The sequence below is a fragment of the Pseudophryne corroboree genome, chromosome 5, assembly GCF_028390025.1.
Source record: "Pseudophryne corroboree isolate aPseCor3 chromosome 5, aPseCor3.hap2, whole genome shotgun sequence".
NCBI lineage: Eukaryota > Metazoa > Chordata > Amphibia > Anura > Myobatrachidae > Pseudophryne > Pseudophryne corroboree.
The window spans coordinates 781,146,605-781,218,693 of record NC_086448.1 but is presented as its reverse complement, the minus strand read 5'-3'; the positions used below and the strand labels follow the sequence as shown (position 1 = coordinate 781,218,693).

Sequence of the window (72,089 nt, the reverse complement as noted above, 5' to 3'; positions counted from 1 at the left end):
CACTGGAGTTTGTTATCTCTTGTGTCAGTTACGTGCTACAGAATTGCAGCAAAGTCACTGTGGGTTCTGGGTTACTCTGATTCAGCAACTGGTTTCTGTATCCAATGAACTTGAAGTAGCTTTTTTTTTTTTTTTTTTTAAAGGTTTTTCTTGCATGAACATAATACAGACACCTATTATACAGTGGTAAGAAATGTAACTGAGACACAGCTTCTGTGTTTACTGGTATTTATAAAAATCAATTAAAAAAAAAGTACAAAATAAAGTAAAAACATCCACAAAATTCTTTACATAGTACTAATAAATAATATGAGTTAACCTCATTTTCTTTATAAGGAGATGATTTTTTTAGCATCTTCTAGCAGCTCATCCCACTTCTAGAAGTCTGCAACGAACTGTTAAAGATCTGCGGTGAGATGTATCAAACCTTGGAGAGAGAGCTAAAGAACCAACCAATCAGCTGGTATAATTCTTCAAACAGAGTCATAACAATCAGAAGCTGATTGATTGGTACTTTATCTCTCTCCAAGGTTTGATACATCTCCCCCCAATTTTTTTTCTGGACAAATAAAAGTTTATAATTTTATAGTGTTGTTTTACGTTTCTATCCACATTTTCCCTTCTAGTTTGGTGACATGGATCAGTTTTCGCTAAGTTATAAGCAGTCTCGAAACACTAGATGTGCTGACTTCAGCAATGTCAGCAATATCACTAACTGTCATTAATGTTTGTTTCCATCCTATCTTCCACTTTTAAAACTCCAAGATCACAGAAACGTACTTTGTCCCAAGTTAATTTGCACACCTGTACTATCAGGAAAACTCTACATTTTTTCTATTCTTTTTATTTATATTTTTGTACCACACATTGGCAAATAATTTATCTCCTAAGCTGTAAAACATTAATGTTATTTACTAACATGGCACTTTAGTATAAACAGTTTATGCTGAAGTGCCATGTTAGTATCAAACTTACACCGAGCAAGTAGAAATTATCTTTCATTGTATAATATACTGTAACTATACAGTAGTTAAGACCTGTCCCTATTTTACAGAGCTTAAACTCATTAAGCAAGACATGATGGAGATAGTAGTGCACCAAAGTCCTCCGAGACTGTACCGCACAAGACATGATGCGGATTGTAGTGCACCGAGACTGTACCGCACAAGACATGATGGAGATTGTAGTGCACAGAGACTGTACCGCACAAGACATAATTACATTCACAGGCTCAGCAGCAAAATGTTGTCCATTTGATTTTATTAATTTGTTGAATTTGTCAAGCAATTTCCATGTTAGAAAACGGGAGGGGCATCAAGGTACTGACACCCTGGATCCTTTATATAGTGTTATAATAACCTGTTTGTGCTTTTCCGATTTGATTTATAACTGTAATTACTTGCATTAGTAGTTATTGGAGGTTGAAGGAAAATAATTTATGTAGAACTGGTTATTACACCAGGCAAATAAGTGAGAATCAGCAGCAGACTATTGGTGCTGCGCTACCACCCAGTAAATTGTAGCAGAACATCCGGATGCTGCACGTACCAGGGGACTGTTACAGAAGTTATTGGTGCTTATAAATGTAAGCATTCTGACCATACAAAGCACTACGAGAGAGGACACTATGCAAAGGAAATTCTAATCTAAACAAAATGTTCAGTAGAGAAAATATAAGAATTTGAGGGATTTTTTTGTGTGGTTTTCATACTATAACAGATCGGATGTTGGGCCTGACTCAGACATGATTGCAGCGCAATGCCCACTTGTGTCGGACAACAACAAAGGGCATCGTCAGTCAGCGATAGGATGGAGTAAAAATTTAATTTGCACGGGCATTCTCAAGGTGATTGACAGGAAGAGGCTGTTTGCGGGTGGCAACTGGCCGTTTACTGGGAGTGTTCAGAAAAAGGCAGGCGTGCCCAAGCGTTTTCAGGGAGGGTGTGTGACGTCAGCTCTGGCCCCGATCAGCCTGTGTCTTTTGCACTGAAGTAGTAAGTCCTGGGCTGCGCAGAGACTGCACATAGTGGATTTTTGCAGCTCGGCGTACACATAGAATCGCACACTTGCACGGGCAAATTTACACTCCACCTGGGGTGGCTACTATCTGAACACAGGACAGCAAAGTTAGCAGCCTAGCAATCAGGTCTGAATCACCCCCGTTATTTCAGCTTCAACAAAAAGTATTTACTCTCCTGTGGTCCAGAGGCATGAAATCAAAACCGCGTCCAATATCTTGTGGTTTGCAAAACTTCTAAAGCTAATTATTGATCTAAAATGGGCACTGCAATGTATTGAATTAGTACAGTGGCAGCACGTGTAGGGCTCACTTGTGGCATTATGAATTACATCCACTGTCAGGCAGGTGCATGCTAGAACTAGTAGTTCTACTTGTGTTAGCATGCCAAAATACTCATGCATGGCGTGTCAGTGCATGCTGGCATTTGTGGTGCCACAACTGCTTGCGCTCTAATTTGACAATACTTTATTGATACTTGCCTGCTCTCCTGTCTGGGAGACTCCTGAATGTCAGGGAGGTTCCCTAGAGTCCCGTGAGAGCAGGGCTCCCTCCTGACTCCCATCTACTTCCCTAGCAAAAAGTAGTATTTTTATATTATAAAGTGGAATCTACCTTACACAAACATTTTAAAATGATTTCTTCTTAGTAACCCAATGCTTCCTGCAATAACTTAAAAGGATAATTAACTGGGTAGGGTTATTTATATTAATATTTTGTTTCAGAACAAGGTAGCAATCGTAAGATATCAACAGAAGCCAAAATGCAGCATAAGATGAAATTAGTCTTTACAACTAGCGCTAACATGGGAGGAACAGAGGGGAAACTGTACAATGGTCTGCGGCATTTCTGGGGCCGTTGTTTGGAATTCCAGCAGATAATGCATTTCCTCACATTGTCTGACGTGTTTCTCTTTTATTCCTAATAGAATATTTCGCTCTGGGTTGGATGTACTAAAGGGAAAATGCGGTAAAACCTCCGTTTTCAGGGGTTTTACTGCATTTTCATATGTACTAGGACCCGGCCGCCAGCTTTTCGCCACTGAGGGTATCGTAATTTTTTTGTGCCGATGCCATATAGAAGCTTATGGGTTTTTATCGCCCCCGCTACCACATCCCGCAGCCGAGTGCCGCACCTGCCGACCAGTGCCGCACTCTCCGAATCCCCCCTCACCTGTGTCCAGGGCACTGGTACCTCTCCACGATCCCCCAGCTCCTACTCCCCCGCAGCACAGCCATTTCTGCTTCTGGCTGCAGGGGGGAGGAGGTGGAGCCCCAGGGACCCCCCGCACACCTTCTGACAGGTATCGCAGGGGGCCTCTGTCACCGCATTGTGGGGGTAATTTAGACCTGATCGTAGCAGCAAATTTGTTAGCAGTTGGGAAAAACCATGTGCACTGCAGGTGGGGCAGATATAACATTGGCAGAGAGAGTTAGATTCGGGTGGGTTATATTGTTTCTGTGCAGGGTAAATACTGGCTGCTTTATTTCTACACTGCAATTTATATTTCAGTTTGAACACACCCCACCCAAATCTAACTCTCTCAGCACATGTTACATCTGCCCCACCTGCAGTGCACATGGTTTTGCCCAACTGCTAACAAATTTGCTGCTACGATCAACTCTGAATTACCCTCCACTATTATATTCCTCCTCCAGGATAACTGAGGCCTTGACAGCTATGTTGGTGTTAGACGTGCGTCCGGTATCCGCCATTAATTCAGTGGGACTTAGAGAATTGTTTGAGGTACTGTGTCCCCGATATCAAATCCCATCTAGGTTCCACTTCTCTAAACAGGCGATACCGAGAATGTACACAGACTTCAGAAAAGAGTCAACAGTGTCCTACAAAATGCGGTTGTATCCAGTGTCCACGTAACCACGGACATGTGGACAAGTGGAACAGGGCAGACTAAGGACTATATGACTGTAACAGCCCACTGGGTAGATGTATGGCCTCCCGTAGCAACAACAGCAGCGGCACCAGAAGCAGCATCTCGCAAATGCCAACTCGTTCCTAGGCAGGCTACGCTATGTATCACCGCTTTCCGTAAGAGGCACACAGCTGACAACCTCTTATGGAAACTGAGGAACATCATCGCAGAATGGCTTACCCCAATTGGACTCTCCTGGGGATCTGTGACATCGGACAACGCCACCAATATTGGGGGTCATTCCGAGTTGTTCGCTCGTTGCCTATTTTCGCAACGGAGCGATTAAGGCGAAAATGCGCATGCGCATGGTACGCAGTGCGCATGCGCTAAGTATTTTAGCACAAAACTTAGTAGATTTATTCACGTCCGACCGAAGAATTTCCATCGTTGAAGTGATCGGAGTGTGATTGACAGGAAGTGGGTGTTTCTGGGCGGAAACTGACCGTTTTCTGGGAGTGTGCGGAAAAACGCAGGCGTGCCAGGATAAAACGCGGGAGTGTCTGGAGAAACGGGGGAGTGGCTGGCCGAACGCAGGGCGTGTTTGTGACGTCAAACCAGGAACGAAACGGCCTGAGCTGATCGCAGTGTAGGAGTAAGTCTCGAGCTACTCAGAAACTGCTAAGAATTTTCTATTCGCAATTCTGCTAATCTTTCGGTCGCAATTCTGCTAAGCTAAAATACACTCCCAGAGGGTGGCGGCCTAGCGTGTGCAATACTGCTAAAATCTGCTAGCGAGCGAACAACTTGGAGTGACCTCCATTGTGCGTGCATTACATCTGGTCAAATTTCAGCATGTCCCATGTTTTGCACATCTCCTATATAATAGCCCTATTCTGTGACATTGTGATTCATTTGCTAACGCTGGGCGGAGTCACAACACTGGGCGGAGTTAGTCAAATGAGTGACAGAGATCTGGCCAAATCTACAGGAGACTAGGTGCAGAAGCAGATAGCATGGGCATTGGGCATGGCACAGGCAGGGGTGCACACCTCCCAGCTTTCTGCAGGAGCTTTATCCAGGCAGAAGGAGGGAAACACACTCGGCGAAAAGGGGGCGTGGCTTCACGGGAGGGTCCCGTTTTCGTCAGTGAGGGAGCATGCCCAGCGCTCTGTGAGCTGCTGGCATGCCCCCAGGGGCTGATTATGAGTCCGGGGGGCCCAGGGCACTTGAGACAGGGGAGTCCTATCTCATTGCTGAGCCTGCTGTGTGTTGGGGGCGTGGCCTAATCGCGGCCCGCGCGGCCACGCCCCCTTATGCAAATTACGATTTTAATTTTTATTTTTTAAATGGGATTTTGGCCCCTCAGCTAGGGCTAAATCCAGAGGAGGTGGTCGCTCCCCCCTACACACCCGCACAGGCAGAAGAAAGCAGGGAGACTGCTGCCTCCCTGCAACACCACAGACCTGCCAACACGCAGCAGCGTGTGCTGACTGTAGCACAATGCTGCTGTTACTGGCAGGACGGGGGAGCTTCTGAGCTGGGACAGAGCTACTCCAGCCGGGGGGCCCCCTAAAACGGTACGTATCCCCTGCCCCCCCCTCCCCCTTAATCTGGCTCTGCTGCTGGAACCCCCCCATTAATCCGTACCCCCTGATGCCCCCTCTCCCTCTGTGTCCACTATTCACCGCTGCTCTGCTAAGCAGAGCAGCGAGTACAGGAGCTTTCCAACTGCCCCCCCCCCCCACCGCCGGACACTGCGACCCGCGGGTGGGACAGCGGGACAGACCCCAAAAAATGGGACTGTCCCGCGAAAATCGGGACATTTGGGAGGTATGGGGTTGTGTGAGGGGTATGTCATACAGACAGACGGGCACCGGCTCACTGTGTGCTTGACCCCCCCACATCGGCATACTCAGCAGGGTCTCTCTGGTGCAGAGGAGCGTCACTTTCTGGCACACTCCACGCTTCTTAGCTGCAGTTTAGTGGGGCACCTGCCGCTGTACAGGTTCCATACTGCCTCTGTTATCTCCAGCCCCGGCAACCCCACCGCTAGCTGCAGCGCTGCCACCCGCAGTGGAGTGCGCCCAGCTCATTCACACACTTTAGCTGGCGGGTAGCGCTGCAGAAATCCGAGCTGCTTGCAGGCTCTGACCCACTCCTCCCTCCAGCCGCAGCGTCTCCTGGGAGCTAACCAGTCACTCCCAGTCTCCCATTACCACAGTGCCCGGAAGCCGTGAGGTCCGCGCCACGTGCATGCTATGACCCCCTCCTCCTTCCAGCCGCAGCATCTCCTGGGGGCTAACCAGTCATTTCCAGTCTCACCTTACCACAGTGCCCGGCAGCTGCGCGAGGTCTGCGGTGTGTGACTGAGGAGGGGGGGAGGGATGCGGACGGGCAGAGGAAGCAGGACTCCAGCCTGAGAGAGTCAGCCATGCCAAGTCTCCAGCAGCAGCAGATCCCAACAGGTTGGAGTGGAACAGCAGCAGCCAGCAGCAGTGACTCCGGTAAGACACATCTGTCTGTCACCACTGTTTTGTCCCTAATACCAATCTCTCCCGTGCCCTGTGTTCTGTGATGTCCCTGTCACCCCTGGCCTTGCCCTGCCACCCTTATCCTGGCCCTTTCACCCTTATCCTGGCCCTTTCACCCTTATCCTGGCTCTGTCACCCTTATGCTGGCCCTGTTACCCCTATCCTGGCCCTGTCACCCCTGTGCTTGCCCTGTCAACCCTATACTGGCCCCGTCACCCCTGTCCTGGTCCTGCCGCCCCTACCCTGGCCCTGTAACCCCTATCCTGTCCCTATCATTTCTGTCCTGGCCCTGTCACCCCTGTCCTGGCCCCGTCACCCCTGTCCTGGCCCCGTCACCCCTGTCCTGGCACCGTCACCCCTGTTCTGACCCTGTCACCCCTGTCCTGGCGCCATCAACCCTGTACTGACCCTGTCACCCCTGTCCTGGCCCTGTTACTGCATACCCTCCAACTACTTTTATGGCATGTACAGTACCCGCAGCGCCTCCAGACCTCTCCCCAATGCACCACACCTCCGCACCTTCCCCTCCACCACATGCGGCACTCCACCCCTCCCCCACATGCTGTGCCTCCATACCCCCTACACCACCCGTGGCTCCCACTCCTCCACCCCTTCACCACCCACAGCACCTCCAGGCCCCTTCCATCATTCACCCCCCTTATATGTCTCCCCCCACACCTGCCCCCCTCCACCCGCAGCATCTGCAGACACCCTCCTCCATCAGCGGTCCCCCCCTCACCCACCCCTCCCCCACCAATGGCACCCCCGCACCTGCCCCTCCACCACCTGCAGCACCTCCGGACCTCCTTTCACATCCGCCGCAACACCCGTACCTGCCCCTACCCTACCCATGGTGCCTGCGGTCCCCTACCCCACCCCCGGCACTCCCGTCCCTTCCCATCCCACAGCACCTCCGGAACCCTTCACCCATCCACAACATCCCCTCACCTGCCCCTCTCCTACCCGTGGCACCCCTGCCCCTCCCCCACCTGCAGTGCCTCCGGACCCCTCCCCCATCTGCATCCCCCACTCCTCTGCCCCTCCCCCACGCGCAGCACCTCCCGAACCTTCCCCATCCGGGCCCCACCCCCACTTCTGCCCCCCCCCCTCCACCCGCAGCATCTACAGACACCATCCGCATCCCCCCCCCGCACATCGTGCCCTGCAGGTGCTGTTCACGCCGTCGCTAGGGGCTGCGCCTCCTTCACCATCGCACGCCCTTTCATTGTGCAATATTTAACCACTAACAAAGGAATGCAGGTAATACTCCATATAATACAAATATTAAACCCCAGAAAGGCATGCAAGGGTTAAGGGGGCGTAGCCCCTTGCGACGGTGTGAAGAGCGCCCGTAGGGCGCGATGAAGCACCTAGTACAATTAATTTGGTGGTGCAGAATTTTTTGAAAAATGACGGGTGTGCAGGAAATGCTAAGGTACAATATAGCAAAAGAAGGGGTGAAAGTGTCCCGTGCGCAAAAGCTGCTAGTAATGTTTTAAACTCCTGTGAGGTTTTCCTCCAACCCCTCACCAAAAAGTGCACAAATATACGTATAAAATGGAGAGTAACTTAACCAGCGCTTGTGTATAGACGTTCAGGGTCTGACGTATTTCTTATCTATTCGTCCTCATGGTAAAATCATGTAAATGAAAATAGATGTATATAGCATAACACCCTTTTAATTGACATACATGATAATAAACAGGTAAAAACAACTAAAACAATTGTAGAGAATAGCACAAATCCTGGAGTGTTAATAGGTGCAGTGGGTAATTACCAGATGTTGTAGAACTGCGGTTAAACAGTTCTAAATAGGCATAGAGATTTAACTGCAGGGATTCCGGATTTCCCCCAGTATTCGGTTTCGTGATGTTAAAACCGTGTCTCCACTCCACTGCAAACCCGTATAACGCCTCCCTGGATCTCACCAACGCGTTTCCACCCCGGGCTGGGGTCTTTTTAAAGGTGCAAATAGTGCAATGTCTTGCACTGCATTGCACTATTTGCACCTTGAAAAAGACCCCAGCCCGGGGTGGAAACGCGTTGGTGAGATCCAGGGAGGCGTTATACGGGTTTGCAGTGGAGTGGAGACACGGTTTTAACATCATGAAACCGAATACTGGGGGAAATCCGGAATCCCTGCAGTTAAATCTCTATGCCTATTTAGAACTGTTTAACCGCAGTTCTACAACATCTGGTAATTACCCACTGCACCTATTAACACTCCAGGATTTGTGCTATTCTCTACAATTGTTTTAGTTGTTTTTACCTGTTTATTATCATGTATGTCAATTAAAAGGGTGTTATGCTATATACATCTATTTTCATTTACATGATTTTACCATGAGGACGAATAGATAAGAAATACGTCAGACCCTGAACGTCTATACACAAGCGCTGGTTAAGTTACTCTCCATTTTATACGTATATTTGTGCAGGAAATGCTGTCGGTGGCCCGAAAACTTGCGGGCCACTTTCGGCATTCAGCCACCGAGTGCCAAAGACTGGAGCGCCAGCAAACACACTGAACCTGCCCTGCCATCCACTGAAGCAAGAGGTGGTAACGAGGTGGAATTCAACACTCTATATGCTTCAGAGGATGGAGGAGCAGCAAAAGGCCATTCAAGCCTATACATCCACCTACGATATAGGCAAAGGAGGGGGAATGCACCTGACTCAAGCGCAGTGGAGAATGATTTCTGTCTTGCGCAAGGTTCTCCAACCCTTAGAACTTGCCACACGTGAAGTCAGTTCAGACACTGCCAGCTTGAGTCTGGTCATTCCCCTCATCAGACTTTTGCAGAAGCAGCTGAAGAAACTGAAGGAGGAGCTAAGACAAAGCGATTACGCAAAGTATGTGGGACTTGTGGATGGAGCCCTTCATTCGTTTTGCCAGGATTCAAGGGTGGTCAATCTGTTGAAATCAGAGCACTAAATTTTGGCCACCGTGCTCGATCCAAGGTTTAAAGCCTACGTTGTATCTCTCTTTCCAGCAGACACAAGTGTGCAGAGGTGCAAAGACCTGCTGATTAGAAAATTGTCAACTCAAGCGGAACATGACCCATCAACAGCTCGTCCTTCAATTCCTCCCGCCACTGGGGCTGCAAGGAAAAAGCTAAGATTTCCTAGCCCACCCGCTGGCGGTGATGCAGGGCAGTCAGGAGCGAAAGCTGACATCTGGTCTGGACTGAAGGACGTGCCAACGAATACTGACATGTCTACTGTCACTGCATATGATTCTGTCACCATTGAAAGTATGGTGGAGGATTATATGAGTGACAGCATCCAAGTAGGTATGTCAGACAGTCCGTACGTATACTGGCAGGAAGAAGAGGCAATTTGGATGCCCTTGCACAAACTGGCTTTATTTTACCTAAGTTATCCCCCCTCCAGTGTGTACTCCGAAAGAGTGTTTAGTGCAGCCGGTAATCTTGTCAGCGATCGGCATAGGAGGTTACTTCCACTAGATGTGGAGAAGATGATGTTCATCAAAATGAATTATAAATTCCTCTGGGAAGACCTTTACCAGCAATTGCCTACAGAAAGTACACAGGGACCTGTGATGGTGGATTCCAGTGGGGACAAATTAATACTCTGTGAGAAGGATGTACACAGTGAAAGGGGTGAGGAATCGGAGGATGAGATTGACACCTTGCCTCTGTAGAGCCAGTTTGTGCAAAGAGAGATTGATTGCTTCTTTTTTGGTGGGGGCCCAAACAAACCAGTCATTTCAGCCACAGTCGTGTGGCAGACCCTGTCACTGAAATAATGGGTTTGTTAAAGTGTGTATGTCCTGTTTATACAACATAAGTGTGGGTGGGAGGGCCCAAGGACAATTCTATCTTGCACCTCTTTTTCTTCTTTGCATCATGTGGTGTTTGGGGTCTCGTTTTTTTAAGTGCCATCCTGTCTTCCACTGCAGTGCCACTCCTAGATGGGCCAGGTGTTTGTACCGCACACTTTTGTCGCTTAGCTTAGTCATACAGCTACCTCATTGCGCCTATTTTTCTTCTTTGCATCATGTGCTGTTTTGGGCCTAATTTTTAAAATCTGACATCCTGTCTTCCACTGCAGTGCCACTCCTAGATGGGCCAGGCGTTTGTGCCGCCCACTTGTATCGCTTAGCTTAGTCATACAGCCACCTCGGTGCAACCCTTTAGCCTAAAAACAATATTGTGAGGTGTTCAGAAATGAATGAATGTTATTGAGGTTAATAATACCGTAGGATCAAAATTACCCCCAAATTCTGTGATTTTAGCTGTTTTTATGTTTTCTCATACGTCCTAGAGGATGCTGGGGACTCCCAAAGGACCATGGGGTATAGACGGGATCCGCAGGAGACATGGACACTTTAAGACTTTGAATGGGTGTGAACTGGCTCCTCCCTCTATGTCCCTCCTCCAGACTCCAGTTAGATTCTGTGCCCAGAGACTGGACACACACCAGTTATTTAGTGCAATATAGGTAAAAAAATAAAGCACTATATATAATGAGCGCGTGGTAAATGAGCTGGTAAACGTTTTCTGTGTTTTCCCTGTCAGATACTGGGATCTTCCCCTTATAGTCAGTGTACTGTCGGTGGGTGTTTAGTACACGTGGGTCGACATGTCTGAGTGCTCTGCCACAAACGGCTATGGGAATCCCTCTGTCGGTACCGCCGACTCCTGATGGTACTTGATTCATGAAATTAAGTGTCAACATGTCAGTAGTTGTATGCTTTTCCAAAATAAGAAATTATATGGGAGACACAGGCATGTGTGGGTGACCCTGTCCGCACCAACTAATCTGACTGGGTATAAATTAACATGATAATGTGATGCATTTCAAAAAGCTATACCTGTATATATATATATGTATGTGTATGGTACGGTTGCATTGATCTATGGCTCGAGCACAGACGTAGTAATATTTGTGGGGGCGTAATATTAATAATATATATATGTCCCTCAGACCCCTCGGGGTCGCAAAAATGTTATTTTGCCCAGTTACTACTCCCTGTTGTCGACATGAAAACTATGTCTTATGTCGACCATAATGTTTCCTGATTAGATCGACAACATCGGCATTCAGTACATGTTTCATACATATTAAGAACGTATTAATATCACTAGGGACCCTGCTGTTCCTTCCTGACACAAAAAAATAATATATATATATATATATATATATATATATATATATGAGATATGTATATATAGATATATGTGTGTATGTGTATTTAAATGTGTATATTTATACAAAAAAATTATAATGAATGCTGAAGTAAACTTTTCCTTCTCATGTGCTGGTCGTTCGGTTGATTAACTCTAGGTCAGCCGTGACAAGATGGTTTCAACTCATCACGAGGAGTCCGAGTATTTATTCTTTTCCCGCCGTGGATAGAATAAAGTGAGAGTCAACCCCTGTTCTGCACGGGGCCCTGTCACAAAGGATCGTTTACAGGAAGCAAAGTGATATTTTAATTATATGCTTTGATTATACTTGCATTGCATGCGCAGGGGGGAGTGCTTGTATTCAGAAATGGTCGGTTACTTTGTCATCCGATATAATTACCCTGGGGAGAGATGTGATACTCCTTAAGTTGGGTCATATCTAGAACATTGCAGCACACTGCCGTGCGACTACAAGGGATGCGACTCTTGGGTGCGCGGGCCACTTCCATGGCGGTCTCGGCTAGGAGGACATTGTGGATTCACCAAAGGGATGCAAATGCTGACTCCGAAAAGAAATGGAGTCTCTTCCCCATGAAGGTGAAGCCTGGTTTGGTGATGGCCTTGTTAATATGCTCTCGGCAGGTGCCACGGGTAAGTCTACCTTCTTGCCCTATGTTCCCTAACAACGGTTGGTGACGCATTGTTGTAGGATGCAGTCATTTTGACCGAATAGATAAAGATTCCCCTTTCTTTGCAGGTAAAGGAAGGTAAAAAAGGTAAGAGGTCAGCTGCCTTTTCAGGTTCACAGGAGCAGAAATCATCCGTTGTTTTCTGCCACGTCCACTGCAGGACGTTGGGTCTATCTTACGGGGGCCCACACTGGTGGGACCACGTCTAAAACTATTCAGTCAGTCCTCGAAAGGACATGGACCAGTGAGTTAAGGATAGAATCCCTAGGGGGACATACGGGAGTTTCCAGGCGTTCCCCTCACCGATTTTTTCAAATCAACCTTACCGATCCTTCTACTACAGGGAGGTAGTATGTGACGCAATACAAGAGTTGTGTCAGGATCAGGTCGATGTCCTGCTGTTCTGGTCATAAAAAAAAAAAAAGAGAAGAAGCTGTTATTCAAGCTTTTTCATGCTCCCGAGGCCGGACGGCTCGGTCAGGCAAATCCCAATATTCCTGCTTAAACTCCACGAGGAAATCTCTCATGGCAGGGTTCTCCACTCTGAAAGAGGATGAAGGAGGTCTAATTACGGTTTCTTCCGCATTAGGCTTCCCTGAGGATTGTTGTTACCATTTCACCAGGGTGATGGTGATGGCAGTATGATGGGTTTCCTTCGATAGTAAGGAGTCTGATAATGTCGATTTTATTTTAAAACACAAAGCTATACCTTTAAACACACTTTTACCATGGAGCCGCTGCGGCCACTAGACTTAATATGCACTCTACGTAGCTTTTACGCTATTTACGTAATGAGTCCCATACAATGTACGGACTCTGCGTACAAACGCCGCGCTGAAGGTACAAACACCCAATTGATAACGCTTTTAAACCTTATACAGATAAGCAATACAATAATGAATACACTTTAAACCTTAGCAGGGAAAATAGGACACGACACCAACTGTGATTTTACCGCTGGGTTCCGACACCACAGTGGATTATTTCTGAAAGGGGGTTTACAATACAAATTATGCACTACAATACAACAGAGTAAATGGCTACAGTCAATGTACATACATGAGTAGATTCGCTTGCGCAACCCGGCCCAGTCCTCCGCAATCAGGTTGATAGCGTTGTGAGTCTTGTGTGTGTGGCCAGGCTGCAGCAGGCTTTATTTATACAATTCTTTCAGAAGCAATACAATGGATACTGTAATCCCTTTGTCCATTGGACACAGGATTGCACCTTTACAGTACAGGAGAGGTCATAGGTTGATTTGAAAAGATGGGCGATGTCTTTCCTAACTGCTCTTGTGGGTGGTCTCCTCTGGATTCCCGCCGCATACATAATATACAGTAAATACAGTTTATATCTATATTCTGCTTCTGCACATAACTATACGCAGGAACATGCGATCTTCCGCAAACCAACACCGAAATGTTACCCTTAAAATACCCTACAGCTGGATACCAAACACCACTTTATAACCTTAGTCTGTCTCCTCCTATCCTGTAAAGGTGAATCCCTTTGTTCTGGAATCATTTAAACTGTTGTTACTTTCTGATGTGATGCAGGGGGACTATGTGTACATTGTGCACTATTTGGATTAAATATGTAATGTTTTGATAGCTCTCCATGCGTTCACAAACTCTGCTGTAAATACCCACACCACGCGCAGGACCGTGGGAGCGACCGTACGCAAATTGCGGATATGTGCACGCACGGCAGAACAAGTGCACGCGCAGCGGGCATGAGTGTGTGGTTTGTACTTGATGTGTGTGCTGCAATATTTTTCGACTTTGACAAGTCATAATTATTCTGTACTGGATAGCTCTCCGAATTACGGAGAGATCAAGAAGCTAAATGGTGCAAATCGTTGTTTTTTCCTTGACAGTTCTTCAACAACAGGACTTGCCAGAATCCCTGTTGGTCCCAACGATGCAGTGATCGGCTTGGGCAATATTATTAGATGCAGTACTGAGGAGAGTTTATTTGCTTCCAAAAAAAAAAAAGGGAAGCTCTGAGAATTCAGAGTCTGGCAGACCTGCAACGGTGTCAATCCGTCAATACATTCAGTTGCTGAAAAAGATGGTTGCGGCCTACGAGGCCATTCAGTGAGCAGGTTGCAGGCCTGAGTGGTTAGCGGGACCTGTTGGACAAGTGGTCTGGTTCCCACCTAGGATAATCATGGTTTTAAGACCAGTATCTCGCTCCTGTGGTAGCGGTGCAATTCTCACCGAGGACAAGTGTCATGTTAGGATACTTGTTGCCTCATTAACGGTCTAAAGTTAAGGGCCGTTATAACGGTTTTCCACAGACAAAAACTGAAGAAGAAATGGCACAAGCTAGAAAGATTTCCCGCTGGGCGACGAAAACATTTACGCGCTCTATCAGCAATGTTCATTCCAAGAGTGGACAACTGGGAAGCAGACTTCCTCGGTGGACACATTCTCCATCCAGGAGGGTTGAGTTCATCAAGCGGTTTTCACAGAAGTGACAAGTCTTTGGAGAATTCCGCAAATAGACAGGATGGCGTCTCGCCTCGACAAGAAACTTCAGAAATATTGTTCCAGGTCGAGGGTCCCTCAAGCGATAGTGGTGGACGCCATAGTGACACCATGGGTGTTTCGGACGGTCTATGTGTTCCCTCCACTTCCACTCTTTCCAATGATGTTAAAGATTATAAGAAGAACAAAGGTTCAGGTGATCCTCATTGTTCCAGACTGGCCAAGGAGGGCTGGTGTCCGGATCTTCAGCAATTACTCATAGGAGATCCCTGACCTCTTCCTTGTGAGAGGATCTGTTATAGCAGGGGCCGTGTGTGTTCCAAGACATACCGCGGTTTCCTTTGACGACTTGGAGATTGAATGTCAGTGTCACGATCCGGGTATCTGGACGCCATTTCTTACCTATCAGATGCCTCCTAAGGCTGGCTCAGCGCTCCAGGACCAGATCCCATCTGTCATCCTGATGTGCACATTCCCGCATCCTCGCCTGTCTCTCTGGACGCAGTCACAGTAACGCCTTATACATCTGGCATGGCGTCTCCCGCGGCCTCCGCCGCCGTCCCTGAGCTTCTGCATTCAGAGTGGCGATTACGTCAGCCGCGGCCTCCGCTGTGTCCGCGTGGTTGGATGTGCATCTGTCAGCCTGGCGTCTCCTGTCTCCGGTGGCCGGCGCCGCCATTACTGTTTTCCAGACCACATGGATTACAATCCAAACTTCCCTCCAAGTGTCTGCATGGGCGCAGCCATCTTGGATTCTGTCAGCTGATCATTCCTACCAATCCGTTGTCAGTATTATTAATTTGCATAATTGCCTAGCCAATGCCTTCCTTGCTGCAGGTATAAATAGGTTGTGCCTGAGCAAGGAAGGCGTCAGTGCTTTGGTTGTCAAACCTAGCTCCAGTTTGTCTCTCTTCTGTGAATGTCTTCCAGGTTCCAGCTCCTGTTTCCAGACTTCTGCTATAGAGACCCGCACCAGCATTCCATCTGCGGTGTAGCCTGACTCTCCGATCCATACTGGACTCACCTGTTTCCAGCTACAACATCACCTGCTTCCAGCTCAGCTTCCAGCAGTGTACAGCTTCTCTTAAAGGGCCGGTGTCCTTTCTGCAGTTTACCACTCTCCACCGGTATTATTATTTCTCCGCTCTCAAATTCTACATTTCATCTACATTGCATCGCTCTCAAGCTTTATTTATTATTTAACTGGTTCCAGCCAGTATCCACTCCGTACCAACACCTGTCTGGTTCTAACCAGTACCCACAGCAGCATTTTATCTACAGCAGTCCAGCTTTCCCTGGAACACCAGCTGGTACGACCCTGGGCTTTCCTCATTGCTACAGTTGAGCCTGGTAAGGACTTTCCAACTTGCAGATAATAAGAACTGTCTCATACCACCAGAGCTCTGTGGCCCCTGCCACCCTGTAGTACCCAGGAACTGTATTATTATTTCTCTGCTGATTTTTATGTTACTTTTTACTGCTACTGTGATGCATGGAGTTTGTCATAAATAAATATCATTGACTTTTACTCCAGTTGTCGTGGTCACGCCTTCGGGCGGTTTCTCTTCATGTTACTTACATGTCCAGGGGTCTGATACAACCTCCCAGGTTCCGGTACATCTCAGCCCCTACAACTGAGGCTGCCTTCCGTCAGCTCAGGCCCTCAGTTGTGACAGTAAGCACTGACCTAATGAATCCAGCCGGAGACCAGGATCAAGCGGCCAGGCCGCTGCAAGAACTGGCAGCCCGACTTGAACATCAGGAGGCTGCACAGGGCCACATCATCCGCTGTCTCCAGGATCTCTCTACTCGGCTGGATGGGATTCAGACAACTCTCCGTGGATCAGGCGCATCTGGGGCGTCAACCACAGTGACTCCAACTATAACCCCACCCACCTTACCCGTTTCTGCTCCACGTCTTCATTTTCCAACGCCAGCAAAATTTGACGGATCTCCAAGATTCTGCAGGGGATTTCTCAACCAGTGTGAGATTCAGTTTGAGCTACAACCTGGCAATTTTCCCAGTGACCGTACAAAAATTGCCTACATCATCTCACTTCTCAGTGGCTCAGCTCTTGACTGGGCATCACCGTTATGGGAGAGGTCCGACACCCTGCTATCTTCTTACACTGCATTCGTGTCAACATTCAGGCGCATCTTCGACGAGCCAGGCCGGGTAACTTCAGCTTCGTCTGAGATTCTCCGTTTACGCCAGGGATCACATACTGTAGGACAATATCTTATACAGTTCCAGATCCTGGCATCTGAACTGGCATGGAACGACGAGGCCCTGTATGCTGCATTCTGGCATGGTTTATCCGAGCGTATTAAAGATGAGTTAGCTACCAGAGACTTACCCTCCAAGTTAGATGAGCTAATCTCACTTTGTACAAAAGTTGACTTACGTTTCAGAGAGAGAGCAACTGAGCGTGGAAGATCATCTGCTCCAAAATCTTCTGCTCCTCCTCCTCGCCAACTGTCACCAACTAAAGATGAACCCATGCAAATTGGCCGTTCCCGTTTAACTCCTGCTGAGCGCCGAAGACGTCTCTCTGAGTCTCTCTGTCTGTATTGTGCAGCCCCGTCTCACACTATTAATGCCTGTCCCAAACGTCCAGGACTCCAGACCCTAGCTCGCCAAGGAGAGGGCCGGCTAGGAGTAATGATCTCCTCTCCATCTCCTCAAGATTGTAATCTCCCAGTCTCGCTTCAAGTTGCTCAACGTTATCGGAACGTCATTGCCCTCCTTGATTCCGGAGCAGCTGGGAACTTTATTACCGAAGCCTATGTTAAACGGTGGTCCCTACCCACCGAGAGACTTCCTTCCTCCTTTTCCTTAACTGCCGTGGATGGCAGTAAAATTTTTGATACAGTTATTGCTCTAAGGACTCTACCAGTTCGTCTGAGAGTGGGAGTTCTTCATTCCGAACTTATTTCACTTTTAGTGATTCCAAGAGCCACACATCCTGTGGTCCTGGGCCTTCCATGGCTCCGTCTTCACAATCCTACAATTGATTGGACGACTACGCAAATCCTGGCATGGGGTCCCTCCTGTGCTGAGACATGTTTGTTTAAAGTGTTGCCTGTCTGTTCTTCCTCCCCCAGGTCGTCTGATGTTCCACCTCCTCCATATCAAGATTTCACAGATGTGTTCAGTAAAGCTTCTGCTGATATCCTTCCTCCTCATAGAGAATGGGACTGCCCGATTGATCTCGTTCCAGGGAAGGTTCCACCTCGAGGCCGAACTTATCCATTGTCTCTGCCCGAGACGCATTCTATGGGGGAATACATTAAAGAGAAACCTAGCAAAGGGGTTCATTCGACCTTCTTCTTCTCCAGCCGGCGCAGGCTTCTTTTTTGTAAAAAAGAAAGATGGTGGTCTGCGGCCGTGCATCGACTACAGAGGTTTGAACGACATTACCATCAAGAACCGCTATCCTTTACCCCTGATTACTGAGCTCTTTGACAGAGTTAGCGGAGCTACCATCTTTACAAAGCTGGACTTGAGAGGTGCATACAATCTCATCCGGATCCGTGAGGGTGACGAGTGGAAGACCGCATTTAACACCCGTGACGGACATTATGAGTACCTCGTCATGCCCTTCGGATTGAGCAATGCTCCAGCTGTCTTCCAGCATTTCGTCAATGAGATCTTCAGAGACATTCTATACCGTCATGTCGTGGTCTATCTAGATGATATCCTCATTTTTGCCAACAATTTAGAGGAACATCGTTTTTGGGTAAAGGAGGTTCTGTCCCGTCTCCGTGTCAATCATCTCTATTGCAAATTAGAGAAATGCGTCTTTGAAGTCAAGTCCATTCCGTTTCTAGGGTACATTGTGTCCGGTTCCGGACTAGAGATGGATCCTGAGAAACTACAAGCAATCCAGAATTGGCCGGTACCCTTAACCCTTAAAGGGGTCCAGAGGTTCTTGGGGTTCGCCAATTATTACCGAAAGTTTATACGAGACTTTTCCACCATTGTGGCGCCTATTACTGCTTTCACCAAGAAGGGTGCTAACCCGTCCAAGTGGTCTGAAGAAGCCATGCAAGCTTTTCATCTTTTAAAACAGAGGTTCATCTCTGCGCCTGTCCTGAAACAGCCTGACATCGACTCTCCTTTCATCCTAGAGGTGGATGCCTCCTCCGTTGGAGTAGGAGCGGTGTTATCTCAGAGGGCTAAAGATGGCCATTTACATCCTTGCAGTTTCTTCTCACGGAAGTTCTCCCCAGCGGAGCGCAACTATGCCATTGGCGACCAGGAGTTGCTAGCCATCAAGCTCGCTCTAGAGGAGTGGAGATATCTGTTGGAGGGAGCTTCTCATTCAATCACCATCCTTACAGACCACAAGAACCTTCTATATCTGAAAGGCGCACAATGTCTCAACCCTCGTCAGGCCAGATGGGCACTTTTCTTTTCCAGGTTCGACTTTAAACTCCAGTTCTGTCCGGGCTCTCAGAATCGCAAGGCCGATGCCCTTTCCCGCTCATGGGAGCAAGAAAATGAGTCAGAGTCTTCAGACAAGCATCCTATTATAAATCCGTTGGCATTCTCCACGGTAGGGATGGACTCTACGCCCCCATCAGGGAAAAGTTTTGTGAAGCCGACACTAAGGAAGAAGCTCATGCATTGGGCCCATGCTTCCCGCTTTGCCGGACATACAGGTATCCAAAAAACCCTGGAGTTTATCTCTAGGTCCTATTGGTGGCCAACTCTGAAAAAGGACGTTTTGGAGTTCATTGCATCCTGCCCAAAGTGTGCTCAACATAAAGTATCCCGCCAGTCGCCTGCGGGGCAACTGGTTCCACTATCTGTTCCCCGTCGTCCATGGACCCATTTGTCGATGGATTTTATTACAGATTTGCCCATGTGCAACAAGTTTAATACCATCTGGGTGGTAGTTGACCGGTTCACCAAGATGGCACACTTCATTCCTCTCACCGGTCTTCCGTCAGCTTCCAAGTTGGCTCAAGTATTCATACAAGAGATCTTTCGACTCCACGGTCTTCCAGAAGAAATTATCTCAGATCGAGGAGTTCAATTCACAGCCAAATTCTGGCGAAGTTTATGTCAAGCCCTCCAAGTCAAGCTAAAGTTTTCCACGGCTTACCATCCTCAGACCAATGGTCAAACTGAGAGGGTGAATCAGGACTTGGAGTACTTCCTCCGCATCTATGTGTCCTCCTCTCAAGATGACTGGGTTCAATTACTTCCCTGGGCCGAGTTCTGTCATAACAACCAGTATCATTCTTCATCTTCTTCAACACCATTCTTCACCAACTTTGGATTCCACCCTAAAGTCCCTGAGTTCCAACCGCTTCCAGCAACTTCTGTTCCCGCAGTGGATATCACCTTGCATCAGTTTGCCAATATCTGGAAGAGCGTACGATCAGCTCTGCTCAAGGCATCGTTCAGGTACAAGAAGTTTGCGGATAAGAAGCGTCGAGCAGTTCCTGCTCTCAAGGTGGGTGATCGGGTATGGTTATCCACGAAGAATTTAAGGTTAAGAGTTCCCAGTATGAAGTTTGCACCTCGCTACATCGGTCCTTTTAAAATTGATCAAGTCATCAATCCTGTTGCTTACAGACTCCAGTTGCCTCCCTTCTTAAAGATACCCAGGACATTCCATGTTTCCCTGTTGAAACCGCTAATCTTGAATCGGTTTCATTCCTCACTTCCTCCAACTCCGAAAGTCCAAACTCAACGAGGCGTTGAGTATGAAGTAGCCAAGATCCTGGACTCACGTCACCGTTACGGTCAACTTCAGTATCTTATTGACTGGAAGGGTTATGGCCCTGAGGAACGTTCATGGACCAATGCTTCTGATGTCCATGCTCCTGCCTTGGTCCGGAGATTCCATTCCAAGTTTCCTCAAAAGCCAAAGAAGTGTCCTGGGGCCACTCCTAAAGGGGGGGTGCTGTCACGATCCGGGTATCTGGACGCCATTTCTTACCTATCAGATGCCTCCTAAGGCTGGCTCAGCGCTCCAGGACCGGATCCCATCTGTCATCCTGATGTGCACATTCCCGCATCCTCGCCTGTCTCTCTGGACGCAGTCACAGTAACGCCTTATACATCTGGCATGGCGTCTCCCGCGGCCTCCGCCGCCGTCCCTGAGCTTCTGCATTCAGAGTGGCGTTTACGTCAGCCGCGGCCTCCGCTGTGTCCGCGTGGTTGGATGTGCATCTGTCAGCCTGGCGTCTCCTGTCTCCGGTGGCCGGCGCCGCCATTACTGTTTTCCAGACCACATGGATTACAATCCAAACTTCCCTCCAAGTGTCTGCATGGGCGCAGCCATCTTGGATTCTGTCAGCTGATCATTCCTACCAATCCGTTGTCAGTATTATTAATTTGCATAATTGCCTAGCCAATGCCTTCCTTGCTGCAGGTATAAATAGGTTGTGCCTGAGCAAGGAAGGCGTCAGTGCTTTGGTTGTCAAACCTAGTTCCAGTTTGTCTCTCTTCTGTGAATGTCTTCCAGGTTCCAGCTCCTGTTTCCAGACTTCTGCTATAGAGACCCGCACCAGCATTCCATCTGCGGTGTAGCCTGACTCTCCGATCCATACTGGACTCACCTGTTTCCAGCTACAACATCACCTGCTTCCAGCTCAGCTTCCAGCAGTGTACAGCTTCTCTTAAAGGGCCGGTGTCCTTTCTGCAGTTTACCACTCTCCACCGGTATTATTATTTCTCCGCTCTCAAATTCTACATTTCATCTACATTGCATCGCTCTCAAGCTTTATTTATTATTTAACTGGTTCCAGCCAGTATCCACTCCGTGCCAACACCTGTCTGGTTCTAACCAGTACCCACAGCAGCATTTTATCTACAGCAGTCCAGCTTTCCCTGGAACACCAGCTGGTACGACCCTGGGCTTTCCTCATTGCTACAGTTGAGCCTGGTAAGGACTTTCCAACTTGCAGATAATAAGAACTGTCTCATACCACCAGAGCTCTGTGGCCCCTGCCACCCTGTAGTACCCAGGAACTGTATTATTATTTCTCTGCTGATTTTTATGTTACTTTTTACTGCTACTGTGATGCATGGAGTTTGTCATAAATAAATATCATTGACTTTTACTCCAGTTGTCGTGGTCACGCCTTCGGGCGGTTTCTCTTCATGTTACTTACATGTCCAGGGGTCTGATACAACCTCCCAGGTTCCGGTACATCTCAGCCCCTACAACTGAGGCTGCCTTCCGTCAGCTCAGGCCCTCAGTTGTGACAGTCAGATCCCAGCCCGAAAGGGTATTCCCAGTGAAGTCATCCCTACTCTTCTTCAGGCAGAAAAGAAGTAATGTCAAAACATTACCACCATATTTGGAGGAAATTATGTGTCTTGGTGTGAATCCAAGAAGGTTCCTACGGAAGAATTCCAGTTGGATCGTTTTCTTCATTCTTTTGTTACAAGAACGTGTGGATGCGATCTTAGGTTGGGCTCGATTAAGGTACAGATTTCAGCCTTATCGGTTTTCTTCCAAAAACAATTGAGCTCCTTTCCAGAGTTTCAAACTTTCGTTAAAGGAATCTTACACATCCATCCTTCCCAGGGCCGGCTCCAGGCCTACTAGCACCCTGAGCGAGAAAATGTAAAAGTGCCCCCCCCCCCCCATGCGCGCGCCGAAGGCGCGCGCGCTCCTGGAAAAGTGGGCGTGGCCTCTTGAAAAGTGGGCGTGGTCTCGTCCCCCAGCAGTGCCAGCTACACATGACATGCCCTCCAGCAGTGCCAGCTACACGTGCTAGTGTTCACTTTTTAGGGCAGGTTGCTGATCACAGGGAGGGCACATTTTTAAGTTAGGTGGGCAAAATGATGTACATACTGTAATGCTTGTTGTTCCCATTTCCACACGCTAAAGTATGGACAGTGCGCGCCGAAGGCGCGCAGCAAAAATTTAGGGGAGTTACTTCGTGGGGAAGGTGCGTAGCCACATTATAGTGGCAATTCACATTACACCACACAGTAGTGCAGCTAATACACATTGCACCAGGTAGAACCTCCTATAAGAGCACGTTAGACACATTGCGCCAGGTAGAGCACTGAGACACACTGCCCAGCCACAGACGCCTAGCGGGAACACTACATGATATGCCCCCCAGCAGTGCCAGCTACACATGACATGCCCCCCAGCAGTGCCAGCTACACGTGACATGCCCCCCAGCAGTGCCAGCTACATAAATGGCCACACAGTTCCAGATGGATAAATGCCCCCACAGCGCAGATATGCCCCCACAGTGCCACATACATTAATGCCCTCACAGTGCAAGATATGCCCCCACAGTGCAAGAAATGTCCCCACAGTGCAAGAAATGCCCCCACAGTGCAAGAAATGCCCCCACGGTGCCAGATACATAAATGCCCCCACGGTGCCAGATACATAAATGCCCCCACGGTGCCAGATACATAAATGCCCCCACGGTGCCAGATACATAAATGCCCCCACGGTGCCTGATACATAAATGCCCCCACGGTGCCTGATACATAAATGCCCCCACGGTGCCTGATACATAAATGCCCCCACGGTGCCAGATACATAAATGTCCCCATGGTGCCTGATACATAAATGCCCCCACGGTGCCTGATACATAAATGCCCCCACGGTGCCAGATACATAAATGCCCCCACGGTGCCAGATACATAAATGTCCCCACGGTGCCTGATACATAAATGCCCCCACGGTGCATGATACATAAATGCCCCCACGGTGCATGATACATAAATGCCCCCACGGTGCCTGATACATAAATGCCCCCACGGTGCCTGATACATAAATGCCCCCACGGTGCCTGATACATAAATGCCCCCACAGAGCCAGATAAATGCCCCCACAGTGCCAGATATGCCCCCACAGTGCCAGATATGCCCCCACAGTGCCAGATATGCCCCCACAGTGCCAGATAAATGCCCCCACAGAGCCAGATAAATGCCCCCACAGAGCCAGATAAATGTCCCCACAGTGCCAGATATGCCCCCACAGTGCCAGATAAATGCCCCCACAGTGCCAGATAAATGCCCCCACAGTGCCAGATATGCCCCCACAGTGCCAGATATGCCCCCACAGTGCCAGATATGCCCCCACGGTGCCAGATATGCCCCCACGGTGCCAGAAATGCCCCCACAGTGCCAGATAAATGCCCCCACAGTGCCAGATAAATGCCCCCACAGAGCCAGATAAATGCCCCCACAGAGCCAGATATGCCCCCACAGTGCCAGATATGCCCCCACAGTGCCAGATATGCCCCCACAGTGCCAGATAAATGCCCCCACAGTGCCAGATAAATGCCCCCACAGTGCCAGATATGCCCCCACAGTGCCAGATATGCCCCCACGGTGCCAGATATGCCCCCACGGTGCCAGAAATGCCCCCACAGTGCCAGATAAATGCCCCCACAGTGCCAGATAAATGCCCCCACAGAGCCAGATAAATGCCCCCACAGAGCCAGATATGCCCCCACAGTGCCAGATATGCCCCCACAGTGCCAGATATGCCCCCACAGTGCCTGATATGTCCCCACAGTGCCTGATATGCCCCCACAGTGCCAGAAATGCCCCCACAGTGCCAGAAATGCCCCCACAGTGCCAGATAAATGCCCCACAGAGCCAGATAAATGCCCCCACAGTGCCAGAAATGCCCCCACAGTGCCAGAAATGCCCCCACAGTGCCAGATATGTCCCCACAGTGCCTGATATGCCCCCACAGGGCCAGATATGTCCCCACAGTGCCTGATATGCCCCCACAGTGCCAAATATGCCCCCACAGAGCCAGATATGCAATGCCCCCACAGTGCCAGAAATGCCCCCACAGTGCCAGAAATGCCCCCCACAGAGCCAGAAATGCCCCTACAGTGCCAGAAATGCCCCCACATAACCAAAAATGCCCCGTGTGCCAGAAATGCCCCCACAGTGCGGATCTCCCCCCCCCCCCCCCCCCAAAAAAAAATACCTGCGGCGCTGGGGAGGAGTACTGCTGTCCGCCTGTGTGGGAGCGCTGGCGGGCGGGCGGGAGGCCGGGCGAGTGAGCCTGAGCCTGAGCCTGGGTCCGGGCTGGCGGGCGGCCACTTGTGCAGGCGGGCTATGCGCGGCGCCGGCGTCTGACGTTAGATACCGGCGCCGCGCAGCGCGCATACACAGCGCGACCGCCAAATGCTGCAGCAGCACACACACAGGGCCGGCTCCAGCATCGAATATGGCGGCGCCAGCGCGTGGCGCCCATTAAGGGTGGCGCCCTGCGCGGCCGCTCTATTCGAACATGCCTAGAGCCGGCCCTGATCCTTCCTTTGTGCCTCTGTGGCACCATGGGATCTTTACGTGGTGTTGCAGTTCCTACAATTTCTTTGGTTGAACTTTTCAGTAGGGTTGAGTTGAAATTCCGCACTTGGAAAGTGGTTATGCGGTTGACCTTGGCATCCGCAAGGTGGGTGTCTGAGTTGGCGGCTTGGTCTCACAAGAGCCCTGTTTAATCTTCCATGAAGATAGAGCGGAGTTGAGAACTCGGCAGCAGTTTCTGCCAAATGTGGTTTCATCGGTTTCACTTGAACCAACCTATTGTGGTGCCGGTGGCTACTGACGCCTGGGCGACATCGAAGTATCTCGATGTGGTCTGAATTTTGAAATTTTGTGTTGCCAGATTGGCTCAGATCAGGAAAACGGAGGATCTGTTTATCCGGGTGTAGTACTGGTGACCGGCGGTCTCCTGACCGCCGGTCACCTTACCGACGCCGGGATCCCGGCAGCATACCGACTCCGGGATCCCGGCGGGGAGAGTGCAGCAAGCCCCTTGCAGGTTCGCTGCGCTCGCCACGCTGCAGGCTCGGTGGCGACCTGCGGTCGCCACGGGTTCTATTCCCACTCTATGGGTGTCGTGGACACCCACGAGTGGAAATAGTCCCTGTTGGTCGGCATGCCGACCATCGGGATAGTGAGCCGTCGGGCTCATGGAGGAGTTCATGTGACTGTCGGTCAGCTGACCGGCGGTCACATGACTAGCACCCGTTTATCCTATATTCTCCCAACAAGATTGGGTTTCCTGCTTCCAAGCAGACTATTGCATGCTGGATCTGTAATATGATTAAGCTTGCACGTTTTACGGCTGGATTGCCATTACCGAAATCGGTGAAGGCCCATTCTACCAGGAAGGTGGGCTCATCCTGGGTGGCTACCCAAGGGGTCTCGATTTTATAGCCTTGCAGAGCAGCTACTTAGTCGGGTTCAAACAATTTTGCAAATATTCTACAAGTTTGATGCCCTGGCTGATGAGGACCTCTTTTTGGGCAATCGGTGCTGCAGAATCATCCGCACTCTCCCGCCCATTCTAGAACTTTGGTATAGACCCCATGGTCCTTTTGGATTCCCCAGCAGGATGCTGGACGTATGAGAAAATAGGATTTTAATACCTACCGGTAAATCCTTTTCTCTTAGTCCGTAGAGGATGTTGGGCGCCCGTCCCAGTGCCCTACATGCCCCAGTCAGTGTCGGACTGGGGCATGTAGGGCCCACCGGGGAAATGCAGTGGCAGGGGCCCATGTTAGGGGTGTGGCCAGTCTGCAGAAGGGGTGTGGCCTGCCACCTCATTGGTTTGATTAACCATTAGAGAGTGCAGACGTTAATATAAATATATACAGTAAATTCAGCTGCTGCATGCATGATAATGTACCAGATTAATAACAGATTAATAGCAGCAATGCACTGTAGAAAATACACCATAGTACAGTATAAGGTAACATATGTATAATGTATAATTCAAGTACATAGTCTGGAACCTGATCATTAGAGCAAGAGGTGGGCCCCCAGGTAGTGGGGCCCACCGATGGATCCCCCTGTACCCCTGTGGGCCAGTCCAAGCCTGTCTGCAGTTACTGGTTATGGTTACACTCATGTTGTGTTTCTTTTCAGTCAGTCTGTTGCTGACGTTATTCATCCCATGGCATGCGGTATGCTATTATTGGTTGTGTTTACAGTTACACACAGGTTGTGTTACATTTTCGGTCAGCATATTGCTGTATATTTTTCATGCCGTCGGCTGGTGTTCTATTGAATGCCACGTTCTGCAGCATGTTTGAGGTGTGAGCTGGTATGACGCTCACCGTGTTTAAACAATAAATTCTTTCCTCGAAATGTCCGTCTCCCTGGGCACAGTTCTATAACTGGAATCTGGAGGAGAGGCATAGAGGGAGCAGCCAGTTCACACCCATTCAAAGTCTTAAAGTGCCCATGTCTCCTGTGGATCCCGTCTATACCCCATGGTCCTTTTGGAGTCCCCAGCATCCTCTACGGACTAAGAGAAAAGGATTTACCGGTAGGTATTAAAATCCAATTTTTTTCAAAAGTCATCCAGATCCAAAACTAAAAGCAAAACATGAAAGGGTGGTTTTGGCAAAACCAAGCCAAAACCAAAACACGAAAGTGGAATTAGAACCAAAACCAAAAACACAAAACACGAAAAGTGCCAGCCGCACATCTCTATTTAAAATAGCCTGGAAGAATCCAGATAAAAAATATCAGGTGTCAAAACGGTTTTTGCATACATTCCCCTTTGCCCCTGAAGGCAGGAAATTTCTAAAAAGGCAGTACTCCCTGCTCCGGGCTGGATGACACATGCAATTCATTCCTGGGCTAATCAAATTAAGGAAGGTCTCTCGAGTGATATGACCTTATTTAATACTGTTACTTTTACTGAATCACATTCAGGACATGGCAAGAGTCCTCTGTGACTCCCTTAAAGAGATTGCCAATATTAATGCTAGGACCACAGCTATGGCTGTGTCTGGGCGCAGAGCCATATGGTTGCGTCAGTGGATTGCTGATGCTGACTCCAAACGTAATGTGGAATCTCTTCCCTTCACAGGTGAATGGCTCTTTGGAGGGGATTTGGACGCATGGCTTTCCAAAGCTACTGCTGGGAAATCCACGTTTCTTCCTTCGGGGGCTCCACCTGCTAGACGTCCCTACCTGGGACCGTCTACTCAGTCCTTTCGGTCCTCCAGATTTTGATCTAGGGCCAGAGGGGCCTCCAACGCAGCTAGACTCTCCAGAGGAAGACCTAACAAACCAGCTGTTCCCGGATCTCAGGACCAGAACACAAGTTTTGCTTCCGCAAAGACTTCGGCATGACGGTGCCCACCCACCCTGAGGGGATCTCGTGGTGGTAGCTCGGTTACGTCACTACAGCCATAACTGGGACGGTTCCTGCCAAGATGCTTGGGTAAGGGACCTTATCTCTCAGGGTTACAAGCTGGAGTTCGATGGTATTCTTCCCCAACGATTTTTCAAATCAAGCTTACCAGCTTTGGAAAATATGCGTGGTACGCTACTACTGGCCATAAACAAGTTGGTCCAGTCCCAGGTTGTTCCAGTACCCCTACTACAACGGGGTCAGGGTTACTACTCCAGTCTGTTAGTAGTACCAAAATCAGACGGGTCTGTGAGACCCATTCTGAATCTGAAGTCCTTGAATCCTTACCTGAAGGTTTTCAAATTCAATGGAACAGCAGGAATTCCTAGTGTCCCTGGATATCAAGGACGCTTACCTACATATCCCAATTTGGCCTGCTCATCAGGCCTATCTGAGGTTTGCTCTACTGAAGATCACTACCAGTTTACGACATTACCCTTCGGCCTGTCTACAGCTCCGAGGGTGTTCACGAAGATGATGGCAGAAATGTTTCAGCTCAGGGTCTAGGGGGTCAATGTAATTCCATACCTGGACGATCTCCTGATAAAAATGAGTTCCAGGGATGTTCTATAGCTCCGTATAGATCGCACTATCCAACTTCTGTCTCACCACGGGTGAATGCTCTATCTGCAGAAGTCCCACCTGGAACTGTCTCAGCGGCTATTGTTTCTGGGGATGCTACTGGATACTGTAGCACAGAAAGTGTTCCTTCAAGAAGAAAAAGTGAGACATGGTGCTCCGACCTGCTCGAGTCTCCATTCATCTTTGCATGAAATTGTTGGAAAAGATGGTGGCCTCATATGAGGTGATTCAATTTGGAAGGTTTCATGCCAGACCATTTGTTGGTGTGCTGGTGTGTAAGTCCCACCACGCTTATTGTTGTTATGTTCCTTCTCTAAAGTATGTCATTCTCCTTTGGACACTGTTTTACCTATAACTGACCCGTAGGAGGAGGCATAGAGGGGAGCAGCTAGCACACCTAGTTGAAGAAATTTAAAGTGCACTGGCTCCTTTGGACCCGTCTATACCCCATCGTACTAATCTGTCCCTAATATCCCTTATGGACTACGAGAAAAGGATTTACTGGCATGTATTTAAAATCATATTATATATATATATATATATATATATATATATATACTGCTCAAAAAAATAAAGGGAACACTTAAACAACACAATGTACCTCCAAGTCAATCACACTTCTGTGAAATAAAGCTGTCCACTTAGAAAGCAACACTGATTGACAATCAATTTCACATGCTGTTGTGCAAATGGAATAGACAACAGGTGGAAATTATAGGCAATTAGCAAGACACCCCCAATAAAGGAGTTGTTCTGCAGGTGGTGACCACAGACCATTTCTCAGCTCCTATGCTTTCTGGTTGATGTTTTGGTCACTTTTGAAAGCTGGAAGTGCTTTTACTCACTCTAGTGGTAGCATGAGACGGAGTCTACAACCCACACAAGTGGCTCAGGTGGTGCAGATCATCCAGGATGGCACATCAATGCGAGCTGTGGCAAGAAGGTTTGCTGTGTCTGTCAGCGTAGTGTCCAGAGGATGCAGGCGCTACCAGGAGACAGGCCAGTACATCAGGAGATGTGGAGGAGGCCGTAGGAGAGCAACAACCCAGCAGCAGGACCGCTACCTCCGCCTTTGTGCAAGGAGGAACAGGAGGAGCACTGCCAGAGCCCTGCAAAATGACCTCCAGCAAGCCACAAATGTGCATGTGTCTACTCAAATTATCAGAAACAGACTCCATGAGGGTGGTATGAGGGCCTGACATCCACAGGTGGGGGTTGTGCTTACAGCCCAACACCGTGCAGGACGTTTGGCATTTGCCAGAGAACACCAAGATTGGCAAATTCGCCACTGGCGCCCTGTGCTCTTCACAGATGAAAGCAGGTTCTCACTGAGCACATGTGACAGACGTGACAAAGTCTGGAGACGCCAAGGAGAACGTTCTGCTGCCTGCAACATCCCCCAGCATGCCCGGTTTGGCAGTGGGTCAGTAATGGTGTGGGGTGGCATTTCTTTGGGGAACGCACAGCCCTCCATGTGCTCGCCAGAGGTAGCCTGACTGCCATTAGGTACCAAGATGAGATCCTCAGACCCCTTGTGAGACCATATGCTTGTTGCAGTTGGCCCTGGGTTCCTCCTAATGCAAGACAATGCTAGACCTCATGTGGCTGGAGTGTGTCAGCCGTTCCTGCAAGACGAAGGCATTGATGCTATGGACTGGCCCGCCCGTTCCCCAGACCTGAATCCAATTGAGCACATTTGGGACATCATGTCTCGCTCCATCCACCAACGCCACGTTGCACCACAGACTGTCCAGGAGTTGGCGGATGCTTTAGTCCAGGTCTGGGAGGAGATCAATCAGGAGACCATCCGCCACCTCATCAGGAGCATGCCCAGGCGTTGTAGGGAGGTCATACAGGCACGTGGAGGCCACACACACTACTGAGCCTCATTTTGACTTGTTTTGAGGACATTACATCAAAGTTGGATCAGCTTGTAGTATGTTTTTCCACTTTAATTTTGAGTGTGACTCCAAATCCAGACGTTCATGGGTTAATAAATTTGATTTCTATTAATTTTTGTGTGATTTTGTTGCTCATAAGTTTACATACCCTAACAGAATTTGTGATTTTCTGCCCATTTGTCAGAGAATATGAATGATAACTCACAAACTTTTCTTTCACTCATGGTTAGTGGTTGGGTGAAGCCATTTATTGTCAAACAACTGTGTTTACTCTTTTTAAATCATAATGACAACAGAAGCTACCCAAATGACCCTGATCAAAAGTTTACATACCCTGGATATTTTGGCCTGATAACATGCACACAAGTTGACACAAACGGGGTTGAATGGCTACTAAAGGTAACCATCCTCACCTGTGATCTGTTTGCTTATAATCAGTGTGTGTGTATAAAAGGACAGTGAGTTTCTGGACTCCTGAAAGACCCTTGCATCTTTCATCCAGTGCTGCACTAACGTGTCTGGATTCTGAGTCATGGGGAAAGCAAAAGAATTGTCAAAGGATCTGCGGGAAAAGGTAATTGAACTGTATAAAACAGGAAAGGGATATAAAAAGATATCCAAGCAATTGAGAATGCCAATCAGCAGTGTTCAAACTCTAATTAAGAAGTGGAAAATGAGGGATTCTGTGGAAACCAAATCACGGTCAGGTAGACCAACAAAAATTCCAGCCACAACTGCCAGGAAAATTGTTCGGGAAGCAAAGAAAAATCCACAAATAACTTCAGCTGAAATACTGGACTCTGAAAAAAAGGGGTGTTGTTGTTTCGAGATGCACAATAAGGAGGCATTTGAAGAAAAATGGGCTGCATGGTCGAGTTGCCAGAAGAAAGCCATTACTACACAAATGCCACAAAGCATTGCACTTACAATACTCCAAACAGCACAAAGACAAGCCTCAAAACTTCTGTAACAAAGTCATTTGGAGTGATGAGACCAAAATTGAACTTTTTGGCCACAACCATAAACGTTACATTTGGAGAGGAGTCAACAAGGCCTATGATGAAAGGTACACCATTCCTACTGTGAAACACGGAGATGGATCGCTGATGTTTTGGGGATGTGTGAGCTACAAAGGCACTGGAAACTTGGTCAAAATTGATGGCAAGATGAATGCAGCATGTTATCAGAAAATACTGGAGGAAAATTTGCACTCATCAGCCCGGAAGCTGCGTATGGGACGTACTTGGACGTTCCAACATGACAATGATCCAAAACACAAGGCCAAGTTGACCTGTCATTGGCTACAGCAGAATAAAGTGAAGGTTCTGGAGTGGCCATCTCAGTCTCCTGACCTCAATATCATTGAGCCACTCTGGGGAGATGTCAAACGTGCAGTTCATGCAAGACAGCCCAAGAATTTACAGGAACTGGAGGCTTTTTGCCAAGAAGAGTGGGCAGCTTTACCATCTGAGAAAATAAAGAGCCTCATCCACAACTACCACAAAAGACTTCAAGCTGTCATTGATGTTAAAGGGGGAAATACACGGTATTAAGAACTGGGGTATGTAAACTTTTGTTCAGGGTCATTTGGGTTGTTTCTGTTGTCATTATGATTTAAAAAGAGTAAACACAGTTGTTTGACAATAAATGGCTTCACCCAACCACTAACCATGAGTGAAAGAAAAGTTTGTGAGTTATCATTCATATTCTCTGACAAATGGCCAGAAAATCACAAATTCTTCTAGGATATGTAAACTTATGAGCACAACTGCATATATATATATATATATAGTAAATAAGTAAATATGTATATTTTTTTAAATCCTATGCACATACGGAGCAACACTGTAGCCCTGTCACCATATTATGCCCCATACAGTAATGCACCTGACAACATATTATGCCTCCAACATTAATTATGAAGTACCTGCGCGTTGTGAGGGTTTTTCTTGTTGTGAGGGTTCTGCTCGTTGTCAGGGAGTTCAGGGGTCCCCTCTCCTGCCGCCGCTGCCACTGCAGTGCAGACTGTTCGCACCTTCCAGCTTATATTGAAAATGTCCCTCCCAAAATGGCCACCGCCTCAGAGGAGACAGTTATTAAAGATACTAGAGTCTCCTTTAGTGTCTTTAATAACTGTCTCCTCTGAGGTGGTGGCCATTTTGAGAGGAACATTAGATTTGCGCAGACGGCGGCGGCAGCGGAAAATGGGGACAGTCGACGGCGGCGGGCAGACGGCGTTAGAGAGGCCTGGCCTGGGACAACTGTGCGCGCAGCACCCCCCCTTATGGTGGGCCTTCTGACCAAGTTGGGGCTAGTTAATATTATGGCAGGGGGAACTGCACGCTGTGTGTCTCCCTGCTATGGCATTAAGCCCCCAACTAGTTCAGACCAGTGGTGGTTATTGGAAAACAGGGTGAACCTGTTCCAGTACCAGCCCAGGCAGAGAGGTCCAGTGCAGGTTACTGATCTGGCTGGGGGGGTGGAATTCCCACATTTCTTCATGGACAATAGTGATCTTTGCATTGGCAGTGCATCTGCTATATCCTAACATGACCCTCTCCAGGAGGGACAAAATGCTCTGGTTCTGGACTTTTCTCTTAATTTCTGATTGCCGCAGAGCCGGATTAAGGGGGGTGAGGGAGGGGGGGGGGGGGCTCTGGGGCTAAGTACCCCAGGCCCCCCGTCTGAAAGGGCTCCCTGCCACACGCCACAGATCGGATCGCTATTACCGATTCGCACTGTCGTGCTGTGCTCCACACTGACAGCCGTCAGGTCATACTATTCTCACTCTTAGCCGCTGACGCTGATCCTCCCCCTGCATAGTAACCAATGGGAACCTGGCGCCTGCACACGATGCGCTGCTGCTGTCTTCTCGTACCTACCGCGCCGCGCGCAATCTTCCCCTGTACCCTCAGGACCTGTACCAGCCATGCGCTGTCGCTACTTTCAGTCCTCAGGTGCCAGCCAGTGGGGTAAACCTGCTGTAAGGTATTTGCTACAAAATAATGCTATCAGTGTCTTGACTATAATATAATGCTACAAGTGCGTGGACTGTAATATAATGCTACAAGTGCCTGTAATAGAATGTTACAATGTATGGGATATAATATAATAAATTATGTTTATAAGGACATTAATAATGGGTGTCATACAGGTATGTGTAAGGGGCATTATGTGTATAAATGCATTACCAATGTGTGGCATTATGTGTATAAGGTGCTCTACTGTGTGGCATAATGTATAGAAAGGGCACTACTGTATGGTCTAATGTGAATAAAGAGCAATATGGTGTGGTGTAATGTGAATAAGGAGAAATTCCGTATGATGTTATGTGAATAAGGGGCACTACTGTGGGGAGTAACGTATATAAGGTAAAGTGGTCCTACTGTGTGATAGGGTGGTCTTCTGTATGCCGAATGTCGGGATCCCGGCGCACAGTATACCGGCGCCGGAATCCCGACACCCGGCATACCGACAACTATTCTCTCTCGTGGGGGTTCACGACCCCCCTGGAGGGAGAATAAAATAGTGTGGCGCGCGTAGCGTGCCACCGTGCCCGCAAGGGGCTCCTTTGCGCTCGCCACGCTGTCGGTATGCCGGCGGTCAGGCTCCCGGCGCCGGTATGCTGGGCGCCGGGAGCCCGAGCGCCGGCATACCGTACGACACCCGTGTGATGTAATGTGAATAAGGGACACTATTGCATGATAAATTGTTAATAAAGCTGCACTACTGTGAGGCATAATTTGAATTGGGGGTACTATTGTGTGGCCATGCCCCTTGCCAGCAAAAACACATACCTTTTTGGGCTGTGCGCTGAATGTGCGCACTGTTCTTATTTAAGTTACAGGGGGTAGGAAAAAAAAAAAAGGACTGCTATGGGTGTGTGGGGGGGGGGGGGGGGGTGATGGTGCTGGGAAAAGGGTTCAGGGTCAAAGGCAGAACTAGCAGTGGTGCTAGGGGGCACCAGCCAAAATCTTGCCTAGGGCATCATATTGGTTAGGGCCGGCTCTGATATATATATATATATATATATATATATATATATATTTATTTCTTTCTTATATTAAATGTATTTTTCATTTTTGCTACTTGGTGGTGTGCTGGTCTCCTTGTGTCTGACCCTTTTGGGTAAACATCAGGAACGAATGTATATTTCTTTCCTGAAATGTTTTGTCCCTGTATCTCCCCCTCAGCCCCCTCACCCTCCCTGTATCTCCCCCTCAGCCCCCTCACCCTCCCTGTATCTCCCCTTCAATGCCCCTACCCTCACACTCGCTGTATCTCACCTTTAGCGGCCCTATCCTCACCCTCGCTGTATCTCGCCTTCAACGCTCCTACCCTCACCCCCGCTGTATCTCCCCTTCAGTGCTCCTACCCTCACCCTCGCTGTATCTCCCCTTCAATGCCCTCACCCTCGCTGTATCTCCCCTTTAGCGCCCCTACCCTCACCCTTGCTGTATCACCCCTTCAGCGCCTTTACCCTCACCGTCCCTGTAACTCCCCCTTAGATCCCTCACCCTCTCTGTAACTCCCCCTCAGCACCCTTACCCTTACCCTCTCTGTATCTTCCCCTCAATGTCCTAACCCTCACCCTCCATGTAACTCCCCCTCAGCACCCTCACCCTCCCTGTATCTCCCCCTCAGTACCTTAACCCTCACTCTCCCTGTTACTCCCCTTCAGCACCCTCACCCTCCCTGTATCTCCCCCTCAATGCCCTTACCCTCACCCTTCCTGTATCTCTCCCTCAGCACCCTCACCCTCCCTGTAACTCCCCCTCATCCTCCCTGCTCTCACACACACACATACATATAATTTTAATTTTACACTTTAGGATCCCCCTGTCTTAAGTACCCCGGCCCCCCCCCCAAAGCCTTAATCAAGCTCTGGATTGCCGGCACCTGTTTTGAACAGGTTAATGGATAAGAAAGGTGTTTCACCACAGATGCCGGCAATCATAAATTACGAGGGAAGTCCAGGAGCAGAGCATTCCGTCCCTTCTGGAGAAGGTCATGTTGGGAGGTATGCAACTGTTAGGACTGGTTTGCCATAGTGTATTTTAACTTTTGTTTGGCATTGGTTTTGTACTTAAATGATCAAAACCTGCAAGAACCCGACTGACATCAACAATGCGCGTCAACCGAAGCTGAAACCCGAAGGATGATAATTAGTCGGTTTTTGGACATCTATAGCCCATTGATAACCGCTGTTGATCAGCAGTTTTGATTTAGGACCAAAACCAATGGTTAGTAAATTTACACAGACCCAAGACTTCTGAAAATAAAATGTCAAAATCGGGTGAATACTTTTCTACAGTATTCTCTGTATGTACTGAACTTGTGATTATTGTTTTCTTTTTCTATAAAATAAATCTTCAATAAACCTTATAGTATATATAATATCATCATATATAAAAGACCCACAAAAAAACAGGATTTTGATACCTACCGGTAAATCCTTTTCTCCTAGTCCGTAGAGGATGCTGGGGTCCACGTCATGACCATGGGGGTATAGACAGTTCCACAGGAGCCATGGGCACTCTTAAGACTTTCCAATGGGTGTGAACTGGCTCCTCCCTCTATGCCCCTCCTCCAGACCTCAGTTATGGAACTGTGCCCAGGGAGATGGACATTTCGAGGAAAGGATTTACTTTAAACTAGTGGTGAGATACATACCAGCTCACACCTCAACCATGCCGCACAACATGTCATTCAACAGAACACACGCCAACAGGCATGAACCAATTACAGCAACATGCTGAAACTAATATAACACAACTTGTGTAACTCTAATAACAAAACTGCAGGTAAAGTACGCACTGGGATGGGCGCCCAGCATTCTCTACGGACTAGGAGAAAAGGATTTACCGGTAGGTATCAAAATCCTGTTTTCTCATATGTCCTAGAGGATGCTGGGGTCCCCTTCATGACCATGGGGTTTATACCAAAGCTCCAGTACGGGTGGGAGAGTGCGGATGACCCTGCAGCACCGATTGACCGAACTTGAGGTCCTCATCAGCCAAGGTGTCAAACTTGTAGAATTTTGCAAATGTGTTTGACCCTGACCAAGTAGCTGCTCGGCAAAGTTGTAATGCCGAGACCCCCCGGGCAGCCGCCCAGGAGGAGCCCACCTTCCTAGTAGAATGGGCCTTCACCGACTTCGGTAACGGCAATCCAGCCGTAGAATGAGCTTGCTGAATCGTACCTCTGATCCAGCACGCAATAGTCTGCTTGGAAGAGGACACCCAATCTTGTTGGGAGCATACAGGACAAACAAAACCTCTGTTTTCCGTATTCGAGCTGTTCTAGCGACATCAATCTTCAAAGCTCTGACCACATCTAGAGACTTTGACTCAGCGAACGTGTCAGTAGCAACTGGCACCACAATAGGTTGGTTTATGTGGAAAGAGGAAACCACCTTTGGAAGAAAATGTTGACGAGTTCTCAACTCTACCCTATCTTCATGTAAGATCAGGTAAGGGCTCTTGTGGGACAAGGCCCCCAATTCAGACACCCGCCTTGCGGATGCCAACGCCAAAAGCATCACCACTTTCCAAGTGAGAAACTTCAACTCTATTTCTTGTAGAGGCTCAAACCAACCCGATTGAAGGAACTGCAACACCACATTAAGGTCCCATGGTGCCACTGGAGGCACGCATGGAGACTGGATGTGCACAACCCCTTTCACGAACGTCTGAACTTCTGGAAAGGAGGCCAATTGATTGGGAAAAACTGATAAGGCCGAAATCTGGACCTTGATTGACCCCAATCCACACCAGCCTGCAGAAAATTGAGAAAACGTCCCAACTCAAACTCTTCCATAGGAGCCTTCTTGGATTCACACCAAGACACATATTTTCTCCAAATACGGTGGTAATGTTTAGACGTTACTCCTTTCTTGGCCTGAATAAGAGTGAGGATGACTTCCTTGGTAATACCCTTTCGGACTAGGATCCGATGCTCAACAGCCATGCCATCAAACGTAACCGCGGTAAGTCTTGATACACACATGGCCCCTGATGTAGTAGGTCCTCTCGAGGAGGAAGAGGCCGAGGATCTTCTATGAGCAACAAAAAAAAAGGCATTTGGTTTCCCCCAGCACCCTGAATGATAACAGTAACCAGATATAAATCCCACATAATAATAGAATTCAGAGATCTTCGTTACACATATTTGCGCAAATGTGTGGTTAAGCCCCAAAGCCGCATCAAGGCGTCTCTGTATATATACTGGCTGAGCTGGATGGCTTTAGTGTGGCATACCTTTACATTCTATTATCCCTTTTCACTTATTTCTATTTCTCTATTTTAATTACATTTCATTTTTGTATCACCCTCTCTATAGCTTCGGCTTCCTAAATACTAATTTAGTAACACTATAGTTTTTCCACTGGTATGCTATGCTGGGCTTTCTGGCTTATGCTGGTGTTTTGGGGTGGCACACCCTGCACCTAGATATAGCACTAGGGACCCCAAATATACAGAGACGCCTCGATGTGGCTTTGGGGCTTAACCACACATTTGCGCAAATATGTGTAACGAAGATCTCTGAATTCTATTATGTGGGATTTATATCTGGTTACTGTTATCATTCAGGGTGCTGGGGGAAACCAAATGCCTTTTTTTCTTGCTCAGAAATACCCCTCCCTTTCGAGCACCTGCCTGATATCACTAAGCTAATTGAACATCTACCATTATATATGTCTTCTGTGAGCAACTCCTGAAGATCTGGATACCAAGCGCTCCTTGGCCAGTCTGGGGCAATGAAGATTGCTCAAACTCTTGTTCTTGTTATTATTTTGAGAACTTTTGGAATCAGTGGAAGTGGAGGGAAAACATATACCGACCGAAACACCTACTGGGTCACCAGTGCATCCACTGCTATTGCTTGAGGGTCTCTCGACCTTGAACAATATCTCTGAAGCTTCTTGTTTAGACGAGATGCCATCATGTCTACTTGAGGAACTCCCCAAAGACTTGTCACCTCTGCGAAGACTTCTTGGTGGAGGCCCCACTCTCCTGGATGGAGATCGTGTCTGCTGAGGAAGTCTGCTTCCCAGTTGTCCACTCCTGGAATGAAAATTGCTGACAGAGCTCTAACATGTCTTTCTGCTCAGAGGAGAATACTTGTCACCTCTGCCATTGCCGCTCTGCTTTTCATTTCACCTTGCCTGTTTATGTACGCGACTGCTGTTACATTGTCCGACTGGATCTGTACGGGATCTTGAAGAAGATGTACCGCTTGTAGAAGGCCGTTGTAAATGGCTCTCAATTCCAGAACGTTTATGTGAAGGCAGGCTTCCTGACTTGACCATTTTCCTTGGAAGCTTTCCCCCTGTGTGACAGCTCTCCAGCCTCAGAGACTTGCATCTGTGGTTATTAGGACCCAGTCGTGAGTCCCAAACCTGCGTCCCTCTAGTAGGTGAGAACTGTGTAGCCCCCACAGGAGCGAAATCCTGGCTTTGGGGGACAGAATTATTTTCCGGTGTATGTGTAGGTGGGATCCGGACCACTTGTTCAACAGGTCCCACTGGAATACTCTGGCATGAAATCGGCTAAACTGTATGGCCTCGTAGACCGCTACCATTTTCCCCAACAACCGAATGCATTGATGTCTCGACACGCTTGTTGGTTTCAATATTTGTTTGACCATTTTTTGGATTTCCAGAGCCTTTTCCACAGGAAGAAATACTCTCCGTACTTCTGTGTCCAGAATCATCCCTAAAAAGGACAATCTTGTTGTCGGTTCCAACTGCGACTTTGGAAAATTCATGATCCAACCGTGTTGTTGGAGTATTGACAGGGAGAGTGCGCTGTTCTGCACCAACTGTTCCCTGGATCTCGCTTTTATCAGGAAATCGTCCAGATAAGAAATTATATTGACTCCTTTTTAACGAAGGAGGACCATCATCTCCGCCATCACATTGGTGAATACCCTCGGTGCCGTGGAGAGTCCGAATTGCAACGTCTGAAACTGGTAATGGCAATCCTGTACTGCGAATCTCAGATAAGCTTGGTGAGGAGGATAAATGGGAACATGCAAGTAAGCATCTTTTATGTCTACTGACACCATGAAGTCCCCCTCTTCCAAACTGGAAATCACTACCCTCAGGGATTCCATCTTGAACTTGAACCTTTTCAGGTAGAGATTCAGATTTTTCAGGTTTAAAATCGGTCTGACCGAGCCGTTCGGCTTTGGAACTACGAAGAGGCTTGAATAAAAAACCTTCTCCTTACTGTGCCAAGGGTACCAGGACAATGACCTGATCCTGACATAATTTTTGAATTGCCGTTGTTACTGTCTCTCTTACCGGAAGAGAAGCTGGCAAGGTCGATTTGAAAAATCGGCATGGGGGGACGTCTTGAAACTCTAGTTTGTACCCATGGGACACTATTTGTAAAACTCATTGGTCCAGGCCAGATTGAATCCAGATTTGGCTGAAAAGTTTCAGACGTGTTCCCACCCGAGCGGACTCTCGCAAGGGAGCCCCAGCGTTATGCTGCAGATTTGGCAGAAGCAGGGGTGGACTTCTGCTCCTGCGATCCGGAAGACGCTGGGATTTCTTTCCTTTTCCCCTTCCCCTACCTGCAAAAAAAGGGGAGACCTTTGGCCTTTTTGTATTTGTTGGGCCGAAAGGACTGTATGTGAGAGTGATGTGTCTTTTTCGCCGGTGTAGGTGAATAAGGCAAGAATGTCGACTTACCTGCAGTAGCCGCCGAGACTAACGCATCCAGCCCATCACCAAACAAGGCCTCACCTTTATACGGGAGAGCCTCCATATTTCTTTTGCAATCTGCATCAGCATTCCACTGGCGAATCCACAACGCCCTCCGAGCCGATACCGCCATGGTAGCGGTTTTTGATCCCAAGAAACCAATATATTTCATGGATTCTAGTACATACGCAGCAGTGTCTTTGATATGACCTAATGTTAGGAGTATCTCGTCTCCGTCTATTGTGTAAATGTCTAATGACAAGTTTTCTGACCACTTTTCAATAGCACTACTCACCCACTCACAGACAATGGTAGGCCTGAGTAGTGTCCCATTGGCCACATCAATAGATCCCCTCACTCACTTGCGGTCTGTTGGCTCCTTAAGTGAAGCCATTCCAGGCGCAGGAAGAAACACCTTTTCTCTTTTATGACAGGGCCCTGTCTAAAATGCGGGGTGACTCCCACCTTTTTTGGAAAAAGGTAAGCTGTCTGAATTCCTTTTGGGAATCTGAAATTTCTTTTCAGGTTAAATCAGACCTGAGGTGGATGGAAAATTACATTACTTCTTTACTAAAGTAAACCCTCTCCTTGTGGTAAAAGAAGGGGCTTCGTAACTTCTAACGCCTCCTTTATAGCTAAAACATGTTTTGAATGCTTTTTTGCTGACTTAGGACCTATTCCCCTGGAATCACTAGTGTTGACACAGGAATCAGAGTCTGTGTCGGTATCAGTTTGTACTACTTGTGCAAATTTGTATGTGACCCAGAAAGGTCCCTGTGGATGAAAGGCAGAACTGTTAAAAATCACATCTTCAACAGATTATTTTCATTTTCTGTATGAGATTCAGTCCAACCTGTTACTGATATGATTCACACTATCATGTAACCTTTCACCCAGTCAGGCTCTTGGTGTCATATTACACCTCTGTGTCCCTAACATGTCTCCACAGAGTTCCCTGCCACAGACATATCACACACGTGCACAACCAAACCACAGACACTCCGGGACTTATAGGGGACAGATCCACAGTAAAATCTGTCAGAGGGAAACAGATAGGATTTGCCAGTTCACAACCCAGCGCCAGTAACACAATATCTGTGAACACAAAATACCCACTGACATTCAGCGCTTTTATAATGTTAATCACACAATTATATAGCACCAAATTCACTGTGGCCCCCCCTGTTTTGCACCCTGATACTTGTTCAGTAGTGGAGGAGGACCAGCGTTGTCTCTGCAGCCTGAGGAGAGACAGAAAATGGTGCTGAGCAGTATGCTGGCTGACTGAGGAGTAAGCTCCAATCTTCAATAGTGTGTTTCTCTTCAGCTTTTATGAGGTAATTTTTTATACTGGCGGGGGTAGGACTGTGCCTCAGCAACTTATGCCCCTTATTTGTGCCAGTTTCCATAGGTTCCATGCTGCCCAGGGCGCCCCCCCCCCCCCCTGCTCTGCACCCTGCAGTTCCTCTGTATGTGTGGGCAACATGGCGCGCTGCGCTCCCACCAGCCGCGCGGTACCTTTAGCCATCACTTTCTTGATTGAAGATCTGTCTTCTAACACTCACCTGTCTTCTGACTTCTGGCTCTGTGAGGGGGGTGACGGCGTGCTGTGGGAGTGAGCATCTAGGCACGGCTAGTGTTCAGTTCCCTTCAGGAGCTAATGGTGTCCTGTCAGCCAGAAGCAGAGCCATGAAACTCTTTAGGAAGTTGGTTCCTACTTTTGCTCCCTCAGTCCCACGAAGCAGGGAGTCTGTTGCCAGCAGTTCTCCCTGAAAATAAAAAACCTAACATAAGTCTTTTCAGAGAAACTCAGTAGAGCTCCTCAGAGTGCATCCAGTCGACCTGGGCACATTTCTAAAACTGAGGTCTGGAGGAGGGGCATAGAGGGAGAAGCCAGTTCACACCCATTGAAAAGTCTTAAGAGTGCCCATGGCTCCTGCGGAACCGTCTGTACTCCAATGGTCATGAAGTGGACCCCAGCATCCTCTAGGTTGTATGAGAAATTGCAAAATATCAGGAATTGTACTATTCAGTTGGTTAATACTGAAAAATAAGGACATTTCCATGAAGTAAAATGCCAGACTGTCCCTGGAAAGTAGGGACAGCTACGAACTATTTTTTTCCATTCATTAACGTAATTGCTATGTGCTCATTCTTGTCAATTGGTGCCATCCATGTAATCAAGCTCTCAGTCCTCTCACTACACTGGGAGACTAGTCTATGTTCCCGGGAGTCCAGGAGATCTCCATGAGATTCAGGAGTCTCCCCAACGTTTTGTGAAGGGTAGATGATTATGTATCTGCTAAGCTGCATAACAAGCCAAGTTAGGGTCAAATACCATTTTATAGACATTAAAAGAAGGGCATCCAATGTGGCCAGGACAAATGTTAAAAATACTTTAGTGTTTTTATAAGGAGTCAACAAATTAATACACACATGTATAAGGCTTTCAAAATAAGTATCCTTGCTTTATTCATTTTGATGATGTTTCTAACTTTTCATAATATAAACTATTTGCTTTTGCTTTGCTTTTTAGCATCCAAGATGGGCCTGTTGCTCCCAGTCCTTTTGGCTGTGTTGGTTTCCCTTCTTGGAGGCCTCTACATGTTAGGGATGTTCCGGAAGAGGAGACCGAATGAGCCTCCCCTAGACAAAGGCAGTATTCCATGGTTGGGTTACGCTCTGCACTTCAGAAACAACAGTGCAACCTTTCTGCAGAAGATGCAGAAAAAACATGGAGACATTTTCACTGTCCAGATTGCCGGCTATTACTTCACATTCATAACAGATCCACTTTCATTTGGGCCCATTGTAAAGGAAGCCAGGACAAAGCTGGACTTTGAGCAGTTTGCAACAGAGTTGGTGGCCAGAGTATTTGGCTATCATGCTATACAAAATGACCACAAAATGCTCGAGAAGGCAAGCACAAAGCATCTCATGGGTGATGGGCTAGTAGACATGACCCAAGCAATAATGGACAACCTCCAAAACTTGATGCTTCACAACATTGGCTCTGGGAGTGGTGAAAAAAAATGGCACCAAGACGGGCTTTTCAATTACAGCTACAATATTGTTTTCCGGGCTGGTTATCTTGCTTTATTTGGTAATGAGCCAGCTAAAGGCAAAGAAGGCATAGAAAAGGCCAAGAAAGTTGATCGGGAAAGTTCAGACAAGTTGTTTACCGAGTTTCGAAAGTATGATCGCCTGTTTCCACGTCTGGCGTATGCTGTTCTTCCTCCAAAAGACAAGTTGGAGGCTGAGAGACTTAAACGATTGTTCTGGAATAAACTGTCTATTAAGAGAACCATGCAGAAAGAAAATATAAGTGGGTGGATCACAGATCAGTTCCAATATCGAGCAGAAAATGGGATGCCAGACTATATGCAGGACAGGTTCATGTTTTCTCTTCTCTGGGCCTCCCAAGGTAATACAGGTCCATCTTGCTTCTGGCTACTTCTCTACCTAATGAAGCATCCTGAAGCTATGGAGGCTGTCAGTGAAGAGGTAATAAAGGTAATTAAAGAAACGAGACAAGAAGTAAAACCTGGAAGCCCTCCCATTAATCTCACCAGAGATATGCTACTGAAGACCCCCATTCTGGACAGCATTGTGGAAGAGACCTTGCGGCTGACGACTGCTCCTGTCCTGATTAGAGCGGTGAAGGAGAACATGAACCTCAAGATGTCCAGTGGGAAAGAGTATGCCATTCGTAAAGGGGACAGAGTTGCCCTTTTCCCCTACACAGCTGTTCAAATGGATCCAGAAGTGCATCCAGAACCAGAGAAGTTCAAGTACAACCGTTTCCTAAATGAGGACGGCACTAAAAAAAATCATTTCTACAAGAACGGGAAGCGGCTGAAGTTCTTCACAATGCCATGGGGAGCAGGAACCAGCATTTGCCCCGGTCGTTTCTTTGCTACCAATGAACTGAAACAGTTTGTGTTTCTTATGTTGGCATATTTTGAATTTGAGCTTGTGAATCCCAAAGAAGAGATTCCAGGCATCGATGCAAATCGATGGGGTTTTGGCTCAATGCAACCTACGCACGACATCCAGTTCAAGTATCGATTACGCTACTAGCTGCAAAGGAACCACCACTAACCTGTCTGCCTCTTGTAAGGTTTCCATTGGAGGGGAACTGAGAACACAGATGTTTCAGAGACAGTCCATGTGAAGGAAAGCACAGTTGACGAAAGAACTGCAGAGATGCTGGGAGAATTTCGCCAGAAAAATATTAAAGCATCCAAAAGCAAAAGCAAGGGCAAGCTTTGAAATATGCATTCAACTGGCTGATATATATATATATATATATATATATATATACATATATACTGTATATACATATACACACCACACAGTATATATGCATAACGTCCAATTCTGCTCTAAGTAAATAGCACATTATGCCCCAGTGGACAGTTCAGAAAAATGCACTATGCAGAAAGAAGCGGCACTCTGAGGGGTACATTTACTAAGGTGGGAGTTTTTTTTTTTTTGAATTGGTGATGTTGCTAATCGCAACCAATCAGATTCTACTTAACATTTATCTAGCTGCTTCTAGAAGATAAGAGATAGAATCTGATTGGTCGCTGAGGGCAACATCACCAATTCTAAAAAAAAACTCCCACCTTAGTAAATTCACCCCTGAGACGTATACATCCTCAAATGAATGAGTGTATTTTAATATTTAACGTTTCGGGGTGTAACCTCCTTTCTCAGGACCACACCACAAAATATAGAATTATACAAATACAAAATATATGTATATGTATTTATGTATGTATATTACTTACATTGCTGTATATGCTGTATACAGATTTGTCTATGAACAAAGGCTTTTGTTGTGCACCAAGAAATAAGTTAACTTAGTTGTTCAGAAGATATTATACCATTAAAGGGGAGTTTAAATATTTATGGTTTTTTTTATTGATCAATGAACTTATATTGCCGTAGGAAAATGCTAGCTTTGTCCTTATGTATGATACTATTCAGTGTGTTGTCCTTATGTATGATACTAATGCTTTGTCCTTATGTATGATACTATGCAGTGTGTTGGCTCATAAACTTTTATAACCTGTAGGTGTCACTGTTCTTATTCCTGTCCATAATGAGGGTAAGTCAGCGACTAAAGTTTCTACATATTACACTAGAAACAAATATAGTCATAGTTATTTGTAATCATATAACAATGAAGCAAAGCTGTCGCAAATTGTTACAATCTATTTATTTTGTTAATGCTTTAATATGGCTTTAATCTTATTATTGAATAAATTCTATTTAAAAACAGTATTCCATGTGAAAATGACGTTTTCATTCAAAAAGTCCTTGGGCCTCAATCTAAGATGCATCTATCATTAGTCCCATGCAAACAACTGCCGGTATTCTGAGTCCTTCACATCACCACACTGCTCCCAGCCTTTCACTTCAGAGAGCAGCTGCCAACACTATAGTCAGCATGTGCACCAAAGTCTTGCTTGGTGCTGACGTTCTGACTGAAACTGGACGGATCACTACATATGCAGAGCAATAGTATAGGAATCACAGGGCCACCATCAGGGTAGTGTGGTGGTCACTGGGGTATGGGGCCAGGCAGCCGCTGGCGCTCATCAGTGGCTCGCTGGTATAGTACAATGAATAAAGTTGAGCTGGCTGGAGACAGAAGGAGGCTAGAGAGACAGATGGGCGCTGGTTGGAGAGACAGAAGGGGAGCTGGCAGGTGAGACAGATGGGGGGGGCTGGATGGGAAGACAAGAAAGACAGAAGAGGGAAAGGCTAGAAAGATAGAAGGGGGTCTGTTTAGAGAGACAGAAGGTGTCCTGGCTGGAGATACAGATGGCGGCTGGCCGGGGAGACCCAAGGGGTGCTGGCTGGAGAGACAGAAGGAGGCTGGAGAGACAGATGGGGGGCTGGTTGGAGAGACAGAAGGGGAGCTGGCAGGTGAGACAGATGGGGGGCGCTGGATGGGGAGACAAGAAAGACAGAAGGGGGTCTGGCTAGCAAGATAGAAGGGGGTCTGTCTAAAGAGACAGAAGGCGTCCTGGCTGGAAAGACAGATGGGGACTGGCCGGGGAGACAGAAGGGGAGCTGGCTGGAGAGACAGACTGGGAGCTGGCAGGAGAGAGAGAACAGAGGGCTGACTGGAAAGACAGAACATAAGGGGATCTGGCTGGAGAGACGGAAGGGGGGCTGGTTGGAGCGACAGAAGGGGGGCTGGTTGGAGCAACAGAAGGGGGACTGGCTGGCATGGCTGTCTTAACAGCAGTGTAGGTCCTTTGGCAAAGCAATGCATTGGGGCCCCTACCAATCCAGTAGGGGTGGGGGTGCTATCAGCTGCAGCTTTAATGTCCCTCAGGCGGTAGGGGGCGTTCTATCTTCCACTCAGCATGCAGGACCTGGAGCAGTAATTTCTGCTAAGTTCTTCCTTACCGCACAGATGGTGGGAGATGGGGCGGGATGGAGAACACTAAACTGTAGAAGGGGGCATTGGGCTGAATGAAGGGGCCCTGGTACATGACTTACAAGGTGGTAGGGGGTGTTTAATATACAGGGGAGGTGTGGATAGTGGATTGGGCATAACATTCATCATTTTCCGGTGGTAGGGCAGCTTGCTTGACTGCAGATTTCTCCGGTTCTGGGAAATAGATGTTTTAGCTTTCAATGGGATAAAAAACTAGAGAGTCCCATCTTTCAGGAGATACTGTGGATTTGGGGATCAGAGTTCAGGAGCCAGAGCAATCTACCTACGAAAATATAAAACTGCACACACGGTGGGTGGAGCTGGAGCAGGGACCAGCTGCTGGAAGGTGGATATCTCTGGTTCTGGGCATAGTAGAGACAAGCTGCCAGTGTCCACCAATAGAAAAGAGTCCCGCTTTTGGAGTATACCCTCAGAAAAACTCTAAGTCAGACAGAACTTGAGATATCTGGCATGGGAAGAGCAATTAACAGGCTCGGATGGGGACCACTACTTTCAAGTCGGATATTTCTGGTTACCCAGGGACGATTTTCAAAACACTGGTACCTCTGGAAAAAGTGGCCCCTTAGCTATCAGCCTAGGACCCATATCTCCTGGGGCCCATGGTAAACCGTCCATCAAGCCCATATGAAAAGACGGCCCTGCTGGCTGGAGAGACAGAATGGTGGCTGCTGAAAAGACAGAAGGGGAACTGGCTGGAGAGCCATTAGGGTTGCAGGCTGGAGTTGGAGAGACAGAAGGAGGCTGGATGGGGGTTAGCTGTTAGGAGGTAAGACAAAAGGGGGTTAACTGGAGAGAATCTGTGGGGCTTGAGCGGCAGAAACACAGGGACAGAGCCTGAAGAGAACTGGGGGGCAGTGGCTGGAGATTTTTCTTAATTAGCAGGATTACTGGTACATTACTAACAACTTTGTCCCCCCAGCTGTGCTAGTGCGCATGCACTGTCGGGGAGGGGGCATCAGTCTATTTTGCCTCTGGGGGTGGGGCCCTGTCTATTTTGTCACACAATTCCTGATGGCAGCCCTGAGGACCCAAATCTGTGTTCTTTTTGGCCACACACTAATGCCCATACATCCAAAAGGGACAAATCACCACTCTGCGCTTGACTCAAGATGGCTCGTATCCGTAAGTACTTTAAAATTCTTATACCGCCCACGACGCATGCACAGTTTGCTAAATACTGAAACTGCATTAAGAATTGCGTGAATGAGAATCAGCCCCCTTGTCTAGACTGCTCTGTGCTTACAACAACATATAGCAGCATCGTCAGATACCTAACACCATTACAAGGCCACAGAGGAGGCGCGCGACTGACCTGCTCTTCAACAGAAATAAGGGTAACTAATGCCTCCAGGTGTGATACAGCTTTTGCAATGATGGACACATAAATCTGCTTCACAGTTTGATTTAGCAAATGCACAAATACGCATTCTGGAAATATCACCTAACTATAATGTGTCCTTCTATCTCCATTTCATTTTAGTTCATTAGGATGCCCTTCTTTCGATATTATTATTAATAATAATAATAATAATAATAATAAGGTAATTAAGTCACACAGTAATATAGAAGTCTCCTTCTAGTGAAGTGTAATGTGATCATTAAAGAAGTCATTTTTTATAATGAACAACCTTCTCCCCTAGTAACAAAATGATGTGAGCAGTCCCAAGGCGCAAAAATACAGTATATCAGATATGCAGCTACCTGTGTAAAAAAGGACTACCCAACCCTTATATAGTGAAGATACAGGGCCGGTTCTAGCCCTTCTTGCGCCCCGGGTGGGAAATAGGGGCGTGGCTTCCTACAGGGGGCGTGGTCAGATACGCCCCCTGTACAGTAGAGTAGCACCTTTGAAATGCTGAGCGGTGCGCGATGATGTCATTGCGCACCGCACAGCAAAGGTCCTCTCCACGAAGGGAAACTAGATGCGTAGCGTCTAGTTCCCTTCACAGGGGGACACAGCCAGGGTACACAGCGGGAAGCGGGGGCACAGCAGTAGCGGATCCTGCCATGGTGCGGAAGGCGGCGCCCCGGGCAAAAGTCCTGCTTGCCCGTGGCAAGATCCGCTACTGTGAAGATACAAGTACAAATAACAGGAAATAGCGCACAATCCTATTCCAATAAGTGCATGAGAATACCCAGTCCTCAATCCCTCAGAGGAAGATTGCTTAATTTTTCATAGACAATTCTTTGTTCACATATCCAACATCTGTCAATGTGGAGTTCCTCAGAAACAAATAAATAAAATAGAAAATATAGTGTAGTATGTTCACACACTCCTCAACAGTGCGGCTAAATAACGTTTCTGGTGAACCCAAAAAAAAACAGGTACTGCATACCAAAACTCACACTGCAACCAGGTGTTACAGGTTGAGTTTCCCATATCCAAAATGCTTGGGACCAGAAGTATTTTGGATATCGGATTTTTCCATATTTTGGAATAATTGCATACCATAATGCTATATCATGGCGATCGGACCCAAGTCTAAGCACAGAATACATTTATGTTTCATATACACCTTATACACACAGCCTGAAGGTCAGTTTAGCCAATATTTGTAATAACTTTGTGCATTAAACAAACTTTGTAATAGAGATGTGCGGCGGGCACTTTTTGTGTTTTGTGTTTTGGTTCTAATTCCCCTCTCGTGTTTTGGTTTTGGATTGGTTTTGCCAAAACCACGCTTTCGTGTTTTGGTTTTGGATCTGGATGATTTTTGATAAAAACAGCTAAAATCACAGAATTTGGGGATAATTTTGCTCCTACTGTATTATTAACCTCAATAACATTCATTTCCACTCGTTTCCAGTCTATTCTGAACACCTCACAATATAGTTTTCAGGCCAAAAGGTTGCACCGAGGTGGCTGTATGACTATGCTAAGCGACACAAGTGCGCGGCACAAACACCTGGCCCATCTAGGAGTGGCACTGCAGTGGAAGACAGGATGGCACTTAAAAAACTAGGCCCCAAACAGCACATGATGCAAAGAAGAAAAAGAGGTGCAAGATGGAATTGTCCTTGGACCCTCCCACCTACCCTTATGTTGTATTAACAGGACATGCACACTTTAACAAACCATAACAAACCAATCATTTCAGGGTCTGCCACACGACTGTGGCTGAAATTACTGGTTTGTTTTGGTCCCCACCAAAAAAGAAGCAATCAATCTCTCCTTGCACAAATTGGCTCTACAGAGGCAAGATGTCGACCTCATCCTCATCCTCCAATTCCTCACCCCTTTCACTGTGTACATCTTCCTCCTCAAAGAGTATTAATTTGTCCCCACTGGAATTCGCCATCACAGGTCCCTGTGTACTTTCTAGAGGCAATTGCTGGTCAAGGTTTTCCCGGAGGAATGTATAATTCACATTGATGAACATCATCTTCTCCACATTTTGTGGAAGTAACCGCCTATGCTGATCGCTGACAAGGTTACCGGCTGCACTAAATACTCTTTCGGAGTACACACTGGAGGGGGGGGGGGGGGGGGGGGTTGGTGGCAACTTAGGTAAAATAAAGCCAGTTTGTGCAAGGGCATCCAAATTGCCTCTTTTTCCTCCCAGTATGCATATGGACTGTCTGACATGCCTACTTGGATGCTGTCACTCATATAATCCTCCACCATTCTTTCAATGGTGACAGAATCATATGCAGTGACAGTAGACATGTCAGTAATCGTTGGCAGGTCCTTCAGTCCGGACCAGATGTCAGCTTTCGCTCCTGACTGCCCTGGTAACCCTTGACGTAGAATCACTCTACACGAGTATTAACCACCACCACGGAATTCAAGCGGTCAAATATTTCCTGGATCAAGGAGGGATGAGCGCCTTCTCTGAGTTTCTTTTGACCTTACTGGACTTTGTTCTGTCCAAAAATTACTTTGTGTTTCAGGATAATTTCTTTTTACAAATAAGGGGAACAGCAATGGGCGCTGCCTGCGCCCCCACCTACGCCAATTTGTTTTTGGGGTGGTGGGAACACTTGCAGGTTTTCAGACCGACCAACGAGCGGTATACTATCCATGTGGAATTATGGTTACGCTACATCGATGATGTTTTCATTATCTGGAACGGAGGAAGGGACCTCCTAATGGAATTTATTGGAGTACTTAACAACAACCATTTGAACATCAAGCTGACTCATACAGTCAGCACAGAGAGGGTTCCCTTTCTGGACCTTAACATTTATAGATCACACACTGGCTATTTAGAAACAGAGCTGTATCGGAAGGAGACTGCTACCAATTGTCTCCTTTTTCAAACCAGTTCGCATTTTCCACCTACTATTGAAAATATACCCAAAGGGGAATACCTCAGACTCAGACGCAATTGCTCGGAAGATCACATTTTCAAAAGCAAGAGCTGGAAACTCACCAATCGCCTTTTGGCCAGGGGGTACAGCAAACGGTCACTTAAAAGAGCTTACCAAGCTACCACATTGGTAAAGAGGGAACGCCTAATCTTTGGGACCAACAACAACAAAAAAATCCCAGAAAAAGATGACACTATCAGATTTATAGGAACCTTTTGTCCCGAATGGAAAATGCTGAAAGAGGCCATTACGAAACATCTGCCTATACTTCAGATGGACCCCGTTCTGTCTCCCATTGTTGGCTCCACGGTACAGATGAGCTGGCGAAGATCCAGAAATATCAAGGATCAATTAGTTCAGAGCCATTTAGTGACATCAATACGCAAGAAACCAGCCATATCGGGCTCCTTCCCCTGTGGCCAATGCAAGGCGTGTACACACATACTACAAACCAACATGGTCACGGATAAGTATGGACAAACAACTAAGATACGGCACTTCTTCAACTGCAATACCCAAGCAATAATTTACTGCATTACTTGCAGTTGCAACATCAAATATGTGGGTATGACCTCTCGAAAATTAAAAGAAAGGACCCTGGAACACTTGGGGAACATCCGGAACGCGCCTAAAGATCTAACACGTATGAAACAACTCACCACGGTGGCCAAACATTTTCATCTTCAGCACAAAGGCTCCATAAAAGAATTTAAAGTCTTCGGTTTAGACCGCATCCATTTAGGTATACGGGGAGGGGACCTAACGAAAGAACTATACAAGAAGGAGAGCGAATGGATTTTTCGGCTTGGGAGTCTTCGACCCCATGGACTAAACGAAAACATCAACTATGGTGCCTTTTTATAATTCGCAAGATTTTCCTCTCTTCCTTTTTTTTTCTTCATTGTCATTCATACCAGCCCCTTTTCCCTCGACCATGGTAAGAGCCCTCCTCTAATCCTGTTTATCCACTTCTCACTGTATTAGCAGTCCCACAACCTTTCAACCCCCCCCCTCCCCCTCCTCCTCCCTTTTCCTTATCAATCACCTATTCCCCTCTCACCCATCTAAATACTAATTCCCCCCCCCCCCCCCGCCACTCCCACCCACCCCTTACCAGCAACTCATAAACCCATCATTTCCATCACTACACCCCCAGGAGGGGTGGTTTTCCTTCACTGTCCCAACCCTCATCCAGCACTTCCTTGGGTATACGTCACCCATGCTGTATATCAACAAGTTTCCATGCCCCTTTCCAATTCCGCCTTTCACTCCGCATTAGCCACATCTCTTTCTCCTTCTCCCACCTGCACTTCCAATTGCACTACTTCCCTGCTATTCATGGTCACTTAGCATAGCACTACTCATCACTGTGACTATATTCACACCAGTAGAGGCACTAATAATATAAACTATCCTATCTCTGTCCCCCCAAACAATCCCTATATAACCCCCTTCCTTTTCTCCAGTCTGGGTTATACAGTATCAACACATGATAAATTATAAATTAAACATTATGCATATTTTCCCTATGATTCTTACACACTTTGTTTCACTTTTATATATATCGCTTATAATTATCACACACCTTTTCACACCAAATTTTTTTTTTATTTCCTCATGCACCTGCTATTCCTAGCGCTTCCTACTTTGTTCACTTCCCATCAATAACCTTAACAATTTTCTACCTTTTTACCCCATATTCTTTTACCCCTATACCCTTTTCAGCCCCAGTACACCCAGCCCACTTAATAAGTAATGTTAACTTCCTTCCACTAAATACCTAATTCCTCTTCTCCCCCCCTTCTTTACAAAGTGGCACCCATATATTTCTCCAGGTCTGTGCCATTTCCCCGCCCCTATGTGGTCATTACATCACACACACACATTATTTTTAACACGCCTTGCAATTAGTGATGAGCGGGTTCGGTTTCTCGGAATCCGAACCCCCCCGAACTTCAGCCTTTTTACACGGGTCCGAGGCAGACTCGGATCTTCCCGCCTTGCTCGGTTAACCCGAGCGCGCCCGAACGTCATCATCCCGCTGTCGGATTCTCGCGAGGCTCGGATTCTATCGCGAGACTCGGATTCTATATAAGGAGCCGCGCGTCGCCGCCATTTTCACACGTGCATTGAGATTGATAGGGAGAGGACGTGGCTGGCGTCCTCTCCGTTTATAGAGAAGAGAGTAGAGAGTTAGAGACACTATTTACTAATTTTGGGGAGCATATTAGGACTGGAGTACTACTACTTGCTGATAGTGTGACCAGTGACCATTGACCACCAGTTTAATTAATCCGTTCTCTGCCTGAAAAAAAACGATACACAGTGTGACACAGTCACATACCATATCTGTGCTCAGCCTCAGTGTGCTGCATCATCATATGTAATACTGTATATCTGACTGTGCTGAGTGCTCACTGCTCACACAGCTTAATTGTGGGGGAAACTGGGGAGCAGTTAGAGCAGGAGTACATAAATAATATATTTTAAGTACAGTGCACACTTTTGCTGCCAGAGTGCCACACTGCCAGTGTGACTGACCAGTGACTACACTGACCACCAGTATATTGTGATTGTCTGCTTAGGACGGAGTACTACTTGCTGATAGTGTGACCAGTGACCAGTGACCACCACCAGTTTAATTAATCCGTTCTCTGCCTGAAAAAAAACGATACACAGTGTGACACAGTCACATACCATATCTGTGCTCAGCCCAGTGTGCTGCATCATATGTAATACTGTATATCATTATCTGACTGTGCTGAGTGCTCACTGCTCACACAGCTTAATTGTGGGGGAGACTGGGGAGCAGTTATAGCAGGAGTACATATTTTAAGTACAGTGCACACTTTTGCTGCCAGAGTGCCACTGCCAGTGTGACTGACCAGTGACCACTGACCACCAGTATATTGTGATTGTCTGCTGACCACCAGTATATTGTGATTGTCTGCCTGAAAAAGTTAAACACTCGTCGTGTGGTGTTTTTATAAACGCATTCTGCAGACAGTGTCCAGCAGGTCCGTCATTCATTACATAATATATACCTGTCCGGCTGCAGTACTAGTGTGATATATATATATTTTAATTTTATCTCATTATCATCCAGTCTATATTAGCAGCAGACACAGTACGGTAGTCCACGGCTGTAGCTACCTCTGTGTCGGCAGTCGCTCGTCCATCCATAATTGTATACCACCTACCCGTGTTTTTTTTTTTTTTTTATCTTCTTGATACTAGTAGCTTACTTTAGGAGTCTGCAGTGCTGACAGACAGTGTCCAGCAGGTCCGTCATTACATAATATATACCTGTCCGGCTGCAGTACTAGTGTGATATATATATATTTTAATTTTATCTCATTATCATCCAGTCTATATTAGCAGCAGACACAGTACGGTAGTCCACGGCTGTAGCTACCTCTGTGTCGGCAGTCGCTCGTCCATCCATAATTGTATACCACCTACCCGTGTTTTTTTTTTTTTTCTATCTTCTTGATACTAGTAGCTTACTTTAGGAGTCTGCAGTGCTGACAGACAGTGTCCAGCAGGTCCGTCATTACATAATATATACCTGTCCGGCTGCAGTACTAGTGTGATATATATATATTTTAATTTTATCTCATTATCATCCAGTCTATATTAGCAGCAGACACAGTACGGTAGTCCACGGCTGTAGCTACCTCTGTGTCGGCAGTCGCTCGTCCATCCATAATTGTATACCACCTACCCGTGGTTTTTTTTCTCTTCTATCTTCTTGATACTAGTAGCTTACTTTAGGAGTCTGCAGTGCTGACAGACAGTGTCCAGCAGGTCCGTCATTACATAATATATACCTGTCCGGCTGCAGTACTAGTGTGATATATATATATATATTTTTATTTTATCTCATTATCATCCAGTCTATATTAGCAGCAGACACAGTACGGTAGTCCACGGCTGTAGCTACCTCTGTGTCGGCAGTCGCTCGTCCATCCATAATTGTATACCACCTACCCGTGGTTTTTTTTTTTTCTATCTTCTTGATACTAGTAGCTTACTTTAGGAGTCTGCAGTGCTGACAGACAGTGTCCAGCAGGTCAGTCATTACATAATATATACCTGTCCGGCTGCAGTACTAGTGTGATATATATATATTTTAATTTTATCTCATTATCATCCAGTCTATATTAGCAGCAGACACAGTACGGTAGTCCACGGCTGTAGCTACCTCTGTGTCGGCAGTCGCTCGTCATCCATAAGTATACTAGTATCCATCCATCTCCATTGTTTACCTGAGGTGCCTTTTAGTTGTGCCTATTAAAATATGGAGAACAAAAATGTTGAGGTTCCAAAAATAGGGAAAGATCAAGATCCACTTCCACCTCGTGCTGAAGCTGCTGCCACTAGTCATGGCCGAGACGATGAAATTCCATCAACGTCGTCTGCCAAGGCCGATGCCCAATGTCATAGTACAGAGCATGTAAAATCCAAAACACCAAATATCAGTAAAAAAAGGACTCAAAAATCTAAAATAAAATTGTCGGAGGAGAAGCGTAAACTTGCCAATATGCCATTTACCACACGGAGTGGCAAGGAACGGCTGAGGCCCTGGCCTATGTTCATGGCTAGTGGTTCAGCTTCACATGAGGATGGAAGCACTCAGCCTCTCGCTAGAAAAATGAAAAGACTCAAGCTGGCAAAAGCACAGCAAAGAACTGTGCGTTCTTCGAAATCCCAAATCCACAAAGAGAGTCCAATTGTGTCGGTTGCGATGCCTGACCTTCCCAACACTGGACGTGAAGAGCATGCGCCTTCCACCATTTGCACGCCCCCTGCAAGTGCTGGAAGGAGCACCCGCAGTCCAGTTCCTGATAGTCAGATTGAAGATGTCAGTGTTGAAGTACACCAGGATGAGGAGGATATGGGTGTTGCTGGCGCTGGGGAGGAAATTGACAAGGAGGATTCTGATGGTGAGGTGGTTTGTTTAAGTCAGGCACCCGGGGAGACACCTGTTGTCCGTGGGAGGAATATGGCCGTTGACATGCCTGGTTAAAATACCAAAAAAATCAGCTCTTCGGTGTGGAAGTATTTCAACAGAAATGCGGACAACATTTGTCAAGCCGTGTGTTGCCTTTGTCAAGCTGTAATAAGTAGGGGTAAGGACGTTAACCACCTCGGAACATCCTCCCTTATACGTCACCTGCAGCGCATTCATAATAAGTCAGTGACAAGTTCAAAAACTTTGGGCGACAGCGGAAGCAGTCCACTGACCAGTAAATCCCTTCCTCTTGTAACCAAGCTCACGCAAACCACCCCACCAACTCCCTCAGTGTCAATTTCCTCCTTCCCCAGGAATGCCAATAGTCCAGCAGGCCATGTCACTGGCAATTCTGACGAGTCCTCTCCTGCCTGGGATTCCTCCGATGCATCCTTGCGTGTAACGCCTACTGCTGCTGGCGCTGCTGTTGTTGCTGCTGGGAGTCGATGGTCATCCCAGAGGGGAAGTCGTAAGACCACTTTTACTACTTCCACCAAGCAATTGACTGTCCAACAGTCCTTTGCGAGGAAGATGAAATATCACAGCAGTCATCCTGCTGCAAAGCGGATAACTGAGGCCTTGGCATCCTGGGTGGTGAGAAACGTACCGGTATCCATCATTACTGCAGAGGCAACTAGAGACTTGTTGGAGGTACTGTGTCCCCGGTACCAAATACCATCTAGGTTCCATTTCTCTAGGCAGGCGATACCGAAAATGTACACAGACCTCAGAAAAAGAGTCACCAGTGTCCTAAAAAATGCAGCTGTACCCAATGTCAAAAACAGAATTGGGCGCTGATATTTGAATTAAACGCTAGCTGCACATTCCTGGGGCCTGGTTTGTAAGCCTCCAATTAATTTAAAACAAGAAAAAACAATCTGGAACAGCGCTTAGCATTTAATAAAAACTTTTTTTATTTTATTGTCTATAAAATTAAATAAAAAATAAAAGATAATAAATAAAAAATAATAATATATATATGAAATTGCGGGAATTATGCAATTATACAGTTACCGGCCGGATTTCTTATAATATACATTCAATCCATAAAACAATTAATATGTATATAATACACAACTGTTGCACACAGCAAGAAATTTTAAAATAATTATATATTTAGGCACAACAGAATAAACTCCACTAATAGGAATGACTTTTTATATTGACAGATATAACTTAGCAGGCGTCCCTGCGCTGTATAGTGCCACTTGTATTATCCGTTTAATTTGTTTGGACAAAACTTGTATAATTTATCCTTCCTTTAAGAAGCAAAAATGAAGCAACAGTCTCTGTGTGGAATATACGGCAATTCTGATGTAAAACTGTCCATGTATCAGCACAGCGGCATGATAAGAAAACTGTTATATGAACGTGGTAATTTGAGACTCCCTTTAACACCAGATAACGCACCAACCTCTATATAATGATGTTGTATAGCTCAGATGAAGGAGAGTCCTCCTTATTCCCCCTTAGCACTGGGGTCCGGAAAACCGGGTACTGAGATATGCGGTGTTTAAGAGGCAGTCAGCGTCTCCTGGAGTGAATGAATAAGCCGGCCGGCTGTGCTCACTTGTCATCACATACGCGTTTCTCCGCCTTCATGTAACCTCGGCGGCTTCCTCAGTGTGTATGGAGCCTCTCAGTTGTTACCCGGTTTATAAGCCGGGTCTGTCTCTCCGTCTTCCTGTTTCATTAATACACGTGTGCTGAATTGCGTGTCAGACCTCCTTTTAATTCCACATTATATGTCACAGGTCACAGCACAGGATCTCATCCAGAACCAAAGTTCTAATGCAGGTTAATCAATTACTCTATCATTGTATTACATAATGGTATCGCACAAAAATTATCCTTAATTAGTGGAGTTATCTGCATAATTCTAATCCTCTATATAAATGCGTAGTCACACACATAATTTCAACAAGCAATTTGTCAATTAAAATATACCTTTTACACATATCTCCACATATTCACTATTCCCATTGTGCTTTGTACATCAGCAATACATAATTTTCATTAATTTAAATATCTAGAATATCCTCATAATATTGATCAATAATATATATTGATTAGAATCCTCAATACCTAGTGCATATTAATAGTGCTATTCATTTTATAATAGATTATGCTTATGAATTATAGATTGAGTTTTACACTTATAGAATTCAATATAACAAACACAACTAATTGTTGCCATGTTGAATACCAAAAAAGAGAAGATAAACACACATCCTTTATACCTCACATCCTATATTCCTCTTTTAACTTGGAACTCTAAACAGTATATTTAAACTAGTATGACATAATTAACTGGTATATATTGATTTGCACTAAACCCCATTTAATTCAACAGTGTCATTTAATCCATTAGGCATCATTGTATCTAATTTAAAAATCCAATACGCTTCGCGTCTACATAATAACCCATACCTATTACCCCCCCGTTTAGTCATTGCGATTTGTTCTATGGCTACCATTGTAATACCTTCAAATTTACCTTTACAGCACCGAGTTATATGGTTCGATACTGGGTGTTGTATGTTCTTTCTAATATTACGTCTATGTTCCATGAAACGTATATGCATGGTACGTGTAGTACGACCTACATATTGTCTGCCACACATGCACGTTAATAAATAAATAACGTATGTAGATAGGCAATTAATGAATTCTTTTATTAGAAATTTTTCTTTGGTCATAAATGACTGGAATTCTGTACTTTTACGAGGAAGGTAGTTACACGATAAACATTCCGATTTACCACACCTATGAAATCCACTAGGTTTTTGTGGTAGCCAAGTTGTATCTATATTTTGAGCCTTTTTCCCTTCATAATGGCTAGTCACCAATTTTGATTTTAAATTATCAGCCCGTCTAAAGATGACTGTGCCCCTAGGGTCTACATCTGTTTTTATTAATTCATCGGAAAGTAACATCTGTGTATTCCTTTTGATGATACATCCAATTTGGTGTGCACAACAGTTATATTTTGTAGAGAAGAGGCAACTTTTTTCCTTGTTCTTATTCTCCTCTTGATTTCTTACTTCTATAGTTCTGGGTTCTAGTAATCTATCCCTATCCATTTTGGTAACATCCTTATATGCTTTTTCTAACAATTCACAGGGATAACCCTGTTCCCGGAACGAATCCATCAATTTAGATGCCTGTGCCTGAAAAGTGGACAGTTCTGTGCAGTTTCTTCGCAACCTTACAAGTTGACCCCTTGGGATATTTGATTTCCAAGTGTGTTTGTGTGCACTTTTGTAATTTAGATATCTATTTTGATCTACTGGTTTTATGAAAGTTTTGGTAACCAGTTTATTACCCTCGGTGGACAAGTCTATATCCAAAAAATTTAAAGAAGTATTGCTATACTTATATGTGAATTTTAGTCCAAATTCATTGGTATTGAGTGTGTCTGTGAAATTAACAAGTGATTGTAAATCCCCTGCCCAAATAATAAATAAATCATCTATATAAAGACAATATGTGTGTCTACTTGAGTCTGCCCTTGGGGACGGTACTATCTCCAAGGAAACATTCAATTTTTTAAGTTGTGCACACCCCATCACTGCCACTTTTTATTATTTACCAAAAATTCATAAGTCACTTTCTAATCCACCAGGTCGTCCTATTATTTCGGGGGTGGGATCTTTAACCAATAATTTATCTTTTTTTGTGGATCATTTTTTACAGGGGCACGTGGAGAGTCTTAAATCATATATAAAAGATACTCAACACTTTCTGAATGCAATTAATAAAATAGAATGGAAAAAACATTATTATTTACTTACTTGCGATGTGGAATCGCTTTATTCCAATATCCCTCATGATAGAGGTGTGTTGGCTATTGAACATTATTTAAAGCAAAGTGATATTTCTGACTCTCTACGTGCCTTCCTTTTAGATTCGATCACATTTATTTTGACACACAATTATTTTGTTTTTGATTCACATTTTTATTTACAGACACGTGGTGCGGCCATGGGGGCCAGATTCGCGCCGAATTTTGCGAACCTATATATGGGCGTCTTTGAGGATGCCCATGTGTGGGGTGGCGGGCTCGGCGCGGATCTGGTCTACTATGGTCGTTATATAGATGATTTATTTATTATTTGGGCAGGGGATTTACAATCACTTGTTAATTTCACAGACACACTCAATACCAATGAATTTGGACTAAAATTCACATATAAGTATAGCAATACTTCTTTAAATTTTTTGGATATAGACTTGTCCACCGAGGGTAATAAACTGGTTACCAAAACTTTCATAAAACCAGTAGATCAAAATAGATATCTAAATTACAAAAGTGCACACAAACACACTTGGAAATCAAATATCCCAAGGGGTCAACTTGTAAGGTTGCGAAGAAACTGCACAGAACTGTCCACTTTTCAGGCACAGGCATCTAAATTGATGGATTCGTTCCGGGAACAGGGTTATCCCTGTGAATTGTTAGAAAAAGCATATAAGGATGTTACCAAAATGGATAGGGATAGATTACTAGAACCCAGAACTATAGAAGTAAGAAATCAAGAGGAGAATAAGAACAAGGAAAAAAGTTGCCTCTTCTCTACAAAATATAACTGTTGTGCACACCAAATTGGATGTATCATCAAAAGGAATACACAGATGTTACTTTCCGATGAATTAATAAAAACAGATGTAGACCCTAGGGGCACAGTCATCTTTAGACGGGCTGATAATTTAAAATCAAAATTGGTGACTAGCCATTATGAAGGGAAAAAGGCTCAAAATATAGATACAACTTGGCTACCACAAAAACCTAGTGGATTTCATAGGTGTGGTAAATCGGAATGTTTATCGTGTAACTACCTTCCTCGTAAAAGTACAGAATTCCAGTCATTTATGACCAAAGAAAAATTTCTAATAAAAGAATTCATTAATTGCCTATCTACATACGTTATTTATTTATTAACGTGCATGTGTGGCAGACAATATGTAGGTCGTACTACACGTACCATGCATATACGTTTCATGGAACATAGACGTAATATTAGAAAGAACATACAACACCCAGTATCGAACCATATAACTCGGTGCTGTAAAGGTAAATTTGAAGGTATTACAATGGTAGCCATAGAACAAATCGCAATGACTAAACGGGGGGGTAATAGGTATGGGTTATTATGTAGACGCGAAGCGTATTGGATTTTTAAATTAGATACAATGATGCCTAATGGATTAAATGACACTGTTGAATTAAATGGGGTTTAGTGCAAATCAATATATACCAGTTAATTATGTCATACTAGTTTAAATATACTGTTTAGAGTTCCAAGTTAAAAGAGGAATATAGGATGTGAGGTATAAAGGATGTGTGTTTATCTTCTCTTTTTTGGTATTCAACATGGCAACAATTAGTTGTGTTTGTTATATTGAATTCTATAAGTGTAAAACTCAATCTATAATTCATAAGCATAATCTATTATAAAATGAATAGCACTATTAATATGCACTAGGTATTGAGGATTCTAATCAATATATATTATTGATCAATATTATGAGGATATTCTAGATATTTAAATTAATGAAAATTATGTATTGCTGATGTACAAAGCACAATGGGAATAGTGAATATGTGGAGATATGTGTAAAAGGTATATTTTAATTGACAAATTGCTTGTTGAAATTATGTGTGTGACTACGCATTTATATAGAGGATTAGAATTATGCAGATAACTCCACTAATTAAGGATAATTTTTGTGCGATACCATTATGTAATACAATGATAGAGTAATTGATTAACCTGCATTAGAACTTTGGTTCTGGATGAGATCCTGTGCTGTGACCTGTGACATATAATGTGGAATTAAAAGGAGGTCTGACACGCAATTCAGCACACGTGTATTAATGAAACAGGAAGACGGAGAGACAGACCCGGCTTATAAACCGGGTAACAACTGAGAGGCTCCATACACACTGAGGAAGCCGCCGAGGTTACATGAAGGCGGAGAAACGCGTATGTGATGACAAGTGAGCACAGCCGGCCGGCTTATTCATTCACTCCAGGAGACGCTGACTGCCTCTTAAACACCGCATATCTCAGTACCCGGTTTTCCGGACCCCAGTGCTAAGGGGGAATAAGGAGGACTCTCCTTCATCTGAGCTATACAACATCATTATATAGAGGTTGGTGCGTTATCTGGTGTTAAAGGGAGTCTCAAATTACCACGTTCATATAACAGTTTTCTTATCATGCCGCTGTGCTGATACATGGACAGTTTTACATCAGAATTGCCGTATATTCCACACAGAGACTGTTGCTTCATTTTTGCTTCTTAAAGGAAGGATAAATTATACAAGTTTTGTCCAAACAAATTAAACGGATAATACAAGTGGCACTATACAGCGCAGGGACGCCTGCTAAGTTATATCTGTCAATATAAAAAGTCATTCCTATTAGTGGAGTTTATTCTGTTGTGCCTAAATATATAATTATTTTAAAATTTCTTGCTGTGTGCAACAGTTGTGTATTATATACATATTAATTGTTTTATGGATTGAATGTATATTATAAGAAATCCGGCCGGTAACTGTATAATTGCATAATTCCCGCAATTTCATATATATATTATTATTTTTTATTTATTATCTTTTATTTTTTATTTAATTTTATAGACAATAAAATAAAAAAAGTTTTTATTAAATGCTAAGCGCTGTTCCAGATTGTTTTTTCTTGTACCCAATGTCCACTTAACCACGGACATGTGGACAAGTGGAGCAGGGCAGGGTCAGGACTATATGACTGTGACAGCCCACTGGGTAGATGTATGGACTCCCGCCGCAAGAACAGCAGCGGCGGCACCAGTAGCAGCATCTCGCAAACGCCAACTCTTTCCTAGGCAGGCTACGCTTTGTATCACCGGTTTCCAGAATACGCACACAGCTGAAAACCTCTTACGGCAACTGAGGAAGATCATCGCGGAATGGCTTACCCCAATTGGACTCTCCTGTGGATTTGTGGCATCGGACAACGCCAGCAATATTGTGTGTGCATTAAATCTGGGCAAATTCCAGCACGTCCCATGTTTTGCACATACCTTGAATTTGGAGGTGCAGAATTATTTAAAAAACGAGAGGGGCGTGCAAGAGATGCTGTCGGTGGCCAGAAGAATTGCGGGACACTTTCGGCGTACAGGCACCACGTACAGAAGACTGGAGCAACACCAAAAACGCCTGAACCTGCCCTGCCATCATCTGAAGCAAGAAGTGGTAACGAGGTGGAATTCAACCCTCTATATGCTTCAGAGGTTGGAGGAGCAGCAAAAGGCCATTCAAGCCTATACAACTGAGCACGATATAGGAGGTGGAATGCACCTGTCTCAAGCGCAGTGGAGAATGATTTCAACGTTGTGCAAGGTTCTGCAACCTTTTGAACTTGCCACACGTGAAGTCAGTTCAGACACTGCCAGCCTGAGTCAGGTCATTCCCCTCATCAGGCTTTTGCAGAAGAAGCTGGAGACATTGAAGGAAGAGCTAACACAGAGCGATTCCGCTAGGCATGTGGGACTTGTGGATGGAGCCCTTAATTCGCTTAACAAGGATTCACGGGTGGTCAATCTGTTGAAATCAGAGCACTACATTTTGGCCACCGTGCTCGATCCTAGATTTAAAACCTACCTTGGATCTCTCTTTCCGGCAGACACAAGTCTGCTGGGGTTCAAAGACCTGCTGGTGAGAAAATTGTCAAGTCAAGAGGAATGCGACCTGTCAACATCTCCTCCTTCACCTTCTCCCGCAACTGGGGGTGCGAGGAAAAGGCTCAGAATTCCGAGCCCACCCGCTGGCGGTGATGCAGGGCAGTCTGGAGCGACTGCTGATGCTGACATCTGGTCCGGACTGAAGGACCTGCCAATGATTACGGACATGTCGTCTACTGGCGCAATTCAGTGCAGTGCAGGCGCAGTATGATTCTCTCCCCATTGAAAGAATGGTGGAGGATTATATGAGTGACCGCATCCAAGTAGGCACGTCAGACAGTCCGTACTTATACTGGCAGGAAAAAGAGGCAATTTGGAGGCCCTTGCACAAACTGGCTTTATTCTACCTAAGTTGCCCTCCCACAAGTGTGTACTCCGAAAGAGTGTTTAGTGCCGCCGCTCACCTTGTCAGCAATCGGCGTACGAGGTTACTTCCAGAAAATGTGGAGAAGATGATGTTCATTAAAATGAATTATAATCAATTCCTCCATGGAGACATTGACCAGCAGCAATTGCCTCCACAAAGTACACAGGGAGCTGAGATGGTGGATTCCAGTGGGGACGAATTGATAATCTGTGAGGAGGGGGATGTACACGGTGATATATCGGAGGATGATGATGAGGTGGACATCTTGCCTCTGTAGAGCCAGTTTGTGCAAGGAGAGATTAATTGCTTCTTTTTTGGTGGGGGTCCAAACCAACCCGTCATTTCAGTCACAGTCGTGTGGCAGACCCTGTCACTGAAATGATGGGTTGGTTAAAGTGTGCATGTCCTGTTTATACAACATAAGGGTGGGTGGGAGGGCCCAAGGACAATTCCATCTTGCACCTCTTTTTTCTTTAATTTTTCTTTGCGTCATGTGCTGTTTGGGGAGTATTTTTTTGAAGGGCCATCCTGCGTGACACTGCAGTGCCACTCCTAGATGGGCCAGGTGTTTGTGTCGGCCACTAGGGTCGCTTAGCTTACTCACACAGCTACCTCATTGCGCCTCTTTTTTTTCTTCTTTGCGTCATGTGCTGTTTGGGGAGTGTTTTTTGAAGGGCCATCCTGCGTGACACTGCAGTGCCACTCCTAGATGGGCCAGGTGTTTGTGTCGGCCACTAGGGTCGCTTAGCTTACTCACACAGCTACCTCATTGCGCCTCTTTTTTTCTTTGCGTCATGTGCTGTTTGGGGAGTAGTTTTTTGAAGGGCCAGCCTGCGTGACACTGCAGTGCCACTCCTAGATGGGCCAGGTGTTTGTGTCGGCCACTTGGGTCGCTTAGCTTACACACACAGCTACCTCATTGCGCCTCTTATTTTCTTTGCGTCATGTGCTGTTTGGGGGGTGTTTTTTGGAAGGGCCATCCTGCGTGACACTGCAGTGCCACTCCTAGATGGGCCAGGTGTTTGTGTCGGCCACTTGGGTCGTTGAGCTTAGTCACACAGCTACCTCATTGCGCCTCTTTTTTTCTTTGCGTCATGTGCTGTTTGGGGAGTGTGTTTTGGAAGGGCCATCCTGCGTGACACTGCAGTGACACTCCTAGATGGGCCAGGTGTTTGTGTCGGCCACTTGGGTCGCTTAGCTTAGTCATCCAGCGACCTCGGTGCAAATTTTAGGACTAAAAATAATATAAATAATAATAAAATAGGTGCTCAGAATAGACTGAAAATGAGTGGAAATTATGGTTTTTGAGGTTAATAATACTTTGGGATCAAAATGACCCCCAAATTCTATGATTTAAGCTGTTTTTTAGGGTTTTTTGAAAAAAACACCCGAATCCAAAACACACCCGAATCCGACAAAAAAAATTTGGTGAGGTTTTGCCAAAACGCGTTCGAACCCAAAACACGCCCGCGGAACCGAACCCAAAACCAAAACACAAAACCCGAAAAATTTCAAGTGCACATCCCTACTTGCAATATATATTCCAATCAGGCGCCCTCAATCCCCTATTAGTTCAGACGCGCTGTTTATGCGTCCCGATTGGTCACCACCCAATCTCTGCTCATTTCTATCTGCATACCGCACAGCACAATCAAACCGGGCAGTTTCCCTTTTCCAAAATGGTGCCACCTGATCTTCCTAGCTTACGCGCCGTCCCCTTTCCGTCAATAGCGTACACACCCTCGTAGCATCATCACGCTCTGTAATCCGCCCACCCGATAGGCACATCCCCGCTACTCTGACGCGCCATACAAACCCCTCTATTGGTTACTGGCGCTGTCAGTCACCTTACTTCCTTTTACATGTCCAATCAAATGTCTAAGCCGATAGGCTGCTATACGTACCTACAGGGTTTTTAAACCATTGATGCACAATATGCTGTGAGATCCCAGAAATGAACAAGCCCACGGGCGAAATGCGTTTTCCTAAGGACTCTACAGCTGGACCTTCCCATGGAGGCTTCACTGGTTACCATCCACCCACTACATTTGTCTCTCTGAGTATATTTGGCTCCTATCCTAAATATATTAATCATTGCATGGTTGACCCTATGTGTATATGGGTTTCTACTTCCAATATAAGCTATTACTGTGTTGTATTTGTGTTATAGGCACTTAGATAATTTCCTCACTGCATGCAAAATATAGGTCAGAGGAGACAGTCACATACACACAAAAAAAAAAAAAAAAGTTCTTTGTGTGCTTAAACCTAGTTCATTTACCTGAGCAACCAGAGGGTGATTTCACCATTGGTATATTACATGGCTATACCTGACTTAGGCAGTATGCCCTATTAAATGTGTATGCTGGGCTAGCTGTCATTACCTATCCTCTCAATTCGATTCATACCTATTGTACATAGCATTTTTTCATCAGAAGTATTTATTTTCACCTATAATTATTTTAGGTTGTTTCCGCCATATACTCATGTTATATATATGCTAAGAATGTATAGTCATTTTGTATCCTGTTTATGAACTCTGTTTGACCCATTTACCCCGTTATTGGACATTTGTTCCCTAAATATCAAAACGGTCAATTTATCTTACAATTTTCAATCGGTAACTCTACCTTTCTTTCCTATCTGACTATTATTCAGTGGACTCTCATCCCCGATCCAGGGTATACAGCGCCATTGAGTGACAACTGTTTTACCCTGCCTAACGGGGAAAGTTCGTACGATTTATTCTATCTTTTCTGTTATTCTTCGTTTTCATATATAGGTGCACTCTCATTGGTAGATATCCTCCCTACTATCATACCACGCTGCCCATGCCCGATCTCGTCCGATCTTGGAAGCTAAACAGCGTTGGGCTGGGTCAGTACCGGGAGGGGAGACTCCCTGGGAATACCCGGTGTTGTAGGGTAGGAACTATTCCCCTTCCTCTGAAGGGTGGACACCAACCACAGTATCACCACTGATTGTATCTATTTCTGCTCCTTCTTTTATACCCTTTTCTTCATTAGGACTTTTTGACATACATTCCGTATGTATGCCTGGCGGCACTAGTGGTAATCAGTAAAGTGCATAGCAATTGACCTAATTTAGTGGTCTTTCTATGTCAAAATATGTACACTGACCTCCTCTCTGGGTCCCATTAATACAGAATATCTGTACTGGTCAGGAGAAACGGCTGTCAGACTATCCAGTGTCTGCAACCTTTCTAATCTTTCTCTCACGATTTAATGACCAGAACATTTTTTAACATTTTTCAATACATATTTTTTTGCATACTTAAAAATTCTTTCGTATTTTTTGGATCGTAGAAGGGTATTTTGTTTTAATTTATAAAAAACTAATAAAATTATGTCTTAACATTATCTTTTTCTAATAATTTTTTTTTTCTTTTTTTCCAAGAGTGCGCCCACACAAGAGCTTTCTCTTTCTCCCATTGCCAGTACTTGTACTCTCTAGCTCTGGGCGCACCACCAATAAGGACTATTATCGAAAGATTGTATCTCCCTTTCCTATAGTTTAATTGTCCGCCTTTGGTTCTTTAAATATCAGCAACATTCTAGCGCATACCAGTGCCCAGTCGCCCCTTTCTTCTATATTCCCTGCATCACCGCTAGCGGGTGGGCTAGGAAATCTGATCCTTTTCCTGGCAGCCCCAGTGGTGGGAGAAATTGAAGGAGGCGCTGTTGATGGGTCACGTTCCGCTTGAGTTGACAATTTTCTCGCCAGCCGGTCTTTGAACCTCTGCAGACTTGTGTCTGCCAGAAAGAGAGATACAACTGTCAAAGTCGAAAAATATCATGATCCACATATCTTGTACTAACCCCAATGCACATGCCCGCTGCTCGTGCACCCACTCCCCCGTGCGTACGCATCCCCTCGTGCGCATGGAGATGTGTATTTACGGCGAAGTTTGTAAGCGTCTAGCGAGCGACTCGATCACAACATATTTAACCCAAATAGTGTGTTTTATAGTTAATATTCCCCTAGTCAATGTCAGCAAGTATGTTTAGTGTAAACGGTTCTTGGACAGAGAGATTCCTCTTTGCATGATAGGAAGGGTCAGATAAAGGTTGAACGGTGGTGTCTAGTATCCAGCTGTAGAGTATTTTAATGGTAACATTTCGGTGTTGGTTAGGACAAGATCGCTCGCTCCTGCGTATAGTTATGTACAAAAGTAGTTTATAGACATTTACTGTATTTGCTGTTCATTATCCATGTGGCGGGAATCCTGAGGATACCTCTCACCTGAGCAGTTGGAGAAAGACACAGCCCACCTGTTCTTTTGACCTTTTGTTATAATGCAGAGACACATTCCTGTGTCCAATGAACAATGAGATTATAGGGACCATTGTATTGTGACTGTATGCTGTGTATATAAGGACCACCATTGCCTGGGCCAGTCACTCACTCTCTCTGAAAGGCTTTCTCATTGAATGCTGAGGGCTGGATCCAGGACGCGCTTGCGAATCATTCCCACGTATGTATTGTTCTCTGTAGACATTTTGTTATCCTTTCTGTTTGCCATTTATGTTCTAATTTGTTCTCATTCTTGTTTGCAATTGTATGCCATTGTTCATCTTATTCTCCGTTAGCGTGTTAGATTTTGATGTTAGCTTGTAGTGTATAATCTGTACTGTTTTCCCCTTTTTACTCTAAAATCATCCACAAGGGTGTTAGAGCCGGAGTGTCACAACTGAGGGCCTGAGCTGACGGGAGGCAGCCTCAGTTGTAGGGGCTGAGATGTACCGGAACCTGGGAGGTTGTATCAGACCCCTGGACATGTAAGTAACATGAATAATAACTGCCCGAAGGCGTGACCACGACAACTTAGATAAAAGTCAATGATGTTTATTATGACAACTCCGCATCACAGCAGCAATAAAGGAAAACGTAAAAGTCAGCAAAGAATAAATACAGTTCCTGAGTACTACAGCATGGCAGGAGCCACAGGGCACTGGTAGTGTGAGATAGTTCTTATGATCTTCTAGATGGAAAGTCCTTACCAGGCCCGGCTGTAGCAATGGAGATAACCCAGGATTGTACCAGCTGGTGTTCCAGGAAGAGCTGGGTTGCTGAAGGTAAAACAGCTGCTGTGGATACTGGCTGGAACCAGACTGTTGTTAGCACGGAGTGGATACTGGCTGGAACCAGTTAAATAATAAATGAACTTTGGGAGCGATGAAATGTGAACTGAAATGTAGAACTTGAGAGCGGAGAAATAATAATTCCGGTGGAGAGTGGTAAAGTGTAGAAAGGACACCGGCCCTTTAAGGGAAGCTGTATTCTGCTGGAAGCTGAGGCTGGAAGCAGGTAGTGTTGTAGCTGGAAACAGATGAATCCACAATGGATTGGAGAGTCAGGCTACACCGCAGGTGGAATGCTGGTGCGGGTCTCTATGGTGGAAGTCTTGAGACAGGAGCTGGAACCTGGAAGACAATCGTAGAAGAGAGACAAACAGGAACTAGGTTTGACAACCAAAGCACTGACGTCTTCCTTGCTCAGGCACAGCTTACTTATACCTGCAGCAAGGAAGGGGTTGGCTAGGCAATTATGCAAATCAACAATACAAACAGCAGATTGGTGGAAATGATCAGATGACAGAATCCAAGATGGCTGCGCCCATGCAGACACTTGGAGGGAAGTTTGGTTTGTAATCCATGTGGTCTGGGAAACAGTAATGGCGGCGCCGGCCACCGGAGACAGGAGACGCCAGGCTGATAGATGCACATTTTTTTTTTTTTACGTAATCATTTTATTGTCAATGCATCACTTCACAATACAGAAATGTCAGGTTCAGTAATATAAAGATATATATACATGCAGATATTAACACCAGGTCTTCATTGTATTATCACAAGTAGTGTTGAACAGAGGCATGTACACATCATAACTTAATTGAGTATCCTTTAGTGTAAATATGTTCTAAGCGATAGAACCCCTGAGTAAAAATAAGAATAAAATTAAAAAGATTCGTGGAAAAGAGAACAATTCCCTGTTAGTCTCCATACCATGGGGTTATGAGGGGGGCCGGGACCATGCAACGCCACTTGCCGTCAATTTGCTATTGCTATGGGAGGGTCGCCAACTGCCATTCTAGTCTCATACCATATTGTCTCTTTCAATGAATTTTTTATTCTAATTTGAAAATCATTAGGGAGGGTGGCGATATAGCTTTCCCAAGACTCAAAGAATTGCCCCACTAATTTATCTTTTTGTATAGTGGTTTCTATCCAGTGCATTTGAAATAGGTGGTGCAACTTCCCTTTGAACAGAGATAAGGTAGGCGGATCTTTAAGGATCCAGGCCTGCAGAATGGCCTTTCTTGCAGCCGCACTTATTGCCAGAAGTAGCCTTTTGCATCCCTTTGTGACTCTCTGTCCTGGCGGAAGAATTCCAAAAATTGCCCATTCCGCTGTAAAGGGAATAAAATTAATCAGCTCTGCCATGGCATATTGCCGTACTTGCAGCCAGAAATGGCGGATAATCGGGCATGTCCAAAAGCAGTGCATGAGATCGGACTCGGGTGTATGGCATTTGAGACATCTATCCGAATCAGTCATGCCTGCCAAATATTGCTTATAAGGGGAGAAATAAGTCCTATGGGTGATATTATAGAACATTTCCTGATACTGTGCCGAAGGTAATAGTTTGCATGATTGAATCAGGCTGTTCAAAATTATTTCACATGTAAGCCTAGGGAAATCAGATGTCCATTTCTGCATCCCATATTGTGATGCAGAATGGTCGAGTAGAGTAGTAAGTTTTCTATAATGTATTGACATAGCTCGTTTCGTGTCAGGCACAGTCAATAGCATAGTATCTAAATCATTAGTAAAATCCGCCTCCGAAAGAGACTTGATCACTGAGCTAGCGTAATGTTGCATCTGAAAAAATGCTAATGGGAAATCAGAGATAAATGGGTAGATTTCCCTCGCCTCTGTAAATGTCAATGGCTTCCTTCTACCCTCATCAATTATGTGACGTATGTTTTCCAGGCCCTCTTTGTTGAACAGTGTGAATGGAGAGACCGCCTCCCCATGTTGGAACTCCGGATTGCCCAGGAACGTCAGGAACAAGGATTTGTGCCCACCTAGATTCCTAGCGCGTCTAAGAATATGCCATAATTTATATATCGTCCATAGAAGTGGGTTATCCTTCAATTCCTGGTCGAGTTCCGCTTCCACCCCGTGAAGGAAAGATATTAGGTTTCTGGACCCCACAAATTGTGCCTCCAGCTGTGTATTAGCATACGTGTTGCTATTATGTAACCAGTCTTTTAAAAATCTCAATAAAGAAGCATGGTTATATTTCTGGATGTTTGGAAAATTAATGCCCCCGTTAGCTTTAGGCTGCTGTAATTTGTGCATTGCAATGCGCGGTCTTTTACCCTTCCATATGAATTGTCGGAATAGTGTGGTTATGTATGCTACGTCAGATCTGCTAAGCAGTACAGGGATAGATTGCAGGATGTACAGTAGTTTGGGGAATGTGCACATTTTAATTAAATTGGCTCTTCCTAAATATGAGAGCAGCAAGCTTTTCCAAGCCTCCAACTCCTTTGCTATGTTGTCGATCGCCGCTTTAACATTTAGCCGATACAAATCCGCTGGGTATTTAGGGAGTTTGATTCCCAAGTATGTGATATATGTGGGGGCCCATTTAATGGGTAGTTGACGGCCCCATCCTGGACTTTTTATTCCAGTTTTTAAACATAAACCTACTGATTTGTTAAGGTTAACTTGAAAGCCCGATATTTTACCGAAATCATCTAATAATCTCAATGTATCCCTTAAGGACTCCTTAGGGTTCCCCATATATAATAAGACATCATCCGCAAAAGCCGATAATTTTATCTCCATGTTCCCAATGGGAATACCCTTATAAACTGTCGAGTCTTGGAGAACTCGAAATAGGGGATCTATAGACAGATTAAAAAGAAGAGGGGACAATGGGCAGCCCTGCCTAGTGCCCCTTTGCATGGTTATTTGATTTCCTCGTTTGCCATTAACCAGTAACGAGGTTTTCGGGGCATTATATAAATATTTTATGAGGTTTAC

At 45.9% G+C, this 72,089-nt stretch overlaps 1 protein-coding gene and 1 pseudogene across 1 annotated transcript; both read left to right on the top strand.

Moving 5' to 3' along the window:
* The first annotated feature begins 42,658 nt into the window (after positions 1–42,658).
* On the top strand, positions 42,659–44,325 carry LOC134929455 (5-beta-cholestane-3-alpha,7-alpha-diol 12-alpha-hydroxylase-like). The gene has a single exon (XM_063925076.1). It carries the CDS (start codon positions 42,661–42,663, stop codon positions 44,194–44,196), a length of 1,536 nt encoding a protein of 511 aa, XP_063781146.1. The 5' UTR covers positions 42,659–42,660; the 3' UTR covers positions 44,197–44,325.
* Positions 44,326–66,821: 22,496 nt separating this feature from the next.
* Positions 66,822–66,940, top strand: LOC134930901 (5S ribosomal RNA; annotated as a pseudogene).
* The last annotated feature ends 5,149 nt before the right edge of the window (positions 66,941–72,089 follow it).

Excerpts from the sequence above, each read along its gene's own strand:
- LOC134929455 (XM_063925076.1), top strand. The coding sequence starts at position 42,661 with ATGGGCCTGTTGCTCCCAGTCCTTTTGGCTGTGTTGGTTTCCCTTCTT.